Genomic DNA, 60,948 nt, shown 5'->3' with positions numbered 1-60,948 from the left:
AATTTTTTTCGAACATTTCAAAATTCTCTTTGCACAATTGCACACGCCGGCGCACGTCTCATGTTCAGTCTACACCCGTTAACAATGAATTTACTCTCCTGCATGACACAGTGCATGCAAGTGCATGTGTATCAAAGTCGTACAAGTGTGAGGGGGCCTTAACACTCCGCCATGACGCTGCTAACGCTCCGCCATGACACATGCACATTGAAGTCAAGGGGGTTGCTGAGTGTAGGAAAGTGATGAGCCCTGACACCAGAACACCATTTGAAATCAAAGATCGTTTTGTATTTGTGTGGACACGGCCTGAAACAGGGGCTGACAGGCCTTGTCCAGCCCTGTAATCACTAGAGGCAGGCGGATCGATTCTAATATTGATAATATCGATACCAATGCTGATATTGATATTGAACGATCCTTGTGTAAAAAGATCAATACTCACGCTTTTTTCTCTCCCGCACGCACTGACTGCTGCACACGCAGATTCATCAAAGTCTATTCTCTGTCTGTAAGAGCAGCACTGCGCTGTGTCACACAACACGGAGCAGTGCACCCTTGTATTGTGGTTTGTCAGCCCTCTACCTCAGTAGATTTTAAGTTGTGTTGAGTGATATTTTTTAAACAAAAACATTGATTGTGATAATAAAGTATTTTATTGTCACATACAATGTTTGGCAAAATTCTATCCTAGGTCTTTTGGATCCTTTGGCTCTATGAAGCTTAAATATGACAAAAGTATCGGTATCAGTTATCTATATCGGTGATACTGGGCCTGTATTTATTTGGTATCGGATCAATACCAAAATTCCTGGTATTGCCCACCTCTAGTAATCACCAGTTTGAGATCCCTGCTTTAAAAGAAATTTTACCTTAGAGAATGAAAATGAAAAATATTTGCATTTGGCACAGAATTTGCATACTCCTGTATTTAAGAATGTAATCTGATTATTTTATCTATAGTTAATGGAAACACTACAAAATGAAGAGTTTGAATAAAATATCAGAGACGAAGCATTTGTTCATGTAGTATATTTACTCCTGTCTGAATTTACGTCTTATTTTTTTCTTACAGTTTAGTCGTTTTGTCCTTTTATTTTACTAGCTGAATTGTTTAGCTTGCTTGTCGAGCGCGTGTCCTAGTTAGCTTCCTGGCTATCTGGTTTATGATATCATGGGAACCTTCGGGGTTCCCGGTGTGGGATTTGTGGAATGGGAAGTGCAGAATTCCCCGACAGGAGGAGGTGGAGTTTCTCAGAGAGCTGGAAATCATCTGGAGAAGATAGGAAGCAGATCCTGGCATCTGGAAATACAACAGCCGTTCTTTGGTTCACGCGAACTGGTAAGAATGTTAACATGTATTTGTTATTTTTTTTTAACGCTGATAAACGCTGCTGCTCGATTTCAGTGAACTTTTTTTTCTTGCAAAGGTTTTTCAAAAACCCGCTGTACAAAGTGTGTAAGCTTCTTCAACATTTAAGAGGAATTAGTTAAAATTCTGTTTTCTGTAATGTATATCCACAATAGTTACAGCTAAAACTGCTTCTTTTGTTCTTTACTTGAAGTTGTGGGGGTTGACAGCTGGAATAATTACAGGCTTCCTCATGATTCCCCACTGAGACGGGCACTGTTGTAGGGGAGACCGGGTACAGTTGTAACACGCTTGATTTGACACTTGCACCAATTTGATCCCTGCGTGCCAATGAGTAAAGAGGTCGTAAACTGTAAACTGCGTGCCAGTACACAAAGAATACTTTGAAAAATTCTAAATTTGTGGTTTGCATTAATTTCATGCCACTTGCGTGAGCTGGTCGTGCACATTGCGCAATCTATTTGAAAACACTGTGTGTCAATGCGTGTCATTGCGCGCAGGGCATCAGAACCTGAAATTAGATTATGATAAGATGTTACATTTATAATAAACATAATACATGATCTAACTCATGAGAAGGAATGAAAATGCAACTGTTTTACCAATCCATTACAATATACGAGGTCTGTTAGAAAAGTATCCGACCTTATTATTTTTTCAAAAACCATATGGATTTGAATCACGTGTGATTACATCAGACATGCTTGAACCCTCGTGGGCATGCGAGAGTTTTTTCACGCCACATCTCACTCAAGCCCTGCCCACAGGGAAATGACGTCACCAACACGCGTGAAAAAACTCACGCATGCGCACGAGGGTTCAAGCATGATTGGTGTAATCGCACATCATTCAAATCCATATAGTTAAAAAAAAATATATGTGTCGGTTTCTTATCTAATACACCTCGTATATTATAAATAATGATCTTTGAGACAAGATTCCAAATGCGTTCTCCACCACGCGACACGCACGAGACAACCTGCAGCTGTAGGTAATTTCTCTGTGATTTTAGGAGCAATGAGAGATTGGTTTCATCAGCCAAATTTGGAGAGCAAATGGGTTATGAGCTACGAAATGATTATTATGTCCGCCAAGGACATAATAAAATCATCAGTGTTTATTTGTTTGTCTGCCTGTTAGCAGGATTACGTCAAAACTACTGCATGGATTTTGCTGAAATGTTCACCACAGATAGATATTAGGCCATGGAAGACTCCATTAAATTTTGGAGGTGATCCGGATTCTGGATCAAGATTTAACTTTATATAGGCTTTGAAGGATTACATCAAAACTACTTCAGGGATTCGCACCAAATTTGGAACAGAGATAGCTATTAAGGCATGGAAGACCCCACTGAATTTTGGAGGGGATCCGGATTCGGATTGGCGGACATCAAAAATCTGTAATTGCTCTTGTTTTGTGTGCCACTGATTAAGGACAGAGATGGTCAATCATGTCATTGAGGGTGTACAATCTGCAAGTTTTCCTTCCAAACAGAATAATTCCTCTGCTCTATATGAAGAAATCCAATGCAAATTGGTGAAGTGAGCTGGTGCAGCACTTGATTGGACTAAAATCCTCCACGGCACACGGTCTCTGCTCTCATCAAAATCTATTGGAGTAGAATTTGACCAGATTCCTTCACCTCTTCAGTAATTACCTCAATCTGTTAGTCCCTCTGCCCTCCTTGACTGAGGGATCGGCAGCAGTTCAATTAACCTCCTGCCTTCCTCACTGATTCAGATGATGGCTCAGCTGTGCACGCTGCTGCCAGTCCTGTTGGTGGTTTCAGTGGCCGAACCTCTGAGCAACTCTGAGGGAAATGAAAATGAAGTCTCGAAACACAACGAGGTGCAAACCACAAGCCAGGTCAGTGACTGAGAGGCCCTGGGTCTTTATTCCCTGCTGGCAGAAGGCCCGAAGGGGGATTATGTTGTGGCTATTTCTGTCTGACTGTCCATCCGGTCATCCCAAAACTATTCTATGTATTTTGAAATCAACTCCTCTCAAACTTTTAGGAGGAATTTCATGAAACTTCCTACAAGTCCTTGTTTTAGGTTGGTAATATGCATATTATCATATCGTTTGAGTTGCGTCCATTTTACCAGAGTTATAGTCCTTGATTAACAAGTTTCGTGAGTGGGTTCCTGCATTCTGAAATCAACTCTTCACACATTTTTAGTAGGAATTTTGGGAAACGTGGTACAGTTCCATTTTATAGGTTGGTAATACACATATTGTAATACTGTTCAAGATTGAAACACTTTGGCAGAATTATGGCCCTTGATTAACAAACCTAGACACTGCCACTTTCATGAGTTTTTGCCTGCATTCTAAAATCAACTCTTCAGACATTTTTAGTAGGAATTTTGGGAAACTTGGTACAGTTCCATGTTATAGGTTAGTAATACACATATTGTAATACTGTTCAAGATTGAAACATTTTGGCAGAATTATGACCCTTGATTAACAAACCTAGACACTGCCACTTTCATGAGTTTATGCCTGCATTCTGAAATCAACTCTTCACACATTTTTAGTAGGAATTTTGGGAAACTTGGTACAGTTCCATGTTGTTGGCAGTTTCCTCGCTTGCGAGGATAGTGGGAAGGCCTTTTTTTTTTTAGTTTATTTTCTACAAGCCCTCTGGTGGCTGAAAAGTCCGATGCGGGATGCACAAGACCTGTTACACTTGGGGCAAATGAACACTTGAGTAGGCTGGGCTTGTGCTGCTGCCCGCTCTTTCTGTCTTTGACGCTTCTGGCGTGAGGCCTCACTTCTTTCTGCCTCAAACTTCAGGCTGGCGGATTTGATGCTGGAACGCCAGCTGAGTCTATCTGTAGCTAAATGCTGCCATGACTGATGCTGAATGCCTGTAAGGGAGAGCTGTTTCTTCAGCTGGTCCTTATAGCGCTTTTTGGGGGCCCCTTGGTTTCGTCTCCCTTCCTTGAGCTCGCCAAAGAGAATTAATTTTGGCATGCGTGTATCATCCATCCTGGCTACGTGACCTGCCCAACGAAGCTGTTGTTTGAGTATAATAGACTCCATGCTGGGCAATTTGGCTCTGGTAAGGATGTCCTCATTTGAGACGTAGTCCTGCCACTTGATCCCGAAGATGTTTCGGAGACAACGCTGATGAAAGCGTTCCAGTAATCTGATCTGCTGGCGATACAGAACCCAGGTTTCAGCTCCATACAGGAGGGTAGGGACCACAATGGCTCTGTAGACCTACACTTTTGTGGAAAGGCACAGTGCATGATTCTGCCAGACTTTCTTTGACAGTCGACCAAAAGAACTGCTGGCCTTGGCAAGGCGACTGTCTAGGTCCTTGGCAACAGATGCGTCGTTTGAGATAACACTACCGAGATACGTGAAGTGCTCTACTGCATTCAGGCTGGTACCCTCGATGTTGATTTGGGGTGGGGTATATGCTGTATGGGGGACCGGTTGATATAGCACTTCTGTCTTTCTCAGACTGATGGTGAGGCCGAAGGCTCTTGCTGCTTCAGCAAAACAGTTGACAATGTGCTGCAAGGCTTGCTCCGTATGGGCGACGAGGGCGCAGTCATCTGCGAAGAGCAGCTCCATGATTAGCTGTTCTGTGATCTTAGTGTGGGACAGAAGGCGCTGCAAGTTAAACAGACTTCCGTCGGTTCTGAAGCGGATATAGATGCCGTCTGTCAAGTCTTCTTTGGCCTCACGAAGCATCATGCTGAAGAAGATGGAGAACAGAGTGGGCGCGAGGATGCAACCTTGTTTGACGCCATTTGAGATGGGGAAGCTGCCGGACAGAGTCCCGTTGTACTTCACTTGTCCCATCTGGTCTTCATGCAGCTGGCGGATGATGGTGAGGAGCTTTGGAGGGCAGCCAAGGTGTGCAAGAATCTTCCACAAACCCTCACGACTGACCGTGTCAAAAGCCTTGGTTAGGTCTATGAAGGCTGCATAAAGGGCCATGTTCTGTTCTCTGCACTTCTCCTGGATCTGTCTCAGGACGAAGATCATGTCGGTGGTTCCCCTGTTGGCCCGAAATCCGCACTGACTCTCGGGAGTATTTTCATGCGCTATGGTAGGGGTAAGCCTGTTGAGCAGCACTCGAGCCAAAATCTTACCTGCTATTGAGAGGAGAGTGATGCCCCGGTAATTAGAATAGTCGGACTTGTCGCCCTTGTTCTTGTACAGGGAGACAATAACCGCATCCCGAAGGTCATGTGGAACCATTTCCTTTTCCCAGCAACTGGAGAAGAGAATCTGAAGCTTGTCGAGGACTGCCTCACCTCCATTTTGGTACACCTCTGCTGGGATGCCATCTATGCCAGGAGACTTCCCTGGATTCAGCTGCGTGGTGGCCTTTCGGATCTCTTCAAGTGTTGGGGGGTCATCAAGTTCCCATTTCACCTCCACCTGGGGAATCTTCTCGATTGATGACTCTTGCACAGTGCGCTTGTCACTGGAGAGGTTTTCAAAGTGTTCTGACCAACGCTGCATAATGGTTTCCTTGTCCGTCAGAAGGGTGGAGCCGTCTGAGGAGCGCAGGGGTACTTGCACTTGATGTGCTGGCCCATGGATGGTCTTAAGGGCTTCATAAAAGGAGTGCATATCTCCGGCATTGGCATGCTGTTGTGTCTTCTCTGCAAAAGCTAGTCGTTCTGCATTATGCAGAACTTGCTTTGCAGTGTGGAGCAGGCATTTCTGTAAGCTGTCTTGGCAGAGTGGTCATCAGGTTTAGCATCAGACTCATCAAACCAGTCTTTATTTTTCTTGGCTGAGAAGCCCACTACTTCTGCTGCCGTCTCCTGAAGGATGGTCTTTAATCTCATCCACTGTTGTTCAGGGTCGTCAGCCAGGCCTTCTTCTCCACCCAGTCTCTCCTCTAGTTTGGCCTGGAACTCCATTTTTGTGTCTATGTCTTGCGGCTTGTGGACTTGTAGCTTCTTAAACTGTGGGCCTTTCTTCTTAGGAGGGGGCTTGAAAGTGAAAGCAGTCTTGGAACGGACCAAGCGATGATCCGTATAGCAATCCGCACTAGGCATCACCCTAGTATGTAGTACGTCTCTTCTATCACGCTGTCGCGTCAGAACGTAGTCCAGAAGGTGCCAGTGTTTGGAACGTGGGTGTCTCCAGGTTGCTTTGAATCTCTCTTTCTGTTGGAACAGGCTGTTGGTGATCGTCAAGTCATGAGCAGAACTCCAGCAGCAGGCGGCCATTGTCGTTACAGTTGCCTATGCCATGTTTCCCTAGCACGTCCTCATCAGAGTCGTGGCCCACTCTGGCGTTGAAATCTCCCATGATGAGGAGCTTGTCCTGGGTGTCGACGTGCTGTAGAAGGTTGTGCAGATCGCTATAGAAAGCCTCCTTAACTCTGATGTCGGCCTGCATGGTTGGGGCATACACACTAACAATAGTGGCAAAATCCTTGTTGTTGATGGGGAGCCGGAGTGACATGAGTCAGTCAGAATGTCCAGCTGGCAAACTGTGTAACCTATGTGCTATGGCGCTCTTAATCATGAACCCGACCCCTGAGAGTCGAAGATCTTCTTTAGCCTTCCCTGACCAGAACAGTGTGTAGCCTGTGCCTTCCTCGTGAGTGACCCTTGGTCTGCAAAGCCCACCTCGCTGAGTGCAGCAGTGTCTGTGTCAAGCCTTGCTAGCTCTTTGGCAACTAAGGCTGAGCGTCTTCGAGGACGATCGCTATTGTCTGAGTCCATCGTGCGTACATTCCAGCACGCAATTTTCAGGTTCTCTGTTTTTCTTTTCGCACCGCGTGTAGTGATGCCCGTTGGCAGCGGTGAGCCAACCGGGTCTTGTGAGACAAGCCATGTTTAGACCACCTTTTCTAGGTCTGTCTCCATGTGGAGCAAGCAGGGCTATCCCTAAACAGGGCTGCTTGGTCACCCAGGGCCCTGCCGGATGATGCTGTTGTCTCGGGTCAGCAATCAAACGACCATAGCTCCTGAGCCGCCTGCATGCAGGATTGAGACTGCAGCTCCCAGTGCCATCATGCACCTGCTGTTTTCGCCTCTTCCCATCGCTGCAGGGCTTTCCTTCCCGCCTGCGCTCGTTGCTTAAAGTGGGGGTCAGCTCGCGCACACCAATTCCTCTCTTTAGGCAAGGTGGCACTCCACAGTGGCACAGACAAGCTGAGATGGCTGTGGTGACCACCAGGCTGTAGGTTTTACATCAGAGTGACCTTCTCCTAGCCTCTGGCTAAAGAACCTTCCTCGGAGGCACGGGGGCAGTAACCCAGGCTGGGGGTTTAACATCAGGGTTTTCCTTCCCCTAGATTGACCGCCTTAACAATGCTAATGAGTCCCATCTACTCACTGCTATAACCCAGTCAGCTGGGAGGCTCGTGATGGCGGGAGCGCCTAGATCCCGTATAGGTCATGGACCTACCACTGCCATACTTGAATAAACAATGTCTGTGTTGTAAAACAACAACAACAAAAAACACAAAGCCAACCTAGTCAAAACCAAAGTGAGTGCAGCTCCAGGAAAACCTACCTGAAACAATCTAAAACTGACTGAAAATAAATCTGACTCAATCTAAACCGAAAACAATTCATCTAGCGCAACGTAACTATAGCTTGTAAGCTAACAAACGGAATATCAAATCAAATCAAATTTATTTATTTATATAGCGTCAAGTCACAACAAACAGTCGCCCCAAGGCGCTTTATATTGTAAGGCAAGAGCCATACAACAATTACAGAAAAAGTTCCATGTTATAGGTTGGTAATACACATATTGTAATACTGTTCAAGACTGAAACATTTTGGCAGAATTATGGCCCTTGATTAACAAACCTAGACACTGCCACTTTCATGACTTTATGCCTGTATTCTGAAATCAACTCTTCACACATTTTTAGTAGGAATTTTGTGAAACTTGGTACAGTTCCATGTTATAGGTTGGTAATACACATATTGTAATACTGTTCAAGATTGAAACATTTTGGCAGAATTATGGCCCTTGATTAACAAACCTAGACACTGCCACTTTCATGAGTTTATGCCTGCATTCCGAAATCAACTCTTCACACATTTTTAGTAGGAACTTTGGGAAACTTGGTACAGTTCCATGTTATAGGTTGGTAATACACATATTGTAATACTGTTCAAGATTGAAACATTTTGGCACAATTATGGCCCTTGATTAACAAACCTAGACACTGCCACTTTCAAAAGTTTATGCCTGCATTCTGAAATCAACTCTTCACACATTTTTCAGGAAACTGCCTACAATTCCTTGACATGTTATCGGAATGTAACAAGCACTTGTACCAAAGCAGCTTTTGTCAGTGAGGGATATCAACCAGAAATAGAGCTCTCTTAATGTGTTTCTAACACCATGATTTATGAAAATTTGCACAATTTATTCATGAATATACAAACTGGTGGATGTGTATGAAATTCATAACCTCCTTTGTTGAGATAAAAATCTGCGCAAAGAACTTTTAGAAATGTCGGCAGTCCTTGATGGATTTGAAACTTTTTTTTTTGCTGTTTTAGAACCAAGTGATTGAGAATGCTGTTGGAAATCTCAGTGTGACTACGCCAGTCTTCACCATGACCACGTGTAAGTTCTTTTTGCTTGTGCTGCTTTTTCTTTTCGTTTGTCTTCCTGTCCTGATGTTGGCGTTTGTTCTGGAACAGCGGCAGTTTCTTTAACTGCCACGGTTTCCTCGCACCCCAGCCTTGCACCCCGTTGTCCAGGGAACCAGGTGGTGCTGAAGAGCGACTTAGGCTGTGGTTGTCTGTCCTACATGGTGAAAGATGGAGATGACTGCACGTGCACTGTGGGCTTCACTCTGAAGGGAGCAGCAGAGTGTCATGGTGAGAAGGAGTTTAGATGCAAAATGCTGCAAGTCCAAGTACATGCACAGATTTACGGAAATAAAATAAAAATTGGTGTGTTCAAATTCTTTATTATTTTGCACGCTAAGCAAGTGGATGTTGGCTTCAACTAAAAAAATGTGGTTTTCAAGTTATCGTGATTTGCAACAAAACTCTTCATTTGAGTTTTGAGATTTAAAAATAGCAACCTGAAGGAGTTGCACCTTAGAACCCATCTCCAATTACTGATTTTTGACACTGATTTCAATCTCTATTTCAGAATTGAAGAAATCAGGCCCAGTTTTCAAAAATCATAGCTAAACTTTCCATAACATTACCTATTTTAATCTGATTGCATACCATTGTAACCTATTATTGCTAATTACACCTGCTTATGTAAAGTTCTTATGATACGATTCTCCCGCTTCATATTGTACCTGATTGTCCCCTTTCACCAACATGACTACCCCCCCCAATCTGCACCAGTTAAATCTACACATTCTCACACCCAACTCTTCACATATCTGCTCGTGGTCAGTGTGTTGTGGGTCTGTCTGATCATGTGTTTGTAGTGGTTTCTGTGCTGTATTTGCATGTCAGCTCTGTCTCCCGTGTGGCATTCCGCCCTTTTATGTGTGTGTGTGTGTGTGTGTGTGTGTGCGTGCTGGGATGTGTCTCTGTATCCTTTTTGTGTGTGCGTTTGTGCATGGTACCTGGTTTATGTCTGTGTCTGGTATATGTGTGTATGCGTGTTCGTGTGGTGTTTGACATTTGTGTGTGATCTGTCGTGTGCACCTCTGCTCCCCTGCCTCTGACGTGTGTGTGTGTGTGTGTGTGTGTGTGTGTGTGTGTGTGTGTGTGTGTGTGTGTGCAGTGGTGGGCACAGTTCCGATAATCCGATAACCGATAATTATCGAAGATAATGTTTTCATTATGAGATTATTTTTTAAAATAACTTTAAAAACCATTATCGGACTAATTATCTTGCGATAAATTTTTGTCCGATAATTTTCAGACCGATAACGTGATAAATAAAGCTGAACAGCTACAAATACTTATAAAACTTAAAATCAGTTGAGCACCTACCTGTTAAATGTTCCGTAGCTGATGTGTAGTTCTACCCTCTGCAAAACAGAGAAGAGCTGCTTTAAGAAGAAACCACTCTATCTTCCGCAGTCAAAGGAGCTTTAAACCAGTTGTACCACTCTTTAATTTGTGTGACGCCCATAGCATCATCACCAAAAGCCGTCTGAATCTTCCGAATGGTTTCCACCTGGCTGTCGCCCAGTTTTTGGCAAAATTTGATGCAGTAGCGCTGCTCCACTCGTTCCGCCATTTTTCTTGGAATGACAAAACGCCTGCGCACGATACACACCTCACACAAAGGCTGCCTACCAGAAAATGATGCAATCGACAGGCGTGGCAAAGTTCACACATGCGCACGAAGGTTCAAGGTTTGCTCATGCAAACACACGTGATTCAAATCCATTGGGTTTTTGAAAAAAATAAAAAGGTCGGAAACTTTTCTAACAGACCTCATATAATAAAACGTTCACACAACATCATAAAACGTGCGCACATTCTCTCCACATGCAAAACATTTTGTGATGACACTTCCAGGACTCCGTACAAATGCCTGTTTTTACAAAAAAAAAAAAAAAAATCAGTGTTTAGCAGAGGCACATTTTACCCAGAATCCTTTGCGATCTGTCTGTGTTACAAAACCTCAGAATTAGTGCATTATTCAACATTAAAAGATATATGTTATATTTTAACTTTGTACAAATGACAGAATTGACATTAATGGAGTTATTCTATCGGTATTAATGTTATTTATAAATCAAAACCATAAATCAGCATTGCTTTATTTTCCAAGACCTCCGCCTGATCGGAGCATTGTGATTGGGTAGAGAGCTGGGCTTTATGGCTGCTCTCAGCTTGCTTCTGTGCTGGAAGCTGTGTAGTAAACAAGAGCTTCCAGTAGGGGCAAGACGCTCAAGGACAGAAGTGTGGGCTCATTGTTTGGGTTTGTTGTCGCTTTTGATGCTACCAGAAGTGATCGTGGTGTTAAAACTCAAATTCAGTTTATTAGTAGTTGCAAATGTACCAGAGGCAATACTGGAATTTATCAGTTATCTGTAACTTTTGATACATTTTTGGGTGGTTTATCGTTTTATCTTTATCAAAGATAACTTTTCAGTTATCTGATTATCTGTTATCGAAGTTAATTTTTTGGTTATCTGTGCCCACCACTGTGTGTGTGTGCTGGGATGTGTCTCTGTATCCTTTTTGTGTGTGCGTTTGTGTGTGGTATCTGGTTTATGTCTGGTATGTGTGTGTATGCATGTTCATCTGGTGTTTGACATCCATGTGTGATCTGTCCTGTGCACCTCTGCTCCCCTGCCTCCAGCATGTGTGTGTGTGTGTGTGTGTGTGTGTGTGTATGTGTGTGCATGCGCGCGTGTGTGTGTGTGTACGTGGGTGTGTGCGTGCATGTGTGTGTGGGCATGCACCAGGTCCTTGTGTGTATTTGGAGTATGAGTATGTACACTCCTGGTTCGTGTTTGTGTGTGTTCCTTTGTGTGCACCTGTTCCCGGTAGTCTGTGTGTTGGTGTCTTGCACGTTGCCTCCGTCTGTCCCCTGTGTCTTGTGTATCATCCGTGTTTTGTGAATAGGTCTGTCGCCAGCCTTAACCCCGGCGTCGTTCCACCAATTTCATTTGTACATCGGTTTATTCTTAGTCCCTCGTTTTTGTTCTGTTATATTTTTGGTAGTGGTTTTGATCATGTTTTTGGGTTTGATTGTCATGCATGATTATTATTATTTTTGATGTTTGTTCTTACTTCATTCACCTCCGTGCTTGTCTTTTATTTCCATGTGTATATTTGTCTTGTCTGCAGTTTTATTGCTTATTGTTATTTAGTTTTCTACTCACCCTTTGTTGTTGGGGTTCGGTTCAGTTGGGTTGTTTTGGGGTTCTTTTTGTGTGATTACCCATCCCCATGTCTTTCTGTCCTGCTTTATCTTCCCGTGTCCTGCATGTGAGTGTGTGGCGCGCGTGTCTGTCCCTCGGGGTCAGTGTGTGTGCGTGTGTTTCTTGTTGTGTCTGCGAGAGTGTGGTGAGACACCGCCCCTTCTCGCCTCCTCCCCCGTCACGTACGGTGGCCTTGTTGCCGGCCAACTGTGGGCGGCACTTGTCTGTTCAAGCCCCTCGAGACCCGGCTTATGTTTGCTCCGGTTCTGGTTTTCTTTTATATTCTTCCATGATTTCGATTGGTCAAATGTTAGACTTTGACATGTTGCTCTGAACTGTTGTTCAACATTCTGATAAGATGTTAGACTTGCACTTGTGTCCTTTCCTTGGTTTCTGTTTGGATGCAGGTCTGTTGTATTGTTGTCGATTTTGTGATGAGTGTTTGATGTCTCCTTGTTGCCCTTCGTTCTGTAAGTATTTTTGGTGTCTCCTGTCTCCGTGATGTTCCAGCCTTTTTGTTAATCCAACTCCTGGTTCCCGCACTTTTTATGCACATTGTCTTGTTTGTTGTTCACTGGATCACCTTGGATAATAACAGCACATTAGTTTTTGAAACTCCTAGTCTGAGTCCTGGCTACCTGCTTTGGGGTTTGAGTTGACTTGTTCCTGGCTCCCAGTCATAACACAGTGCCATGCTGCATCATTGTGTGATGAGTTAACAGGCCCCTTGGAGCCATTTGGTGACAAGCAGTGAAATGTATTTTTTTATAGTAGCGTCATTTCTCTCTGACAGCACACAGAGTTATCTGCTTCACGTCCAAGTCATCAGGGAGCATTCACTTATACTTGATTTATGTTTATGGTCATAGTTAAGGTTAGGGATCTCTTTGAGTCACTAAATTTAACCTTTATTTATAGGTTAGTCCCATTGAGATCAAGATCTCTTTTGCAAGGGAGGCCTGGGCAATTATAAAATTTTCAATCCACCTAACCTGCATGTCTTTAAATGTGGGAGGAAACCGGAGCACCCGGAGGAAACCCACGCAAACACACGGGGAGAAAATACAAACTCCACACAGAAAGGCCACAGGTGGGAATCGATCCCATGATACTTCTTGCTGTGAGGCAACAGTGCTCACCACAAAGCCACCATGTTGCCATGACATGAAGGACCTAGCCAACTCATCACATACTGACATTGGGTAAAAAATGTGACACGTTGAGAGTGAGAATGTGTTGATGAAATCTGAATGGTCACTTTTTTGTTTTAATCACGAATTTTAAACATATTTAAGACTTTCCTAATCCGTGTTCTTTAAGGCCACATTTACCACCAATTTCAAGCCCCTGTTGAGTATCAGATTTTTTTTTTTTGCGAAACCATAGACAATCTGGTATCAAGAATCGGTAATGGCTTGAGAAACACAAAGCTAAACCATTCAGAGTTTACCAACTTTTCACATGATATTTGAAATCATATTTCCAGTGTCAGCTGTCTCTAGACCAGCCCCACCTTGGGCAAGTTAATAACACGAGTGAAGTAGAGCTTGTTCTTAAGTAACACGTATACACACACCTGTTCACTTATATCAAATCCATAGAGGATGCAACTCAAATTTCATGGTCAACTGGAAGTAGGACTTCTTGCTGAAATTCAAAACTTACTGAAAATTCCTGCAAATTGCTAAAGAGACCTTTCACCCAAAGTCATATTCACTTTCAAAGCATTGTGATGTGTGAACGGTTTGGGGTGTGAGTTTAAGCTCAGTCACATGCTCAAGTAGTCTGAGATTACATTTTTGTCAACAACAACAACAAGAAAAAAATGGAATCCGAGACAACACTTAATGTTGCCTCAGATAACCAGATATCGCAAATTAGAAGTATGTCACATGATAACATACAGTAGAAAAACAACAGCATGACAGAAAACCAGTTCTGTGCAAACAGTGACCTCTCTTTCTGTACATTGTATTTTGTGTCCTCAGATGTTGATGAGTGTGACGCAGAGAAACATGGACCTTGTGGGTTTCATGCCAGCTGCATTAACACACCTGGTTCTTACTCATGTAGCTGTCTCCATGGTTACCTGATGGGTGCTAGAGGCTGTCAAGGTATCAGCATCTCTGTCTCCATGTAAGCTTGTAGTAATGGTAATTGTTTATGTGCGTGTAGATTGTGTCTGGTCACAGTGCACCTGTGCTGTGCATTTTTTCAGATATCGATGAGTGTGCGCTGGCTACAGTGACGGGCCTGAAGCCTTGTCCGCCTGAAGCCACATGCACAAACACTGCTGGCTCCTTCGTCTGCTCGTGTCTGTCAGGTTATGTCGTGGCTGCAAATGGACAAGACTGTGTTGGTGAGAATAAATGTGACACAGGTATTCCGATGTCCAGTGACAAAATACCAGTGCAGTGGAACTGCATCTGATGAGATTAAAATTTTAAAGTTTTTGTATCAAACTTCTATATACATGCGTACATACACAGTCGTGGTTTTTGGTATGGGAAAACTGGACAGACGCCTGGGGCAGCATTTTTTCATGACACATGGGGGGCATGAGCAGTTAAAAAAAATATGCTGCAAAGTGGTTATCATATCACTGTCTGTGGAATTGGTAAATTGTCGCAGGGAGCGACAATTTGCTGAGCAGTTAAAAAAAATATGCTGCAAAGTGGTTATCATATCACTGTCTGTGGAATTGGTAAATTGTCGCAGGGAGCGACAATTTGCCAATTTGTGAGACAATTTGACAATTTGCCAAATTGTTGATGTGTTTTGTAAATCACAGAGGTGTTATCTGGTTACAAAAACAGCGTTTTTCATTTTAGAATTGTTTATTTCTTGCTAGCTTTTACATGATATATGAGAAACATCTTAGATTTACGCATAAACGCTGTGGTTTCGGTGCATTTTCCTCAAAACTGGAGGAGGAGCCAGAGAGAGACAAGCCAGCACATGTCACTGTACCTCTCTACTCTGATTGGCTGCCAGCATGTGCTTCCCATGTGATCTATGACGTCACTGTCAGACTGCATGGATCTCGACTGTCATTTGTATTGTGCTAAATCACAACGTACAGTGTATCTAGCATTCACAGCGCATCACTTTTTCCACATATTTTTTATGTTATGTTCTGAAAATGGACGAAAATCATTTTTTCCACTAAATTTTACATGCAATACCCCATAAAAAATGTGACAGAAGTTTTTTTTTGTTATTATTTTTGCAAATTTATAAAAAAATAAAAAACTAAGAAATCATATGTACATTAGTATTCATAGCCTTTGCCATGAAGCACAAAACTGATCCTCAGGTGCATCCTGTTTCCACTGATCATCCTTGAGATGTTTCTACAGCTTCTTTGGGGTCCACCAATGGACATGATTTGGAAAGACACACCCCTGTCTACATATAAGGTCCCACAGTTGACAGTGCATGTCAGAGCACAAACCAAGGAATTGTCTGTAGACCTCTGAGAAAGGATTGTCTCAAGGCACAAATCTGGGGAAGGGTACAGAAACATTTCTGCTGTTGTAAAGGTCCCTATGAGCACAGTGACCTCCATCATCCGTAAATGGAAGAAGTTCAGATTCACCGGGACTCTTCCTAGAGCTGGTCGCATGTCTCAGAGGGAGAAAGGACTTAGTCAGGGAGGTGACCAAGAACTTGATGGTCACTCTGTCAGAGCTCCAGCATTGCTGTGTGGAGAAAGGAGAACCTTCCAGAATGACAACCATTTCTGCAGCAATCCACCAGTCAGGCCTGCATGGTAGAGTGGCCAGAGGGAAGCCACTCCTGAGTAAAAAGCTCATGTCAGCCCATCTGGAATTTGCCAAGAGGCACCTGAAGAACTCTCAAACCGTGAGAAACAAAATTCCGTGGTCTGATGAGACAAAGATTGAACTCTTTGATGTGAATGCCAGGCATCATGTTTGGAGGAACCCAGGCTCCATCTCTACAGTGAAGCATGGTGGTAGCAGCATCATGCTGTGGGGGTGTTTTTCAGCAGCAGGAACTGGGAGACTAGTCAGGATTGATGGAAAGATGAATGCAGCAATGTACAGAGACATCCTGGATGAAAACCTGCTCCAGAGCACTCTTGACCTCAGACTGGGGCGACAGTTCATCTTTCAGGAGGACAGTGACCTTAAGCACAAAGCCAAGATATCAAAGGAATGGTTTCAGGACAACTCTGTGAATGTCCTCGAGTGGCCCAGCCAGAATCCAGACCTGAATCTGATTAAACATCTCTGGAGAGATCTGAAAATGGCTGTGCACTGACACTCCCCATCCAACCTGATGGAGCTTGAGAGGTGCTGCAAAGAGGAATGAGCAAAACTGACCAAAGATAGGTGCACCAAGCTTGTGGCATCATATTCAAGAAGACTTGAGTAATTGCTGCCAAACGTGCATCAACAAAGTATTGAGCAAAGAGTGTGAATACTTAGTGAGGAAAATAAGTATTTGAACTCCCTGCGATTTTGCAAGTTCTCCCACTTAGAAATCATGGAGGGGTCTGAAATTTTCATCTTAGGTGCATGTCCACTGTGAGAGATATAATATAAAAAAAAAAAAAAAAAAAAAAATCCGGAAATCACAATGTATGATTTTTTAATAATTTGTATGTATATTACTGCTGCAAATAAGTATTTGAACACCTGCCAATCAGCAAGAATTCTGGCTCACACAGACCTGTTAAATTTTCTTTAAGAAGCCCTCTTATTCTGCACTCTTTACCTGTATTAATTGCACCTGTTTGAACTTGTTACCTGTATAAAAGACACCTGTTCACACACTCAATCAATCACACTCCAACCTGTCCACCGTAGCCAAGACCAAAGAGCTGTTTAAGGACACCAGGGACAAAACTGTAGACCTGCACAAGGCTGGGATGGACTACAGGACAACAGGCAAGCAGCTTGGTAGAAGACAACAACTGTTATGATTATTTATTAGAAAGTGGAAGAAACACAAGATGACTGTCAGTCTCCCGCGGTCTGGGATTCCATGCAAGATCTCACTTTGTGGGGTAAGGATGATTCTGAGAAAGCTTAGAACTACACAGGAGGACCTGGTCAATGACCTGAAGAGAGCTGGGACCACAGTCACAAAGATTACATTAGTAACACATGACGCTGTCATGGTTTAAAATCCTTCAGGGCAGCAAGGTCCCCCTGCTCAAGCTAGCACATGTCCAGGCCCGTTTGAAGTTCACCAGTGACCATCTGGGTGATCCAGGGGAGGCATGGGAGAAGGTCATGTGGTCAGATGAGACCAAAATAGAGCTTTTTGGAATCAACTCCACTTACCATGTTTAGAAGAGGATGAGAACAACCCCAAGAAAACCATCCAAACCATGAAGCATGGGGGTGAAAACATCATACTCTGGGGGTGCTCTTCTGCAAAGGGGACACGTCGACTGCACCATATTGATGGGAGGATGGATGGGGTCATGTATTGCGACATTTTGGCAAACAACTTCCTTCCCTCAGTAAGAGCATTGAAGATAGGTCATGGCTGGGTCTTCCAGCATGACAATGACCCCAAACACACAGCCAGGGCAACTAAGGAGGGGCTCCGTAAGAAGCATTTCAAGGTCCTGGAGTGGCCTGGCCAGTCTCCAGACCTGAACTCAATAGAAAATCTTTGGAGGGAGCTGCAAGCTCCAAACCTGAAAGATCTAGAGAAGATCTGTATGGAGGAGTGGACCAAAATCCCTGCTGCAGTGTGTGCAAACCTGGTGAAAAACTACAGGAAACGTTTGACCTCTGTAATAGCAAACAAAGGCTACTGTACCAAATATTAACATTGATTTTCACAGGTGTTCAAATACTTATTTGCAGCAGTAAAATACAAATAAATTATTAAAAAAATCATACATTGTGATTTCCAGATTTTTTACTTTTTTTTTACATTATGTCTCTCACAGTGGACATGCACCTAAGATGAAAATTTCAGACCCCTCCATGATTTGTAAGTGGGAGAACTTGCAAAATCGCAGGGTGTTCAAATACTTATTTTCCTCATTGTATGTACGAGGTCTATTAGAAAAGTATCCGACCTTATTATTTTTTTCAAAAACCATATGGATTTGAATCACGTGTGATTGCGTCAGACAAGCTTGAACCCTCGTGCACATGTGTGAGTTTTTCCACGCCTGTCGGTTGCGTCATTCGCCTGTGAGCAGGCTTTAAGTGAGGAGTGGTCCAGCCCCCTCGTCGGATTTTCATTGTCAGGAAATGGTGGAATGATTTGGGCTTTTTTTCCATCAGAATTTTTTCAGAAACTGTTAGAGACTGGCAGCTGGAAACCATTAGAAAAATTTATCTGGCTTTCGGTGAAAATGTTACGGGCTTGGTAGAGAATAAGGAGTGTTACTGTCGCTTTAAGGACGGCCCCCAGCGGCTGTGGGACGCGCCGCGCTCCGAGGCCGCCATCGACAGGCTGAACGACCATTTCATTTCCAAACGGATGGCTGTCTGGATCCGTGACGATCGTGTGCCATTTCTCTGGTCATCACAAGAGCTATCAACCATTTTCCGGCAGATTTCACTTTTAACAAGAGATTTTGTCATGGAAAGCCGAGCAGAGGCTTCGCGCGTCACGATGGATTCGCTACTGGAGCGAGACAAAACCACCTCCGTTTTGGTCTCACAGGACGGCTTTGAGATGGCGTTCAGACAGCTGTCGGTGGTTTTTCCATCGAGTGATTATCTGAGAAATTGTGGATGTGCCTGGACATACCAGAACATGTCCTGTGAGGCTTCATCATGGCGTTGCTGTGCGCCATGCGGCACCACCGCAACGCGCGGAATTCCTTCGCACGTCTGTCTCAATGTGCCGAAAAAGTGCTGATGTCCACGTCTTTTCACAATTCCTGTGTCCCGGATAAAACACAGCGTCCAGTTTGGAAATGAACGGCACATTCCACTGTTACAGGAGTTTTTGTCATGGAAAGAGGAGCCGAGGCTTCGCGCGTCGCGGCGGTGCCGCATGGCGCACAGCAACGCCGTGATGAAGCCTCACGGGACATGTTCTGGCATGTCCAGGCACATCCACAATTTCTCGGATAATCACTCGATGGAAAAACCACCGACAGCTGTCTGAACGCCATCTCAAAGCCGTCCTGTGAGACCAAAATGGAGGTGGTTTTGTCTCGCTCCAGTAGCGAATCCATCGTGACGCGCGAAGCCTCCGCTCGGCTTTCCATGACAAAATCTCTTGTTAAAAGTGAAATCTGCCGGAAAATGGTTGATGTCCAGCTCTTGTGATAACCACAGAAATGGCACACGATGGTCACGGATCCAGACAGCCATCCGTTTAGAAATGAAATGGTCGTTCAGCCTGTCGATGGCGGCTTCGGAGCGCGGCGTGCCCCACAGCCGCTGGGGGCCATCCTTAAAGCAACAGTAACACTCCTTATTCTCTACCAAGCCCGTAACATTTTCACCGAAAGCCAGATAAATTTTTCTAATGGTTTCCAGCTGCCAGTCTCTAACAGTTTCTGAAAAAATTCTGATGGAAAAAAAGCCCAAATCATTCCACCATTTCCTGACAATGAAAATCCGACGAGGGGGCTGGACCACTCCTCACTCAAAGCCTGCTCACAGGCGAATGACGCAACCGACAGGCGTGGAAAAACTCACGCATGCGCACGAGGGTTCAAGCTTGTCTAACGCAATCACACGTGATTCAAATCCATATGGTTTTTGAAAAAAATAATAAGGTCGGATACTTTTCTAATAGACCTCGTACATGTGATTTCTTAGGTTTTTATTTTTAATAAATTTGCAAAAAATTTCACAAAAACTTTTTTCGTGTTGTCATTATCAGGTGTTGTGAGTATAATTTTGAGGGAAAAAATTACTCCATTAAATTGACTCCAATTTTGGAATAGCAATAACAAAATATGAAAAAGGTGAAGCGCTGTGAATACTTTCCGGATGCACTCTACATCACCCCAAAGCACTTCACAAGCCTGAGATAACCCTTACCAATCTCCCTGAGCGAGCACGTAGGCCACAGTGGTAAGGAAAAACTCCCTTCTGCAGTTATTGAGGAAGAAACCTCAAGCAGACCAGACTCAGAGGGGTGCCTAACTGCTTAGGCCATAATAACAATAACAAAGATCAAAGAAAGTATAACAAAGAATTATCAAACATGCAAACCAAATTATAAAAAGTTTAGTGATTGTACAATCCATCAGCCGTAGTTCAGAAAACACAAATGTACATCTCCTCTGTACCTCAGCCTACTTTAAAAACAAATAATTGCATGTGGCACAACAAGAAATTATTCTGGATATAAGCAAAAAAATATTGCATTACACAAATATTTACTGTACTGTTCAGAAAAATCCAGTCACCCTGAATGTTTTAGTACATAGCAAATAAGGATTTTTGTTAACCCCTTTCTTAACGCATTATTACAAGAACAGACTTGACATTACTCAATGTTATATTAAAAATAAATAGAACATAGGTAAAAAAAAAAAAAAGATCCATTTTATTTATTAAAGTATGTAACAAACCTTTTCAGATGATCAGACCTGAATACATTATAGCTTTACACCATAATACATCATTCCACAAAGACAACAAACAAGAGATAATAATATATGAATAATGAATTAATCAAAATGTTCATTTAACACTGTGGGACAGTTCAAACACAAAGATTAAGCGCTAAAGGCAACAAAGTTATAACATATTAATTTTGTTCAGTTGGTAAAAGCATTGATATTTCAAGCTTTTATTTCCTTTTTTGTTTTAAGAAAAAGTGTTTTATTTAATCTTATGTCAGTTTTTTTTTTTTTTTTACAACAATATTGCTTTTACTCCCAAAAGGCTGTCTGTTGGGAGTTTTTTATTTCTCGTCCTTTATTTTTGGTTGTCTGTAGATGTGAATGAGTGCAGTTTGGTGGAACAGTGTCATCGTGAGCTGGGGAACGTGTGTGTGAACACTCCCGGCAGTTTTGTGTGCCGATGCCAGCCGGGCTTCAGAGCGGAGGCTTCTGCATGTGTCGGTAAGTCTGTCAGTAAGCAGCACTGCTCCCGGATACGTTTGACACTAAGCTTTGACTTCCTGCTGTGGGTATTTACTTATTTGTGCTCGATTTTCTCCACATGTACTCACGTTCCTTGACAGGAGTGATGGCTTTGCTGAAATTGTGAACTTTAATCTGCTGCCTTGTTTTATGCCAGCACTGTTTTTTTTAAATGAGCACTTTGTGTCTGATTTGTAATTTTATTCACATTCTACTTTTCATCTCTACTTTGGCACCTTCCTTTGTACAAAAACACAAAAATGTATAAAAACCTTCATAGACTCACGCCTCCCTTTCTGGCCGACCTAATTAAACCTTACGTACCAGCCTATGTTCTGCCTTCTCAGGACAAAGGACTTCTATGTGTCCCTCAGGTTAAAAAGAAGTCAGCAGGCCACAGAGGTTCTTTTTTTTCATGTGTTCTGTGGAAGAATCTGTCGGCTCAGGTAAAATAGCCAGATTCTCTGGAGTCATTCAGGTGCAGATTAAAGACTCATTTGTTCTCCCTTTTGTATGACTAGCTTACTTGTGAAGTATCAAACTTCCTCTCCTTCCTACTTGTGTCATTAACAATTTAGCAGGTTTCAGCTTCATTATAGCTAAATTCTGGGTGTGTTAGTGAAGCAAAGAACTAGCTGCCAGCAACCACAATTATAACCTCTGTGCTACTCTGTTGGTTTACTACTGGGAACTAGTACTTTATGTGTTGTTAGTTCGGATGATTGATTCTGCTCTCTCTCTCTTTGTTGGAGATGCTGTCGCCTGCTGGACCCCTAGCTGAAGGCCCAGCTGCATGCTTACCCATGATTCCTGCCCAAAAAACATTTACAACAACCTACAATTTGACTGTTGAATCTGATTTTGTACTTGATTTTGTTTTTCATATTTGATGATTCTTTGTTTGAACTTTGTTTATCTGATCTCTGTTACTATTAGAATGTCCTAAGCAGTTGATCACCCCTCAGAGTCTGGTCTGCTTGAGGTTTCTTCCTTAAAACACACCAGAGGGAGTTTTTCCTTATCAGTGTCACCTACGTGCTTGCTTAGCTGGGTTAGTAAGGTTCGACCTTATCCATGTGAAGTGCCTTGAGGCAACTTGTATGAATACATTGAATTGAAGGAGCCTGAGAAAACTGAGAAGTACCAGGGGTTGAAGGAACAACAGAATAAGATGTGGAAGATAAAGTCCAAACTGGTCCGCTGTAACCATCATATTGGAAAGGTGACAGGTTTCAGGCACAACATCAGAGGTCTCTGTCTAGAATACTGCAATTCAAATATATATATATATATATATATATATATATATATATATATATATATATATATATACGAAGTCTATTAGAAAAGAAACTGACCTTTCTATTTTTTTTAAAAACTATATGGATTTGAATCACGTGCGATTACGTCAAACAAGCTTGAACCCTCGTGCGCATGCGTGAGTTTTTTCATGCCTGTCGGTTGCGTCATTCGCCTGTGGGCAGGCTTTGAGTGAGCACTGGTCAACCCCCCTTGTCGGAATTCCTTTGTCTGACTTCTTCCTGAGAGACTGGCGCTTTGCTTGATCAAAATTTTTTCTGAAACTGTCAGGCACATCCAAGTGGACACCATTTGAGAAATTCAGACGGTTTTCTGTGAAAATTTTAACAGCTGATGAGAGATTAAGGAGTGTTACTGTCGCTTTAAGGACTGCCCACGGAGCCAGACAGCGACGCTGTGCCCCGAGCCGCCGTCGTCAGCCTGTTTCGAGCTGAAAACTTCCAAATTTAAGCCTCTGTTGACCCAGGACGTCGTGAGATAACAGAGAAGTTTCAGAAGAGGTCGGGATCAGCAGTTTATCCAGACATTCCACTGTTAACGGAGGTTTTGTAATGAAAGACGTGCAGACAGATTCGCGCGTCGGCACCTAGCCGTGCATGGTGCGGCGCCACAGAAAAACACCTCCGTGTTGATAACCATTCATAAGATTCAGGCGGTTTTCGATGGCTTTCAGTCGAGTGAGTATCCGAGAAATTGTTTAACAGCTGGGCAGGTTCAAACTTGTCCTGTAATGCTTCCAACGGAGGTGTTTTGCTGTGGCGCCGCGCCATGAGTGGCTGGGTGCCGACGCGCGAATCCGTCCGCATGTCTTTCATTACAAAATCTCCTTTAACAGTGGAATGTCTGGATAAACTGCTGATCCCGACCTCTTCTGAAACTTCTCTGTTATCTCATGACATCCTGGGTCAACAGAGGCTTAAATTTGGAAGTTTTCAGCTTGAAACAGGCTGACGACGGCGGCTCGGGGCACGCCGCATCGTCCGGCTCCGTGGGCAGTCCTTAAAGCGACAGTAACACTCCATAATCTCTCATCAGCCGTTAAAATTTTCACCGAAAACCGTCTGAATTTCTCGAATGGTGTCCACTTGGATGTGCCTGACAGTTTCAGAAAAAATTTTGATCAAGCAAAGCGCCAGTCTCTCAGGAAGAAGTCAGACAAAGGAATTCCGACGAGGGCGAATGACGCAACCGACAGGCGTGAAAAAACTCACACATGCGCACGAGGGTTCAAGCTTGTCTGACGCAATCACACGTGATTCAAATCCATATAGTTTTTGAAAAAATAAAAAGGTTGTTTTCTTTTCTAATAGACCTCGTATATATACAGTAGTGTTCAGAATAATAGTAGTGCTATGTGACTAAAAAGATTAATCCAGGTTTTGAGTATATTTCTTATTGTTATATGGGAAACAAGATACCAGTAGATTCAGTAGATTCTCACAAATCCAACAAGACCAAGCATTCATGATATGCACACTCTTAAGGCTATGAAATTGGGCTATTAGTAAAAAAAAAGTAGAAAAGGCGGTGTTCACAATAATAGTAGTGTGGCATTCACTCAGTGAGTTTGTCAGTTTTGTTGAACAAACAGGTGTGAATCAGGTGTCCCCTATTTAAGGATGAAGCCAGCACCTGTTGAACATGCTTTTCTCTTTGAAAGCCTGAGGAAAATGGGACGTTCAAGACATTGTTCAGAAGAACAGCGTAGTTTGACTAAAAAGTTGATTGGAGAGGAGAAAACTTAAACGCAGGTGCAAAAAATTATAGGCTGTTCATCTACAATGATCTCCAATGCTTTAAAATGGACAAAAAAAACAGACGCGTGGAAGAAAACGGAAAACAACCATCAAAATGGATAGAATAATATTTCTCAATTATTTTTATTGATTTTTCCATTTGAGGGAAGGGTACAGAAAAAAAGAGACAAGGATGTTCTGGTATCAACCAGTGGACGTAATTAGAATGTGATGAACATTTTACAGTAGACAATGTCTACATTAAGACAGTGTATTGGGGGTGAGTTCCCCTTCCCTGACATGCAATAGCCCTCTCACGCTTCTCATTCACACCACAAGAGACGAAACATACCAACACGCGCGGGGGGGAGTGGAATAATAAGTAGTACTTATAATTTAAAAGGGGGGGGGGGAAGGGGGGGAGTCAACAACTCAATGTTTCATTGGTTTTCAGCATCAATATGCAAGGTATCAATATGATGTAGAAAGGGCTGCCAAGTTTTATGAAAGTCCTGTATAGAGCCCTTAAGGGAGAATCTAATCCTCTCAAGTCTCACACATTTTAAAAATGGATAGAATAATAACCAGAATGGCAAAGGCTCACCCATTGATCAGCTCCAGGATGATCAAAGTCTGGAGTTACCTGTAAGTGCCTTGACAGTTAGAAGACGCCTGTGTGAAGCTAATTTATTTGCAAGAATCCCCCGCAAAGTCCCTCTGTTAAATAAAAGACGTGCAGAAGAGGTTACAATTTGCCAAAGAACACATAAACTGGCCTAAATAGAAATGGAGGAATATTTTGTGGACTGATGAGAGTAAAATTGTTCTTTTTGGGTCCAAGGGCCACAGACAGTTTGTGAGACGACCCCCAAACTCTGAATTCAAGCCACAGTTCACAGTGAAGACAGTGAAGCATGGTGGTGCAAGCATCATGATATGGGCATGTTTCTCCTACTATGGTGTTGGACCTATATATCGCATACCAGGTATCATGAATCAGTTTGGATATGTCAAAATACTTAAAGAGGTCATGTTGCCTTATGCTGAAGAGGACATGCCCTTGAAATGGGTGTTTCAACAAGACAATGACCCCAAGCACACTAGTAACTGAGCAAAATCTTGGTTCCGAACCAACAAAATTAATGCCTCGCAGATGTGAAGAAATCATGAAAAACTGTGGTTATACAACTAAATACTAGTTTAGTGATTCAAAGGATTGCTAAAAAATTAGTTTGAACATAATAGTTTTGAGTTTGTAGCGTCAACAGCAGATGCTACTATTATTGTGAACACCCCCTTTTCTACTTTTTTTTTACTAATAGCCCAGTTTCATAGCCTTAAGAGTATGCATATCATGAATGCTTGGTCTTGTTGGATTTGTGAGTACTGTTGTGTGGGCCGCTGAAGAGGAGGTACTGCTGGCCCACCACCACCAGGGGGCGCCCTGCTTGGAGTGCGGGCTCCAAGCACGAGTGGGCGCCAGATCCCGAAGAAGTGACAGCTGTCATTCTCTCCCTGCACCAGCTGTCACTCGTTTATCATCATCAACATCACACCATAAAAGCCGGACTGCAACTCCACCTCCTTGCCGAGAAATCGACTACCATTCCTGAGGTAATCCTTCTCTGCAGTATTTGGATTAATCCACATTTTGATCTCTGTTTGCAGCCGTTTATTCCTGTGGGACAGTTTTGTTGGAGTGTTGGCGTGTTGTGGGAACCGCGACGTCTTCGCCTCCCACTCCCTCCAGACAAGTGACTGACAGGAGCTGCTTAAGTGTATGATTGGAGGTGGAGGTGCTCCCTCCCATCAGTGTTGGACTGTGTATTACTGAGTGTGCGGACTCACACTCACACATCCTGTTTTTGCTCTCTGCCAGCAGTACCAGGGTCGACAGCCGGGAATAGAGGCCACCTGGGGACTCAGGACTTGGCGGCTCCGGTGTTCTTCAGACCGTTGGTGGTGGAAGCCGTGTGGAGTACGGCTTCTCTCTCGTCGGGGGGGTCTCCTATCTTCGAGCCTGCCACACGTCACCTGGTGCTAATTGACTGTGCATATTTTCTGTATCTTTTCGTTGTGTAGTGTCACAACATTAAATTGTTACCTTTTGGTTTATTCATTGTCCGTTCATTTGCGCCCCCTGTTGTGGGTCCGTGCTACGACACCTTCCCAACAAGTACCTTGTTTCCCATGTAACAATAAGAAATATACTCAAAACCTGGATTAATCTTTTTACTCAAATAGCACTACTATTATTCTGAACACTGCTGTGTGTGTATATATATATATATATATATATACTGTATTTTCCGGACTATAAGTCGCACCGGAGTATAAGTCGCACCAGCCACTTTATCTATTATAAAGAAAAATAAACCATAAATAAGTCGCACTGGACTATAAGTCGCATGGACATACAGGTACATGAAAAGTTCAGATGATAATATTGTGACGGCTACCGTTTTTGGGTGCATTTTTCACCAGTCGCAACTTGTAATCTGCAGAGTATAATTTTTTTTTTGGTGGCATTTTTTCGGGCCTTCTCCGTTGTCTTGTTAAGTTATCAGTAATGTTGAAACTTTTATTTTTCTATGGTAGTCAGAAGTCGCAGGAACAGTTACACAAGCCTTGAGTGCCCTCTTGTGAGCTGCATTTTACCTACGGATATGTTTGTATTTTGCGGACCACATTGCGAGCTGAACCATAACCCGCACCATCGCTGAACGGTTCTTTTCTAACATATTACTCGCTGTGGACCATAGTACACACCAGGTGTCAGCTGCCGATGTTCGTGCAGCACCTACCTGCGCAGCTCATGACCTCCCCGTTATGTCGATGCCAGCTCATTCCAAGTGCAGACGTGAATCCTCCGCCGTTGCTCACCCAGTGCTCCCACGCAGCTCTCAGCGTCAACTTAAACACTCTGCTCACACTGATATCCAAGGGTTGAAGCTGTTTTATTAGCCCTCCTGGAATAACAGCAAGCACAGTGTTCATCTGCTTCACACACTGTTTCACAATCATTGTCTGGGTGAAGTGAGGAATACGCATCCAATGTGCTGTTCTCTGATTGGTTATCGTGACCAGCGTGACCTATAGGGCTGCCGCCATACTACATTGCCCATGATGCATTGCATTTCTGTTTCCGGTGGACATTTTAAAACATAGAGCGACTCTGTCACGTAAAATTGTTTTATTATGGTAAATTAATTGAGAATCTACCGGTATATTTTCATTTATAAGTCGCTCTGGAGTATAGGTCGCACCCCTGGCCAAACATGTAAAAAAGTGTGTGTGTGTGTGTGTGTGTGTGTATATATATATATATATATATATATATATAATGTCACTTTTTTGCCTGAGGGTAGTTCGGGGTTAACCACAATCCTAATGCATGCTTGGAGGACTGTGCCTGACTCCTCCCACCCTGGTAACAGGTTTTTTGAGGAACTACCCTCAGGTAGGCGGTTGGGGTCCATCAGAGCAAAAACCACATGCCATTACAAAACAGCTGCTTCCGCTCTGCAATTAACCTCGTCGGTACATCTTGATACCCTCTCAACAAACAAACAAACACACACAGACACACACACACACACCTGACTCTGTATTTTTGCACATGGTTCAGTCTGCGCTTCCACTGAGATTAATATACACTCTCTTCTATTTATTTAAATAGTCAGTGTGTATTTTGTAAAAAGGCTTTTTCAACATCTAAATACCTTTTTTTAATTTTGATTTTTTGCACATTTTTGTGTATTTTGCACACTTTTCAGTATTTAAACCATCACAGTGTGCGTTCTGACAAGTGGAATTCTGTTCTTTCTGCTCCTCTACCATCACCTACGACAGTGAAATCATTTTTTTCCCGACATATCTGTGCATAATACTCATCACTCAATTCAACTTTCTGTTGACCTTTTTACATCGTTGTCCTTATTTTTGGACCAGCTCAACAAAGGAATTCCTTGAATGTGAACACGTATTGGGCAATCAACCTGATTCTTAGTGTTTTTACCATAGCAAGTTGCTTTAGCAACATTTTAAACCACATGTTGTTTAATGTGGATCAGTTTGCTGGTTGATTGTCTTTGCCAGCAATAGCTGGCAAAGACAATGGCTGGTCTTCCCTTAGTGAAAAAAAGTCATTTACATAAATGTCTTTGTTCTGCCTTTTTGTCCCAGATGTGGATGAATGTACAGCGAGTCCTCAGCTTTGTGATGGGCGCGGCGTGTGTGAGAACACGCTCGGTAGCTACAAGTGCGTTTGTCAGCAAGGTTACCGGGGAAACGGCACGCACTGTGAAGGTAAGCAATTAGCGTTGACGTCTCTCCATGGAAAACCGTGTTTCCTGTCGACGAGGTCAGCGTCCCTTGTGCATGTTGGTGTATCCTCCATTAAAGTGATCAGCAACAGAATAATATTTATTCATCTGACATGTACTGAGTTACTGAGTGTACTGAGTGTTGTGGAACACATTGACAGTAACCATCGTGTGCCGTGCCTTCACAGATGAGAACGAGTGCGCATCGGCACATCATGGTTGTGATGTCAACGCTCACTGCGGCAACGTCATTGGCTCATACTTCTGCCAGTGCTACCAGGGCTTCAATGGAGATGGATACTCCTGTTTTGGTGGGCAGGCGTGTGTGTGTGTGTGTGTGTGTGTGTGTGTGTGTGTGTGTGTGTGTGTGTGTGTGTGTGTGTGTGTGTGTGTGTGTGTGTGTGTGTGTGATACAAACTGACCACTTCATTGGGTACATCTTGTTAATGCAAAACTGGATCTCCTTTTGATTTCACAGCTGCCTTAATTGTAGCATAGAAACATTGGATTGGGTGTTTTGTCATTACTCCAAATGCAGTTTATAGCTACGCAACAAATGCATGTGCTTGAAATTGCTGAAGGTGATAGTTTGGTGCTGTGCTCTTTATTCCAAGTTATTTGTGTTCTCTGACTGTTTGAGCAAAAACGCACTGAACAAAAGTTATTGACAATTGCAGTTTGCCTTGCTGGTAGTCCCTTAAGCATTAATGATCTTAGCACAGCCATATTCCTAGAAAGAGCTGAAATACTATGTATATGTCACGGACATGAACGAGTGAAGCTTTTCGTCTCCCATCGGTTTGGGGCTTTTTACGACAGTGTTGTCCGGTTTATGGCTTCGTCTACCATTAGCAGATTTTTGTGCCATTTCCAGTTTGTGGCTTCGTCTACCATGGGTTTGTGGCTTTTTACAACAGTGTTGTCCGGTTTGTGGCTTTTTCCCCTATGGGCAGACTTATTGTGCCATTTCTGGATTGTTTTGTGCCATTTCTGGTTTGTGCCTTCATCTACCACAGAGCGAACTTTGTGCGATGCGCGACGCTTCACTCGTATAAATTTTAGCATTAAAAATGTGAATGCATGGAGTGAAAAACAAAACCCAGACCTCTTCCAGTGATTTTGTGTGTGTGTGTATTGTATAGTGCTGTTGCCACGTAGCATTATAGGTAAAAACACCGAATGCAGATTTTGATCTATATTGACATGAAAGCAACACACAGTTGCCACAACATTACATCACCAGTTTGATGGGGTCTGAAGTTCTGCTGCCAATGCTGTGGCCTTCTTTGTCACACAGAGTTTCCACCAGATGCGATATGATATAGCAGCCTATCTGCTTCAAGGTTCAATACCTTGTAAATTCAGACATGCTTTTCTTTGTATCTTTTTTGTAAGAAGTGAGTATTTCAATTACTGATGCTTGTCTATCGACGTGAACCAGTCTGGCCATCAACAAGACATTTTTACCCAGTGAACCACTTCTCACTGGATGTTTTTTCATTTTCTTTTATTCTCTGCAGAGCTATAGATGGCTGTGTGCTCTCAGTAGATCAGCAGTTTGTGAAATACTCCAACCATCTTGTTAGGTACCACCAGCCGTACCACATTCAGAACCACTTAAGCCACCTTTTTTTTATCATTCTGATGCTTGTTTGGAACTGTAGCAGATCCTCTTGACCAAATCCACGTTTCACTGCTAAGAGTTTCTGCCACTTGACTGACCTCGTAAATATTGACTTTATTGACCTGTTGAACATCCAGACCAAATTAAGTGTCCACTGAGTGTGCTTGTGAAGGTATTCATCATCAGGATTGTTCCTGTTCACAGACATTGATGAATGTGCTGTGGACAACGGTCACTGTGAGCACAACTGTACCAATGAGCCTGGAGGGTACAGCTGCCAGTGCGCTGCAGGCTACCAGCTCCACCGGGACCGCCACAACTGCACAGGTACACGTGGAAAAAACAGAGGTGCCTTGGCTCTTACCAACATGGACTGTGCAGCAAACTCAACACATGTGATCCTCTTGGAGCTAAAATAATGAGATGTGCAGAGTGTAGAAACCATGGGACTCATTGGCCAGTCATTCATGCACACAGATTTGTGCTTAAACGGTGCGTATGAACATTTCAGAATCATAATCAAATTTATTGGCAAGTACATTCTCACATACAAGGAATTTGATCTGGTGTCCCTGGTGCATAAACAATAGTAAAAAGAAAAGGAAAAATGCTTCTTGTTCTTGGTAGTAAATGGTGTGTAAACAATAAAAATCAGGGGAAAAATAATTTTGTAAGAAGTAAAGGAGTCAAATAGACAAAATGGGCAAAACTATGTTCACTGTCAAATAAATATAATGGAAAGGGGCTGTGCAGGCATGCAGATGTACAGTTAGGGATGATCAGTCTGTACTTTGTGGGAGCGGGGGGCAGGGTAAATGGGCGTCTCTGGCATTATTTATAAGTCTAGCTGTGGATGGAAAGAAGCTGTTTTTGTGTCTTGAGGCCGCAGAAAGTACATCCTTTGTTGTGCTGTCTTGATGAGAGAGCTGATGTTCAGCTCCCACTTGAGGTCCTCGGTGATGGAGATCCCCAGATAACGAAATTAATCCACAGTGGTGACTGGGGAGTCACACAGGGTGACGGGGTTGGCCGGGACTGGGTTCTTCCTGAAGTCAACAACCATCTCCATTGTCTTGAGGGCACCGAGCTCCATATTGTTCTGTTTGCACCAGGACACCAGGTGATCGATCTCCTGTCTGTAGGCCGACTCCTCCCCATCAGAGATGAGTCTGATGAGGGTTGTATTGTCTGCGACATTCAGGAGCTTCACAGACTAGTGACTGGAGGTGCAGCTGTTGGTGTACAAGGAGAAGAGTAGAGTATGCAAAGTGTTGTGTGGGCCGCTGAAGAGGAGGTACTGCTGGCCCACCACCACCAGATGGCGCCCTGCTTGGAGTGCGGGCTCCAAGCACGAGAGGGCGTCGGACCTACTGAGAGTGACAGCTGTCACACATCATCAACATCAGCTGTCACTCATCAACCACATCCTCCATAAAAGCCGGACTGCAACTCCACCTCCCCGCCGAGAAATCAGCTACCATTCAGGTAACCTTCTCTGCTGTGATTTTTCTGAGACTGAATATTGTTCTGTGTGCAGCCGTTTTCCTGTGGTGACAGTCTGAAGCTGGATTGGCGGATAGTGTGTGCGCGACGTCTTCGCCTCTCACTCCTTCCAGGGAAGTGACTGACAGGAGCTGCACGGGTGATTCTGTGTCTGGAGGTGGAGGTTTTCCCCCCTGGAGGAATTAAGCTCTGTAAGATTGCTGGGTGTATATACACACACCCACCATTAACTGTTTTTGTTTCTGCCAGCAGTACCGGGTCTGACAGCTGAAGACAGTGGCCACCTGGGGCGCAGGGCTTGGCGGCTCCGGTGTACTTCAGATCCGTTGGTGGTGGAAGCTGTGTGGGATCCGGCTCTTCGCAGGCCAGACGCCTTCTATCTTCGAGCCTGCCCACACGTCACCTTGTGTATGATTGACGATCCACATTTTCTGTCATTGTCTGTCTTTCGTTGTGCGATTCACAACATTAAATTGTTACTTTTTGGCTTATCCATTGTCCGTTCATTAACGCCCCCTGTTGTGGGTCCGTGACACCTTCCCAACAGGATTTCTCGGCCGCCGTCATGGATCCCGAGGGGCGTCAACCAGAGCTTGGACAGCCAATGGAAGAGCAAGGTGCACAGGCGCCAGCAGGAGGCTGCAGCAAATTCTAACCGCTTTCACTGCTCAGTTGGATTTGGTAACCGAGCAGAACGTTATTCTCAATCGGAGGATGGAGGCTCTCACCGCCAGGGTGGAGGTGCGTGATCAAAGCGCTGCTGCAGCACCTCCTCCTGCTGGTCCCATGCCCGACACAGACGTTCCACTGGTCGTTCAATGACCCCCCCCCACCGTCCCCTGAAGCATACATAAGCCCTCCGGAGCCGTACGGAGGTTGTGTCGAGACGTGCGCGGACTTCCTAATGCGGTGTTCGCTCGTCTTTGCACAGCGTCCCGTCATGTCACGCATCAGATGCTAGCCGGGTGGCTTATGTCATCAGTTTGCTTCGAGGAGAGGCACGCGCCTGGGCTACGGCGCTCTGGGAGCAGAACTCCCGGCTCCTAACGTCATACGCTGGGTTTGTAAGGGAGTTCAAACAGGTTTTTGATCATCCCAACAGAGGCGAGACCGCTTCGAGCGTGCTACTGTCAATGAGACAGGGGCGCCGGAGTGCAGCCGAGTATGCAGTCGACTTCCGCATTGCGGCTGCGAGGTCCGGCTGGAATAACATTGCACTCCGTGCCGCCTTCGTAAACGGACTGTCTCCGGTCCTGAAGGAGCATCTGCTAGCTAAGGAGGAACCGCGGGATTTTGATGGGCTTGTCGACCTGGTTATACGCTTAGACAACCGCTTAGAGGAACACCGTCGGGAGCAGGGCGGGGGGCGTGGCCGGGCACGAGCCGTCCCTCTTCCTTCCGGGTCTGAAAGGGTGCCATCCCCACGCTCCACAGCCAGACGGATCCGTGTGGCAACAGCTCCCCCTGCTGACGAAGCTATGGACACGAGCAGGGCCAAAGTGAAATCAAATCAATCAATCAATCAATCAATCAATTTTTTTATATAGCGCCAAATCACAACAAACAGTTGCCCCAAGGTGCTTTATATTGTAAGGCAAGGCCATACAATAATTATGTAAAACCCCAACGGTCAAAATGACCCCCTGTGAGCAAGCACTTGGCTACAGTGGGAAGGAAAAACTCCCTTTTAACAGGAAGAAACCTCCAGCAGAACCAGGCTCAGGGAGGGGCAGTCTTCTGCTGGGACTGGTTGGGGCTGAGGGAGAGAACCAGGAAAAAGACATGCTGTGGAGGGGAGCAGAGATCGATCACTAATGATTAAATGCAGAGTGGTGCATACAGAGCAAAAAGAGAAAGAAACAATGCATCATGGGAACCCCCCAGCAGTCTACGTCTATAGCAGCATAACTAAGGGATGGTTCAGGGTCACCTGATACAGCCCTAACTATGAGCTTTAGCAAAAAGGAAAGTTTTAAGCCTAATCTTAAAAGTAGAGAGGGTGTCTGTCTCCCTGATCTGAATTGGGAGCTGGTTCCACAGGAGAGGAGCCTGAAAGCTGAAGGCTCTGCCTCCCATTCTACTCTTACAAACCCTAGGAACTACAAGTAAGCCTGCAGTCTGAGAGCGAAGCGCTCTATTGGGGTGATATGGTACTACGAGGTCCCTAAGATAAGATGGGACCTGATTATTCAAAACCTTATAAGTAAGAAGAAGAATTTTAAATTCTATTCTAGAATTAACAGGAAGCCAATGAAGAGAGGCCAATATGGGTGAGATATGCTCTCTCCTTCTAGTCCCCGTCAGTACTCTAGCTGCAGCATTTTGAATTAAATTAAGGCTTTTTAGGGAACTTTTAGGACAACCTGATAACATGCGGCTAAACATGCCACTCCCGGTCTGATTGGGGAGGGGCCCAGAGAAAACTACAGAGTCCGACATTGTTTTTGCAAAGTTACACACCGATTTAATGTTAATTTTAGTGACCTCCGATTGGCGTAACCGGGTGTCATTACTGCCGACGTGAATTACAATCTTACCAAATTTACGCTTAGCCTTAGCCAGCAGTTTCAAATTTCCTTCAGTGTCACCTGCTCTGGCCCCCGGAAGACAATTGACTATGGTTGCTGGTGTCGCTAACTTCACATTTCTCAAAACAGAGTCGCCAATAACCAGAGTTTGATCCTCGGCGGGTGTTTGTCGAGTGGGGAAAAACGGTTAGAGATGTGAACGGGTTGGCGGTGTACACGGGGCTTCTGTTTAGGGCTACGCTTCCTCCTCACAGTCACCCAGTTGGCCTGCTTTCCCGGCTGCTCGGGATCTGCCAGGGGGTAACTAACGGCGGCTAAGCTACCTTGGTCCGCACCGACTACAGGGGCCTGGCTAGCTGTAGAATTTTCCACAGTGCAGAGCCGAGTCTCCAATTCGCCCAGCCTGGCCTCCAAAGCTACGAATAAGCTACACTTATTACAAGTACCGTTGACAGACAAAGGAGGCTGACCCGCGGGGAGTGTTTTTTCTGTGGCTCTAGTGATCATATACAGAGGAACTGCCCCAAACGGTCAAACTACAACGCCCATCCTTAGATACTGGGCTAAGGATGGGCCATAACACGCACGCGGGGAAGCCCCGTAAATCCGCACGAATCCCAGTCACGATCCTAAGTGAGGATTTAACCATTCACGCCCCAGCACTAGTAGACACGGGGTCGGAAGGGAATCTGCTGGACAGCAGATGGGCAAAGGAAGTAGGGCTCCCTCTGGTGGCTCTGCTTTCACCTTTGAAGGTACGGTCACTAGATGGCACCCTTCTTCCTTTAATCACACACCAGACACAGCCCGTGACATTGGTTGTGTCTGGGAATCACAGGGAGGAGATTGTGTTTTATGTAACGCCTTCTACCTCCCGAGTGATTTTAGGGTTTCCATGGATGGTGAAGCACAATCCCCGGATTGATTGGCCGTCTGGGGTTGTGACGCAGTGGAGCGAAACCTGCCACCGGGAATGTTTAGGATCCTCGGTTCCACCCGGTGTGACGGCTAATGAGGAGGTCAGAGTCCCCCCCAATCTGACGGCGGTGCCGGAGGAGTACCACGATCTTGCTGACGTCTTCAGCAAAGATCTGGCACTCACTCTTCCCCCGTACCGACCGTACGATTGCGCCATTGATTTGATCCCGGGCGCTGAGTACCCGTCCAGCAGGCTGTACAACCTCTCACGTCCGGAACACGAATCAATGGAGACCTACATTCGGGACTCATTAGCTGCCGGGCTGATCCGGAACTCCACCTCCCCGATGGGTGCTGGTTTCTTTTTTGTGGGCAAGAAAGACGGCGGACTCCGTCCATGCATTGATTACAGGGGGCTGAACGAGATCACAGTTCCCAACCGATACCCTCTGCCCCTGTTAGATTCAGTGTTCACGCCCCTGCATGGAGCCCAAATTTTCACAAAACTGGATCTTAGAAATGCGTACCACCTGGTTCGGATCCGGAAGGGAGACGAATGGAAGACAGCATTTTACACCCCCTTAGGTCACTTTGAGTACCTGGTCATGCCGTTCGGCCTCACAAACTCCCCCGCGACGTTCCAAGCATTGGTTAATGACGTCTTGCAGGGACTTCCTGCATCGGTTTGTCTTCGTATATCTAGACGATATACTCATCTTTTCTCCGGACCCTGAGACTCATGTCCAGCTTGTTCGTCAGGTCCTGCAGCGGTTGTTGGAGAACCAGCTGTTTGTGAAGGGCGAGAAGTGTGAGTTCCACCGTACTTCTTTGTCCTTCCTGGGATTCATCATCTCCTCCAACTCCATCGCCCCTGACCCGGCCAAGGTTGCGGCGGTGAGAGCTTGGCCCCAACCAACAAGCTTTAGGAAACTTGGCACCCAGAGCACTTTTCTGCTCTGGGTGTGAAATTTTTAGTTATTCCTCGGCCTCCTTTAGCAGTAATGGTACTTGTAATAAGTGTAGCTTATTCGTAGCTTTGGAGGCCAGGCTGGGCGAATTGGAGACTCGGCTCCGCACCGTGGAAAATTCTACAGCTAGCCAGGCCCCTGTAGTCGGTGCGGACCAAGGTAGCTTAGCCACCGTTAGTTCCCTCTGGCAGATCCCGAGCAGCCGGGAAAGCAGGCCGACTGGGTGACTGTGAGGAGGAAGCGTAGCCCTAAACAGAAGCCCCGTGTACACCGCCAACCCATTCACATTTCTAACCATTTTTCCCCACTCGGCGACACACCCGCCGAGGATCAAACTCTGGTTATTGGCGACTCTGTTTTGAGAAATGTGAAGTTAGCGACACCAGCAACCATAGTCAATTGTCTTCCGGGGGCCAGAGCAGGCGACATTGAAGGAAATTTGAAACTGCTGGCTAAGGCTAAGCGTAAATTTGGTAAGATTGTAATTCACGTCGGCAGTAATGACACCCGGTTACGCCAATCGGAGGTCACTAAAATTAACATTGAATCGGTGTGTAACTTTGCAAAAACAATGTCGCACTCTGTAGTTTTCTCTGGGCCCCTCCCCAGTCGGACCGGGAGTGACATGTTTAGCCGCATGTTCTCCTTGAATTGCTGGCTGTCTGAGTGGTGTCCAAAAAATGAGGTGGGCTTCATAGATAATTGGCAAAGCTTCTGGGGAAAACCTGGTCTTGTTAGGAGAGACGGCATCCATCCCACTTTGGATGGAGCAGTTCTCACTTCTAGAAATCTGGCCAATTTTCTTAAATCCGCCAAACCGTGACTATCCAGGGTTGGGACCAGGAAGCAGAGTTGTAGTCTTACACACCTCTCTGCAGCTTCTCTCCCCCTGCCATCCCCTCATTACCCCATCCCACGTAGAGACGGTGCCTGCTCCCAGACCACCAATTACCAGCAAAAATCTATTTAAGCATAAAAATTCAAAAAGAAAAAATAATATAGCACCTTCAACTGCACCACAGACTAAAACAGTTAAATGTGGTCTATTAAACATTAGGTCTCTCTCTTCTAAGTCCCTGTTGGTAAATGATATAACAATTGATCAACATATTGATTTATTCTGCCTTACAGAAACCTGGTTACAGCAGGATGAATATGTTAGTTTAAATGAGTCAACACCCCCGAGTCACACTAACTGCCAGAATGCTCGTAGCACGGGCCGAGGCGGAGGATTAGCAGCAATCTTCCATTCCAGCTTATTAATTAATCAAAAACCCAGACAGAGCTTTAATTCATTTGAAAGCTTGACTCTTAGTCTTGTCCATCTAAATTGGAAGTCCCAAAAACCAGTTTTATTTGTTGTTATCTATCGTCCTCCTGGTCGTTACTGTGAGTTTCTCTGTGAATTTTCAGACCTTTTGTCTGACTTAGTGCTTAGCTCAGATAAGATAATTATAGTGGGCGATTTTAACATCCACACAGATGCTGAGAATGACAGCCTCAACACTGCATTTAATCTATTATTAGACTCAATTGGCTTTGCTCAAATGTAAATGAGTCCACCCACCACTTTAATCATATCTTAGATCTTGTTCTGACTTATGGTATGGAAATTGAAGACCTAACAGTATTCCCTGAAAACTCCCTTCTGTCTGATCATTTCTTAATAACATTTACATTTACTCTGATGGACTACCCCGCAGTGGGGAATAAGTTTCATTACACTAGAAGTCTTTCAGAAAGCGCTGTAACTAGGTTTAAGGATATGATTCCTTCTTTATGTTCTCTAATGCCATATACCAACACAGTGCAGAGTAGCTACCTAAACTCTGTAAGTGAGATAGAGTATCTCGTCAATAGTTTTACATCCTCATTGAAGACAACTTTGGATGCTGTAGCTCCTCTGAAAAAGAGAGCTTTAAATCAGAAGTGCCTGACTCCATGGTATAACTCACAAACTCGCAGCTTAAAGCAGATAACTTGTAAGTTGGAGAGGAAATGGCGTCTCACTAATTTAGAAGATCTTCACTTAGCCTGGAAAAAGAGTCTGTTGCTCTATAAAAAAGCCCTCCGTAAAGCTAGGACATCTTACTACTCATCACTAATTGAAGAAAATAAGAACAACCCCAGGTTTCTTTGCAGCACTGTAGCCAGGCTGACAAAGAGTCAGAGCTCTATTGAGCCGAGTATTCCTTTAACTTTAACTAGTAATGACTTCATGACTTTTTTTGCTAATAAAATTTTAACTATTAGAGAAAAAATTACTCATAACCATCCCAAAGACGTATCGTTATCTTTGGCTGCTTTCAGTGATGCCGGTATTTGGTTAGACTCTTTCTCTCAGATTGTTCTGTCTGAGTTATTTTCATTAGTTACTTCATCCAAACCATCAACATGTCTATTAGACCCCATTCCTACCAGGCTGCTCAAGGAAGCCCTACCATTATTTAATGCTTCGATCTTAAATATGATCAATCTATCTTTATTAGTTGGCTATGTACCACAGGCTTTTAAGGTGGCAGTAATTAAACCATTACTTAAAAAGCCATCACTTGACCCAGCTATCTTAGCTAATTATAGGCCAATCTCCAACCTTCCTTTTCTCTCAAAAATTCTTGAAAGGGTAGTTGTAATACAGCTAACTGATCATCTGCAGAGGAATGGTCTATTTGAAGAGTTTCAGTCAGGTTTTAGAATTCATCATAGTACAGAAACAGCATTAGTGAAGGTTACAAATGATCTTCTTATGGCCTCAGACAGTGGACTCATCTCTGTGCTTGTTCTGTTAGACCTCAGTGCTGCTTTTGATACTGTTGACCATAAAATTTTATTACAGAGATTAGAGCATGCCATAGGTATTAAAGGCACTGCGCTGCGGTGGTTTGAATCATATTTATCTAATAGATTACAATTTGTTCATGTAAATGGGGAATCTTCTTCACAGACTAAGGTTAATTATGGAGTTCCACAAGGTTCTGTGCTAGGACCAATTTTATTCACTTTATACATGCTTCCCTTAGGCAGTATTATTAGACAGCATTGCTTAAATTTTCATTGTTACGCAGATGATACCCAGCTTTATCTATCCATGAAGCCAGAGGACACACACCAATTAGCTAAACTGCAGGATTGTCTTACAGACATAAAGACATGGATGACCTCTAATTTCCTGCTTTTAAGCTCAGATAAAACTGAAGTTATTGTACTTGGCCCCACAAATCTTAGAAACATGGTGTCTAACCAGATCCTTACTCTGGATGGCATTACCCTGACCTCTAGTAATACTGTGAGAAATCTTGGAGTCATTTTTGATCAGGATAAGTCATTCAAAGCGCATATTAAACAAATATGTAGGACTGCTTTTTTGCATTTACGCAATATCTCTAAAATTAGAAAGGTCTTGTCTCAGAGTGATGCTGAAAAACTAATTCATGCATTTATTTCCTCTAGGCTGGACTATTGTAATTCATTATTATCAGGTTGTCCTAAACGTTCCCTGAAAAGCCTTCAGTTAATTCAAAATGCTGCAGTTAGAGTACTGACGGGGACTAGAAGGAGAGAGCATATCTCACCCATATTGGCCTCTCTTCATTGGCTTCCTGTTAATTCTAGAATAGAATTTAAAATTATTCTTTTTACTTATAAGGTTTTGAATAATCAGGTCCCATCTTATCTTAGGGACCTCATAGTACCATATCACCCCAATAGAGCGCTTCGCTCTCAGACTGCAGGCTTACTTGTAGTTCCTAGGGTTTGTAAGAGTAGAATGGGAGGCAGAGCCTTCAGCTTTCAGGCTCCTCTCCTGTGGAACCAGCTCCCAATTCGGATCAGGGAGACAGACACCCTCTCTACTTTTAAGATTAGGCTTAAAACTTTCCTTTTTGCTAAAGCTTATAGAAGGGCTGGATCAGGTGACCCTGAACCATCCCTTAGTTATGCTGCTATAGACTTAGACTGCTGGGGGGTTCCCATGATGCACTGAGTGTTTTTTTTTCTCTTTTTGCTCTGTATGCACCACTCTGCATTTAATCATTAGTGATTGATCTCTGCTCCCCTCCACAGCATGTCTTTTTCTTGGTTCTCTCCCTCAGCCCCAACCAGTCCCAGCAGAAGACTGCCCCTCCCTGAGCCTGGTTCTGTTGGAGGTTTCTTCCTGTTAACAGGGAGTTTTTCCTTCCCACTGTCGCCAAGTGCTTGCTCACAGGGGGTCGTTTTGACCGTTGGGGTTTTTACGTAATTATTGTATGGCCTTGCCTTACAATATAAAGCGTCTTGGGGCAACTGTTTGTTGTGATTTGGCGCTATATAAATAAAATTGATTGATTGATTAATTGAAACTACAACAGTTCCTCGACTTTGCAAATTTCTATCGGAGGTTCGTTAAGGGCTACAGTCAGGTGGTTAGTCCTCTGACTGCCCTGACCTCCACTAAAGTCCCCTTCACCTGGTCGGATCGGTGCAAAGCCGAGTTTAGGGAGTTGAAACGCCTATTCTCGACTGCGCCAGTTCTGGTGCAGCCTGATCCTAATCGCCAGTTCATAGTTGAAGTGGATGCCTCTGACTCAGGGATAGGAGCCGTGCTGTCCCAGAGCAGGGAGTCCGATAAGGTACTCCACCCTTGTGCCTATTTTTCCCGCAGGTTGACCCCGGCTGAAAGGAATTATGACGTCGGCAACCGGGAACTCCTGGCGGTGAAGGAGGCTCTTGAGGAGTGGAGACACCTGTTGGAGGGAGCGACGGTGCCCTTCACGGTTTTCACGGACCATCGGAACCTGGAGTACATCCGGACCGTCAAGCGGCTGAACCCCAGGCAAGCCCGCTGGTCACTGTTCTTCGGGCGCTTTGACTTCCAGATCACATATCGCCCCGGGACCAAGAACCAACGATCAGATTCCCTGTCCCGGGTGCACGAAGAGGAGGTCAAGGCCGAGTTGTCAGACCCAACAGAGACCATCATCCCCGAGTCCACTGTCGTGGCCACCCTCACCTGGGATGTGGAGAAGACCGTCCGGGAGGCCCTGGTACGGAACCCGGACCAGGGGACCGGCCCGAGGAACAAACTGTACGTCCCACCAGAGGCCAGAGCTGCTGTTTTGGACTTCTGTCACGGTTCCAAGCTCTCCTGTCATCCGGGGGGTGCGCAGAACCATGGCAGTGGTCCAGCAGCGCTTCTGGTGGGTGTCTATGGAAGCCGACATCCGGGATTACGTCCAGGCCTGTACCACCTGTGCCAGGGGCAAGGCTGACCACAAAATGACTTCGGGCCTCCTCCAGCCTCTACCGGTGCCTCACCGCCCTTGGTCCCACATAGGCCTGGACTTCATCACGGGCCTCCCGCTGTCCCAGGGCAACACCTCCATCCTCACGATAGTGGACCGGTTCTCCAAGGCGGCCCACTTCGTGGCCCTCCCGAAGCTCCCGACGGCCCAGGAGACGGCAGACCTCCTGGTCCACCACGTCGTGCGTCTGCATGGGATACCATCGGACATCGTCTCGGATCGTGGTCCTCAGTTCTCTTCCCAAGTCTGGAGGAGTTTCTGCAGGGAACTGGGGGCCACCGTGAGTCTCTCGTCCAGGTATCACCCTCAGACAAATGGACAGGCAGAGCGGGCTAACCAGGAGCTGGATCAGGCCCTCCGCTGCATGACCTCCGCCCACCCGACGGCCTGGAGCAACCATCTGGCCTGGATCGAGTACGCCCACAACAGCCAAGTGTCGTCTGCCACCAGCCTCTCCCCGTTTGAGGTGTGTTTGGGGTACCAGCCCCCATTGTTCCCGCTCGTGGAGGGAGAGGTCGGTGTGCCCTTGGTCCAGGCCCACCTCAGGAGGTGCCGCCGGGTGTGGCGGACCGCCCGTTCTGCCCTGTTGAAGGCCCGGACGAGGGCCAAGGCCCGTGCAGACCGCCGGCGTTCCCCGGCCCCTGCATACCAGCCCGGGCAGGAGATGTGGTTGTCGACCAAGGACATCCCGCTTCAAGTGGAATCTCAAAAACTCAAGGACCGGTTTATTGGACCATTTCCCATCCTCAAGGTCCTCAGTCCGCCCACAGTGAAGCTAAAGCTGCCAGCTTCACTGCGGATCCACCCGGTTTTTCATGTCACGTCTCAAACCTCATCACACCTCACCACTCTGCACCCCTGGACCTGCACCGCCTCCTGCCCGGATCATCGACGGGGAGCCGGCATGGACCGTGCGTCGGCTCCTGGATGTCCGTCGTAAGGGCCGGGGGTTCCAGTATCTGGTCGACTGGGAGGGGTATGGACCCGAAGAACGCTCCTGGGTGAAGAGGAGCTTCATCCTGGACCCGCCCCTCCTGGCCGACTTCTACGCCCGGCACCCGGACAAGCCTGGTCGGGCGCCAGGAGGCGCCCGTTGAGGGGGGGGTCCTGTTGTGTGGGCCGCTGAAGAGGAGGTACTGCTGGCCCACCACCACCAGATGGCGCCCTGCTTGGAGTGCGGGCTCCAAGCACGAGAGGGCGTCGGACCTACTGAGAGTGACAGCTGTCACACATCATCAACACCAGCTGTCACTCATCAACCACATCCTCCATAAAAGCCGGACTGCAACTCCACCTCTCCGCCGAGAAATCAGCTACCATTCAGGTAACCTTCTCTGCTGTGATTTTTCTGAGACTGAATATTGTTCTGTGTGCAGCCGTTTTCCTGTGGTGACAGTCTGAAGCTGGATTGGCGGATAGTGTGAGCGTGAAGTCTTCGCCTCTCACTCCTTCCAGGGAAGTGACTGACAGGAGCTGCACGGGTGATTCTGTGTCTGGAGGTGGAGGTTTTCCCTCCTGTAGGAATTAAGCTCTGTAAGATTGCTGGGTGTATATACACACACCCACCATTAACTGTTTTTGTTTCTGCCAACAGTACTGGGTCTGACTGCTGAAGACAGTGGCCACCTGAGCGCAGGGCTTGGCGGCTCTGGTGTACTTCAGATCCGTTGGCGGTGGAAGCTGTGTGGGATCCGGCTCTTCGCTGGCCAGACGTCTTCTATCTTCGAGCCTGCCCACACGTCACCTTGTGTATGATTGACGATCCACATTCTCTGTCATTGTCTATCTTTCGTTGTGCGATTCACAACATTAAATTGTTACTTTTTGGCTTATCCATTGTCCGTTCATTAACGCCCCCTGTTGTGGGTCCGTGTCACGACACCTTCCCAACACAAAGTGTGTAATTCACCAACTTGTGCTTAGAATTATGTGTAAATACACACAGCTCAAACCATTACGCACAGCATCTAGTGGTAGAACAGGAAAAATGCAACTAGAAAGAGTTGCTGATGTCACAGCATGCAGGTAGAGTTAGAAACGGACATATAGCCTCTGGCTACCAAATAGTTTCCCTCTTGCAATTTTTTGTTAAGAATAGGTTCAGGTTATTGTCACTGCTCAAATTTTTATTGAGGTTTTATCTTAATAAAGACAGCAGTGCAGTGACATCACAGGAGAGCAAAGGATTCTGGAACAGCTGTAATGATAAATAATTGTCTAGTTGTGTTTTTCTTGATCTGTTGTGTGATTTTCTTCGCTGTCTTGACCGTTATACCATTGAGGATCACAAGCAACAAACAGATGTTGTGTTACCATATATGGTCAACTAGGGGTTTTGGTGAAAGCAATTGACTATGAACATGCACGAGCATGTGCTTTCGAACCTAGAACATATGCCATTTACATGTGTCACTTATCAACAGCTGATACTTACTGATGTGGCACAAATGGCCACCTGAGAGATTTACTTACACACATACTAAATATGGTTTGTAAAACAGCATTTGGACCCTCTTCTTTGCACAGTTTGATAAATGAGGGCCCTGGTCTGAAGCTGTTTTTACATGGAACAGAGTTTGACCTGATTGTCCTTGATGCCACAGATGTGGATGAATGTTTGAATGCAACCTGTCATCATCTGTGTACCAACACGCACGGATCGTTCCATTGCTCCTGCAGATCCGGCTACCAGCTACACATTGATGGTCACAGCTGTGTGGGTCAGTGATGTGCCAAATCTACTTCTCAGCTCATTTGTAATATTAATTCTGCTGTTTATACAGAGATTTACTGGCATGCTGCAGATGCACACATTTCCATGATTTTTTATTTTATTTTATTTTTTTGCTGGCTCTTTCACTATAATTATTCAGGTATTTGTGGTTTATATTCTGTCTTCTCTCTGTCTACATGCCTAGACATTGATGAATGTAAACTCCACAATGGCGGCTGCTCACACACCTGCACCAACACACCAGGAGGACACATCTGTCACTGTCCACCTCCACTGCTGCTCCACATGGACAACCTCCGCTGCAGCAGTAAGCAGCTTGTCAAAATGTAAAGCATGATACATGCAATATTTGTAGGGGCAGTGGCCAAGCGGTTACTGCACTTGTTTCTAGTGTGGAAAGTTCCCGGTTCAAACCCTATCCCTGCCCCTTCTCCATGTCATGTGGAGTTATGTCAGGAAGGGCATCCGGTGTAAAACTTGTGCCAATTCAACATGCAGATCCACTTCAGATTTGCTGTGGTGACCCCGAGTGAAAACCAAAGGAGAAGCCGACGGGAGTTACTTTTATATATGAAATAATTGTATGCAATTAGAAAAAACATGTTTTAAAATATACTGGCAAATGATATAGTATGAAAGAAATGTATTTCCAAGTTGCTTCATAATTTGATGATTTCTGTCTCGGATCAGACACTGAGACACTTTTGTTTTTGAGTAACCTGATAATTCAACAGAGATACTGTAGTTATTGTATGTAGTGCTGCAGGAGGAACGAGTAACCATAATTTGATCACTTGAGACTGAGCTTTGGTAGCTATTTCCACACAGCCTCCTTGGTGGAAAAAAATTAGATTTTAATTAATTTGATAGTCATATGCTGATGTTCTCCACTCAGATTGCAATAGCCGATCACAGATTAGCCTTTCTGTCCATCATTTACCTGTATTTTGGCATGCTTAGCGCCAGAAAGTTATGTTGGATCCAAAGGGATCCAAAAAGGCTAGGACCAAAAGTTATATTGGATTGGTTCCCACTGACCAATAGCGTTAGAGCTTACTGCCAACAGCTAGCCAATCAGAGCGCGGCATACAATTATTCATGAGATGACATCACTAATGACGTAGCGGAGGTCAGGAACTTGCTGACAGACGCTGGTTGAAAAAATGGCAACAAACATGTCAACAACAGCAGAAAATCATCTGCCAGCGAGGTTTGCTGAGTTCACAGAGGAGGAACTGGTGGAAATATTGAACTCCAAGGAAGCCAAAAACACTAAGAAGGTAGACAGTTATATTGGACTTTTCTTCATCTAATATTTCTCTATGTTGTACTCCTTACCATCCATTATTTGTATAATGTTTAGACAGGAGAGATGTGAATATGTTGATATGTTTTTGCTTTTAGTTATGTGTAAAGCTAGCAGTCCCTGAGATATTCAGACTGTACCATCTGGAAACCACTTTCTATTTGAGAAAACAGCCCAACACAAGATAATCAACTTTTGCTTTTCGATCCTTCCTTTACTTCTTGTACAGATGTCACATCTTGTAAGCTCAGAAATGGAGGTTGCGATCATCTGTGCTCCGTGATGTCTGATGGTCGTGTCCGCTGTAGCTGTGAGCAGGATGGATGTTGGGCAATGACCTGCGAAGCTGCTTAGGTGAAATTTAAGTTTCATTTTTACATGTATGGCCATGTTTGGCCTGCCAGAAACTTTGTTGACGAGCCATTTGATTTTTAATATTCTCACAAAGTTTGAACTGTACTACATTTATTTGTAGAACAGCTGATCAATATAAGGCAGCATTAATACACTGAAGTTTGATGAACAGTTTTAACTGCTTAAACACATCCGCCATGTGTTATTTTGTAGAATGTAAGCAATTAGATGAGATTTGAATGATGATAATAAATGTTTTATTGACTTACATTTTACAGCTGAAGGTATTGACAAAAAAATAAAAGGTAATCACAAAACGAGGACGAGCGGAAATTTGATTTGGCTGAAGTAGTTCATTTGTGGCCAGTTTCTTGTCTAACAATTTTGAGTACTTGTTCTCGCTCTGGCCAATTTCTCCTGTTGGCACTCACCAGTAGGAAATGAACAGGCAGCTGGCTGTCTAACTACTCCTCTGTCTTTGTCGTGAGATGTGAATGAGTGTGGGGACTTCACAAATGGAGGCTGTGAGCAGCTGTGTGTGAACTATCCTGGTGGATTCAACTGCACCTGCAGGGACGGGTACGATGTTCGAACTGACAACCCAACCAAGTGCCAGCGTGGGTCTAATGTAGTGATTGTTTTGATACTTTTTCACTGTTCAGCTCTTCATAAAGGAGTAAAAATATGTGCACTAAATTTCTGTCCCTCTAGCTGTGTGTGACCCTGTTTGTCAGAACTATGGTGTGTGTGTGGCCCCAAACAGCTGTGACTGTCCTCCAGGCTATCCCGGTCTTGGCTGCTCAGGTACAAGCCTCTCATCCTTTGGATATGCATAACAAATTTTGAGTTAGTGCTGTGATGGAATTTTGCATTTAATGGATGCTCAAATGTATCATACATGTGTTATGTACTGTATGTATATTCATTGGTGGATATGTGTCATGGTTCTGCCCTGTCCTGGGCTCATGTTTTGGTTTTGTCCCATGCCTGTGTCCTTGCCCACCTCTTTGATCCCTGGTCTTTGATTTCCTGTTTGTTATATTGTAGTCGCTGGTTGTATTGTCTGTTTGTTATACTTTTGCCACATTGTTAATTCCGTCCAAGTTTAGTCTTGGCCTTCTGTCTTCTTGTTGATCTCTTTTCACTTTTTACATTTGGTTCCTGGTTTGATTCTTTGTTCATTTCATGCGTGGGTTTTGCATTTACTTTATATTATTATTGGGATTCTGTCTTTGTGTTTGTCTTACTGCACTATCTTGCACCAGCTTCCCTCATCTTCATTGTAATTCTGTCTGCTTTGTCTAACTGCACTCTCTTGCCTCCTGTCTTCCCTATCTTTCATTTGTCCAACCACACCCCTTCCTGAATGTTCTCCACACCTGTCTAATTTTCCATGATTACCACCAGTGTATTTAAACCCTGTTCTCTGCCAGTTTGCTGAGCCTTAGTGTCACGGTCCAGCCTTACCACAGTCTTGTTTGGCCTAGTATTATTGCATGTCCATGTTTTGACCCTGCCTGTTTTTTGTCTCTGCCTATGTACTCTGCCTTGCTGTGTCTCTGAACTCTGCTTGTTTTTGGACCACGCCTCTGGCCTGTTACCACCACCTCCCTTATTGTTATACTGTGTATCAAACCTTTTCCCAGTCTCCCAGAGAAAGCCTTTTTGATTGCTCTAATGTTTTTGTGTGTGAGTCTGCATATGCATCCTACAACTTTCTGTGCCACCCCTCTTCGAATCATGACAATATGAGAGAAGCAAACCCACCACTAATTGCACTTTAAGGTGGACATTCTAATGTCATGTTATAACCTAAGACTGGGTTATTAATTAAATTTTTTTTCAGTTACAATCTTGACTTCCCACAGTTACATAAACAATCTTATCAAGACAAAAGGATTGTTTTATAGTATTCCATTTTGGTCCTATATACTGTTCCATATAACCAAGATAATATGGTTTGCTGTGCACTTATTGTACTAATAGTTCAGTTAAGAAGTCAGGGCTCCAGTATTCTGTATAGTGAACTTTTAGTATCATTTCATTTGTAAGTTAGCACTAATTAGAAGTATCTGTAGTTTTAGTGGTTGGTGCCACAGTTGCTGAGGCAGTATGCCAAGTTATACTTTTTAATCCTGCTCGCCAAGCCACTTGTTATGAAAACCAGAGTCCAGTCTCCAAAGAAGATTTTGGACAAGCCAAAATCTGTAGGGGTTGTCCTTATTTATTTATCTATTCACTGCAATTTTGGGGGTACCTGCCTCTAAAGCGAGGAGTAATTCAGCTCATGTGGACTGTGTGTGTTCAGCCATGTTTTCTCCACCTTGGTGCCCATGGAGGAACATGTAGGCCTGGAACAAGTGTCTGTGTCCTGCTGGCTGGACCGGAACAGGCTGCCACAACGGTAGGCTGCATGGAATATACATAAAGGAGACTGCATGTCAGCTTATTTTGTGCTTTGAAGAGAAAAGGTTCATGCTAATGCCACATGTTTCAAGAGTAGAACTAAAGATCCATTTTTCTGTGGAAAAATTCATCACGCTGACTCAAAAATGTTTGTTTTATCCCCATCTGACTGGGTGTTGAGCACGGTTGCTGCTGCTATCATCCATCATATTAAGTTGAAAAGATATTGTGTTGTGACTCACCCTGCAAAAATCCTGCCAGATTTAAATGTTTAGCAATTTTATATATTTCAAATGTATAACGCTGTGAAATGACTTTCGATGACTTTGGACACTGCACAGGCACTCAGACAAAAGTTATTCATCGTTATTGCAAAGAGAGTGTATCTTAAAATTATGTAAATCACTCTTCATCTCAGTTTCAAGCCTGGCTCATGGAATTTATGAGTATATTACATATTGAAAAGCTGAGAATCGAGTTCTCTGATGATGTCCAGAAATTTTACGATGTGTGGCGACCCATAATAGAATATATGAAACCATAGTTGACCCCTTAATATTGCACATTCATTTATAAACAAGTAAAATAAGGCTTATGTGGACATTGAAACACGGCTGCAACCTTTGTAACCTCTCATCCTTTTTTTTCTCTCGTTTTTCTGTGTTCCGCTTTTTGTTGATGTTGGTCCAACTCTGTTCACTCCTAAAATTTAAACTAAAATATCTTCACATATTATTTGTAACTTCTGTTTACAAGGCTATTCGCCAAAATATTTATAAGTCAAGCAAGCTGTATTTGGAACTGTATTCTCTGTAATATTTGTAACACTCCTTGTAATCACAAAAAAGGCAATAAATATACTTTAAAAAAAAATTATTGCATGATCAACTTGCGCATACAGTGCAGCTACCAATCTGTTTTATAATCAGGGACACAAACTTTGTTTCAAATGTTATGAATTTGTGTTGATGTAAAATAATAATACATTTTGTAATTTGATTTTGTGAATTCCATCCTGATCAGATGAGTAACAGGAAATAAACACTTAAATAAAATGTTATTATATGGACCCTGATCAAGCTTTTGAGAAGCAGGTTTTGTCCCAGTATCATCTGCGTGCATGTGTTGGTCCGCAGGTTCTTGTTAAAGTATCCTCGCATAACTGCTTGCTCTTGTCTCGAGTTTCCATCTTCTCCTTGACAAACCCATCTAGAAGAAACAGTGAGAGTTCTTTGGTGGTTAGCATCATCCTATTGCCTTTGTCCTTCACTTTAAATTGCTCTGTTAAATATTAAAAAAAAATAAAAATGAAGATGAGGTGTTTTTATTTTGATCTGATCTGTCAGCAGCAATAACCTGAACCCTTGACTGATTTCATTTGGGGAGGTACTGTAGAAGATGTAAAAAAAAAAAAAAAAAAAAAAAAAAGCTACTATACTATCAGCTGTGGTCCAGAACCAGAACATGTCCTACTCTAATCAGCACATCCTCAAAGCTCAGGAAATGACGTGGAACTAACCCCCCCAGAAATGTGTGTGAGATTCATATTTTTTAGGTTCTCAACACTTATGAGTAGCATGGTCTATTTTGTGTCATTTCTGAGTATATTTACTGTAAACCTCATTAATAACCTTTAATATAGTAACAGTGATTTAGATTTAGTGACATGTTCCATGTTAATTTCTACTCGTTCTTTATCTTCATGTGTCCTTCTCAGCGATATGTGAGTTGCCATGCACTAACGGTGGTCGTTGTGTGGCTCCCAATACCTGCCAGTGTCCTTCTGACTACACCGGTCCTCAGTGCCTCTTACGTGAGCAAAAAACCCACAACACAGTTACATCCAGCTAACACAGCATAGAGTTTGATGTCTATGATTTTTCTTGTGCAGGACAAATAGAGCTGCAGAAATTTGAAAATATTGTCAGCTCTTTCTTTTTGTGTCACAGCCCTCTGCACACCTGCATGTCAGAATGGGGGAAGATGTGTGGACGTCAACAAGTGCACATGTTATGATGGATGGGAGGGAGCTCGCTGTCAGATAGGTGGGATTGTGTTACTGTACCTGCCTAATGTTGCGTAGGTAACTGATATGTGACAATCAGTGTGCAGCAACCACAGTTCCTTATAAACTTCCAGGTCATGTTGTCATTTTAACCATATACAGCACTCAGTCATTCATCTTCAACCCCTTATCCAGGTTCGGGTCACAGGGGCAAAAGCTCCAGCAGGGGACCCCACACTTCCCTTTCCTGGGTCACATTGACCACCTCCGACTGGGGGATCCTGAGGCGTTCCCAGGCCAGTGGGGAGATATGATCTCTCCAACTAGCCTTTGGTCTTACCGGGGTCTCCTCCCAGATGGACGTGCAGTGCCTGGAACACATCCCTAGGGAGGCGCTCAGGGGGCATCCTCACCAGATGCCCAAACCACCTCAGCTGGCTCCTTTCAAGCTTGTGGATCACCTTACTGAGAATAATCTTTTTGAGCCTCTGCAGTCTGCTTTTAGAAAATATCATTCCACAGAGACAGCTCTCACAAAAGTGGTCAGTGATCTTCTGCTTGCAATGGATTCGGACACCACTACAGTTCTGGTGCTGCTAGATCTTAGTGCTGCGTTTGATACCATGGATCATCATATTCTACTCGATAGGCTGGAGAATCAGTTTGGGATTACTGGAAGTGCCCTTGCATGGTTGACGTCATACCTGACCAGTCGTTCTCACTGTTTTTGTTTTTTTGTTTTTTTTACAATAACACTACCTCTAACCTTAGTTACATGCAATTTGGGGTTCCACAGGGGTCCGTCTTAGGCCTCCTGCTTTTCTCCTTTTATATAGGACCCCTTGGGCACATATTGCGGCGTTTTGGGATTACCTTTCATTGCTATGCTGATGATACTCAGTTATACATGCCGATAACTGCTGGTAATCTCATCCACATAAAATCCTTCGAAGATTGCCTTGCATCAGTGAGAAGTTGGATGTCTAGCAACTTTATACTTTTAAACTCTGGTAAGACTGAAGTGATGGTTCTTGGTCCAGTGAGACATTGACATCAATTTGAGCAGCTAACGCTTAGCCTAGGCTTGTGTGTCATACATCACACTGACAAAGTGAGGAACCATGGGGTAATTTTGATCCTACGTTTCCACATTAGAGATATTTCGAGGACTGCTTTCTTCCACCTGCGAAATTTAGCAAAGATTGATCCCGCCCTGTCTGTGGCTGATGCTGAGACCCTGATTCATGCATTTGTCTCTTCTAGACTGGACTGCTGCAATGTTCTATTTTCTGGTTTGCCACAGTCCAGCATTAGGGGTCTCCAATTGGTTCAAAATGCTGCTGCCAGACTTTTGATACGAAGCACAAAGTTTGACCACATTACACCCATTTTGGCATCTCTTCACTGGCTTCCTGTCCCTGTGAGATCAGATTTTAAGGTTCTGCTACTAACCTATAAAATTGTTCACGGACTGGCATCTCCCTACCTAGCTGACCTAACTAAACCCTACGTAACGGCTCGGGCTTTGCGTTCTCAAGGTGCAGGACTACTTTGTGTCCCTTGGGTGAATAAAAGTCTGCGGGTCACAGGGCTTTCTCTTATCATTCCCCTGTTCTGTGGAATGATCTCCTTGCATCAATAAAACAGTCAGATTCTGTAGACACCTTCAAGTCCAGACTTAAGATGCACTTATTTTCCTTTCGTATGGCTAGCATACTGGCATAGTATGTTGCTATCCTTTTTACTCTTTTATATTCATTCTATTAGGAAACAGAGCGGGCCGTGGCCTCAACTTTATCTAAATTCTGGGTCTTTTAGTGAAGCTTAGGGCTAGTGGCCGGTGATCACCTTAGTATTTCTTCTGTTTTTCTTGTTGCTTAATCCTGACAAATTATCAAAATCATATGAAATCAAATGTAATCATTTCTATAGCGCCAACTCACGATGAGATCGCCTCAAGGTGCTTTACCCAACACAATACCGAAAACAGAAAAAAATTAATAAAAAGTTAAAAACTCAATAAAAAGACAAAACATAAAAGAGCAGAAGAATAAAAACACATAACTAATGATGAAACAAGGAAAACAAATGAGTTTTCAGTCTCAATTTAAAAGTCTCCACATTATCCAACTGCCATATGTCCCGTGAGATCATTCCACAGAACTAGGGCATGGTAGGAGAAAGCTCTGTGACCAGCAGACTTTTTATTCATTCTGGGAACACACAAAAGTCCTGCACCCTGCAGGCACAGGCCCCGAGCTGGTACGTAGGGCTTGACCAGGTCAACCAGATAGGGAGGTGCAAGTCCATGAATAATTTTAAAAGCCAACAACAGAACCTTAAAATCTGATCTTGCAGTGACAGGAAACCAGTGAAGGGATGCTAAAATGGGCGTAATAAGGTCAAACTTTCTGCCTCAAGTCAAAAGTCTGGCAGCAGCATTTTGAACCAGCTGAAGACCCCTAATGTTGGACTTCGGCAAACAAGAAAATAGAGCATTACAATTATATATACTGTATTTGTTAAACTGTATTTGTTGTCTTTCCGATGCATGAATCTGTTTTTTCTCTCTGTTTGAGGTGCGGCTCCATCCAGAGATGGGTGTGGTGTCTGTTTCTGCAACCCTCCTGTCCTGTGCACTGTATATTTTTGTAAATTGTGTCGGTAGCATGGCCCAAGCAGAGGGTAACCCCTGTAAGTCTGGTCTGCTTGAGGTTTCTTCCTCAAATCATCAGAGGGAGTTTTTCCTTACCACTGTCGCCTGTGTGTTTGCTCTGGGGGTTGGTAAAGTTAGACCTTACTTGTGTGAAGCGCCTTGAGGCAACTTTGTTGTGATTTGGTGCTGTATAAATGAAAATAAATTTAAATTTAGCCATTACTAATAGAGACTATATATATATATATATATATATATATTTTTTTTTTTTTTTTCTAATAATGCCATCCAATCATTTTATGACCTGTGTCTCCTTCAGAGCCTGTTCAGTGTCAGAAACCCTGTATGAATAGTGGCATGTGTGTCGGCCTCAACCGGTGTCGCTGTGCTTCAGGATTTACTGGACGTGTCTGTGAAACTGGTGAATATGTGTCATGGCTGTACCTGTTCTCGTTTTCTGTGTACTTTTTATTAATGCTCTTCCTGTTTGTTTTATCTGCAGCAGTGATCACACCCTGCGTGCCACCCTGCCGACACAGAGCCACTTGTAGCCCTCATAACACATGCACCTGTCTAGAGGGTACAGCAGGCGTGCGCTGTGAGAGACTGTAAGAATGAAAACAGAAATGTGGAATCCAGACAGACTCTTACTATTTACTTCTTTTTTGAGTGTGTGTGAAATTTTCTGTCAGTCAACTACATTTTAAGTGTGTGATTAGCTGTTTGTCATGTGATTCTGCAATCAAAAAAATCTGTCAACCTCTGAATCAGTGTCTGCTGTATAAAAAATTATATCTATCAGTCGTTGAATGTTGGTATCTAATTGTGAAATGAGTTGTCGAAAACAGGAATATTTTTGAGCATATTTGAGCACAAATGCATTGTCACTAAAGGGAGTTATGTCAAAAATGTTTTAAAGACACAACTCTCAGTGAACACACTGGAATTGATGATCAAATATAGTATTGTGTGATTAAAACATATGTTTCACTCACAAGTATTTCTGTGTTTTAAGGACGTGTCCCGTTGTCACCACAGTTGTCAGTATGGCTCGAGCTGTTCGAAAAGCATTTAAGGAGAGTTATGTGGACCGATGCGGACCCTTTGGATCTCAGCTATGCACAAAATACAGGTATCCTGCATTGTTATTGCCCACATACCTTAATTAAGTAGTTCAGAAAGATGTAAAGTCCTTCGAGTCCCAGATAAGAATTTTTATTTACAGAATTGTCAGTGCCTCATTACTGTACCGTACCAGTCTAAGGGTCACTGGACAGAGGTGTTTGGTGATGCCAATATCTTTGCAGATGAATAAAGGTCCAAGTCTTTAGGGTCGTAGTGCTGCCTGGCTTCCTGTATGGTTGTGAGACTTGGACTCTGACCAGTGACTTAAGGCAACGACTAGATGTTTTTGCTACTAAGGTGTCTTTGAAGGATACTTGGCTACCACTGGAATGACTTTGTATCCAACAAGCTTACAAAGAGAGATTAAAATGAGGAGTTTCACTTGCATTGTGAGGGAGCGCCAGCTTCAACATTTTGGCCATGTGACCCATTTCTCTGTGCGTAATCTCGGTACCTAAAGAAGGCCTAGCTGCACAAGATAGTTGGTTATTTTAGAGATGTGTGAATGGGCCAAAATTGGGTGTTTGCCATCTAGTACCCAAGGCAGTTCTGTGGTGGTGTGGATACAGCAAATTGCAACACCAGTGGATGCTCCCAGACTTGACTTGATCCATCCTCGTGCACTTTTTGCTTTCGTCTGTCAGCAACATTCATTCAAATGAGAATGACCATTTCCCATTGCCAATTTTTGGCCCTGATTTCTGTTCTGCCCATTTTTTTAAATTTGTAGCCAAAATTCCTATGTAATTGTAGTCCTTACTATTAGTTACTATTTTATATGTGATTGCATGCAGTTGTATCTGATTCCACTCAATTGCATACACTCTAATATGATGTGATAGAAGTGAAGTGATGTAACAATTTGCGTGGATTTTTAAAAAAAGTTATTTCAGCATAAAGTTATTTCAACTTAACTAGAGATGTCTTGTGGCATTAACTCAGTTGAAAGTTGAAATAACTTTAAAAAAATCTGTGCAAATTGTTACATCAGTTTTTCTCAGTGAGACAGCAGTTCCTTTTTTAGAGTTTATGATTCCCATTATATGTGTTGTGAAAGTGTAGGAACACGGACCCACAACAGGGGCGCAAATGAACGGACAATGGAGGAAGTCAAATAATAACACTTTACTGTTGTGAAGAAGCACAACCAACACGGCGAATTACAATTATAGATAAATAGTCAATTCACAAAAAATGTGTCATGTGGGCAGGCTCGAAGATAAGAGACGTCCGTCTAAAGCAGAACCGGAACCACACGATTTCCTCCGCCACCGAACCCCGGGAATACTGGAGCCGCCAAGTCCCGAACACCCAGGTGGCCACTGCCTCCGCTTGTCGGATCTGGTACTGCTGGCGAGGAACAAAAACAGTTAGATGTGGGTGCGTGTGCACCCGGCAACACGTATGGTGGGAAAACCACCTCCACCTCTCGTCGAAAAAAGAAACAGAGTATCTGCTGTCCAAACACACACAAGCAACAGATATTTCTGTTATAAACACGGTCAGCCGAGAATATTACCTCCTTGGTAGAGCGATATCTCGGCAAAGAAGTGGAGATGACGTCTTGCAGATATACCGCTGCGAATCAGCTGATTGGTAACAGCTGTCGTAGGTGACAGCTGTCACCCTGGCTGCTCCTGTGAGGTGGCAGCGCCCTCTGGTGCCTGGAGCCTGCACTCCAGGCAGGGTGCCCTCTGGTGGTGGTGGGCCAGCAGTACCTCCTCTTCAGCGGCCCACACAACAATATGATTGTTTTTGTGCACGTGCCAGGGTGTGCACAAAATGCTATATTTGTGTTTTTGCATTTTTTTTTCAAAAAAGCTAAATTTTCTGTTATATTCTCAAAAATGCCATCTTTTTGAAAAGTGCAACATGCTTTCACGGTTTTCATGTTCTGCAATAGGATTAGAAGGAGGCTTCTCCTCAGAGAACGGGGTGGTTGGCTCTCACTGCGGTATTGTATCACTTCCTGTTCCGGAGCACAGCGGTGTTTTGCTGTATCTGTTAGCTGTTTAATCTGCGCAGTTAGATTGATCTAGATAACTAGATAATGATTTGTTTCACAGTGTAATCTTCACGTGCCTTAACTAAAGCACTCCCTCTGCTGAATCACCTCTAAATTATTTACACATTCACTTCGTGTGTTTTTAGGAATCTGCTAGCTTAGCGCAGCTACTAGCTCTTAGCCTGTTTAGCATGGCGGCTTCTCCTGTCTCTCCCGCACTTTTCTGCTCTGGGTGTGAAATGTTTAGTTATTCCTCGGCCTCCTTTAGCAGTAATGGTACTTGTAATAAGTGTAGCTTATTCGTAGCTTTGGAGGCCAGGCTGGGCGAATTGGAGACTCGGCTCTGCACCTTGGAAAATCCTACAGCTAGCCAGGCCCCTGTAGTCGGTGCGGACCAAGGTAGCTTAGCCACCGTTAGTTCCCCTCCGGCAGATCCCGAGCAGCCGGGAAAGCAGGCCGACTGGGTGACTGTGAGGAGGAAGCATAGCCCTAAACAGAAGCCCCGTGTACACCGCCAACCCGTTCACATTTCTAACCGTTTTTCCCCACTCGACGACACACCCGCCGAGGATCAAACTCTGGTTATTGGCGACTCTGTTTTGAGAAATGTGAAGTTAGCGACACCAGCAACCATAGTCAATTGTCTTCCGGGGGCCAGAGCAGGCGACATTGAAGGAAATTTGAAACTGCTGGCTAAGGCTAAGCGTAAATTTGGTAAGATTGTAATTCACGTCGGCAGTAATGACACCCGGTTACGCCAATCGGAGGTCACTAAAATTAACATTGAATCGGTGTGTAACTTTGCAAAAACAATGTCGGACTCTGTAGTTTTCTCTGGGCCCCTCTCCAATTGGACCGGGAGTGACATGTTTAGCCACATGTTCTCCTTGAATTGCTGTCTGTCTGAGTGGTGTCCAAAAAATGAGGTGGGCTTCATAGATAATTGGCAAAGCTTCTGGGGAAAACCTGGTCTTGTTAGGAGAGACGGCATCCATCCCACTTTGGATGGAGCAGCTCTCATTTCTAGAAATCTGGCCAATTTTATTAAATCCTCCAAACTGTGACTATCCAGGGTTGGGACCAGGAAGCAGAGTTGTAGTCTTACACACCTCTCTGCAGCTTTTCTCCCCCTGCCATCCCCTCATTACCCCATCCCTGTAGAGACGGTGCCTGCTCCCAGACCACCAATAACCAGTAAAAATCTATTTAAGCATAAAAATTCAAAAAGAAAAAATAATATAGCACCTTCAACTGCACCACAGACTAAAACAGTTAAATGTGGTCTATTAAACATTAGGTCTCTCTCTTCTAAGTCCCTGTTAGTAAATGATATAATAATTGATCAACATATTGATTTATTCTGCCTTACAGAAACCTGGTTACAGCAGGATGAATATGTTAGTTTAAATGAGTCAACACCCCCGAGTCACACTAACTGCCAGAACGCTCGTAGCACGGGCCGAGGCGGAGGATTAGCAGCAATCTTCCATTCCAGCTTATTAATTAATCAAAAACCCAGACAGAGCTTTAATTCATTTGAAAGCTTGACTCTTAGTCTTGTCCATCCAAATTGGAAGTCCCAAAAACCAGTTTTATTTGTTATTATCTATCGTCCACCTGGTCGTTACTGTGAGTTTCTCTGTGAATTTTCAGACCTTTTGTCTGACTTAGTGCTTGGCTCAGATAAGATAATTATAGTGGGCGATTTTAACATCCACACAGATGCTGAGAATGACAGCCTCAACACTGCATTTAATCTATTATTAGACTCAATTGGCTTTGCTCAAAATGTAAATGAGTCCACCCACCACTTTAATCATATCTTAGATCTTGTGCTGACTTATGGTATGGAAATTGAAGACTTAACAGTATTCTCTGAAAACTCCCTTCTGTCTGATCATTTCTTAATAACATTTACATTTACTCTGATGGACTACCCAGCAGTGGGGAATAAGTTTCATTACACTAGAAGTCTTTCAGAAAGCGCTGTAACTAGGTTTAAGGATATGATTCCTTCTTTATGTTCTCTAATGCCATATACCAACACAGGGCAGAGTAGCTACCTAAACTCTGTAAGTGAGATAGAGTATCTCGTCAGTAGTTTTACATCCTCATTGAAGACAACTTTGGATGCTGTAGCTCCTCTGAAAAAGAGAGCCTTAAATCAGAAGTGCCTGACTCCGTGGTATAACTCACAAACTCGCAGCTTAAAGCAGATAACCCGTACGTTGGAGTTGAAATGGCGTCTCATTAATTTAGAAGAAAATTAATTTAGCCTGGAAAAAGAGTCTGTTGCTCTATAAAAAAGCCCTCGGTAAAGCTAGGACATCTTACTACTCATCACTAATTGAAGAAAATAAGAACAACCCCAGATTTCTTTTCAGCACTGTAGCCAGGCTGACAAAGAGTCAGAGCTCTATTGAGCCGAGTATTCCTTTAACTTTAACTAGTAATGACTTCATGACTTTCTTTGCTAATAAAATTTTAACTATTAGAGAAAAAATTACTCATAACCATCCCAAAGACGTATCGTTATCTTTGGCTGCTTTCAGTGATGCCGGTAGTTGGTTAGACTCTTTCTCTCCGATTGTTCTGTCTGAGTTATTTTCATTAGTTACTTCCTCCAAACCATCAACATGTCTATTAGACCCCATTCCTACCAGGCTGCTCAAGGAAGCCCTACCATTAATTAATGCTTCGATCTTAAATATGATCAATCTATCTTTATTAGTTGGCTATGTACCACAGGCTTTTAAGGTGGCAGTAATTAAACCATTACTTAAAAAGCCATCACTTGACCCAGCTATCTTAGCTAATTATAGGCCAATCTCCAACCTTCCTTTTCTCTCAAAAATTCTTGAAAGGGTAGTTGTAAAACAGCTAACTGATCATCTGCAGAGGAATGGTCTATTTGAAGAGTTTCAGTCAGGTTTTAGAATTCATCATAGTACAGAAACAGCATTAGTGAAGGTTACAAATAATCTTATGGCCTCAGACAGCGGACTCATTTCTGTGCTTGTTCTGTTAGACCTCAGTGCTGCTTTTGATACTGTTGACCATAAAATTTTATTACAGAGATTAGAGCATGCCATAGGTCAGGGGTAGGCAACCTGTTCCAGAAAGAGCCATGAGGGTGCAGGTTTTCTTTGCAGCCACTGACTCCAGGTGATTTCACTGATTAACTGATTCCATCTGCTCAAAGTGATATTAATCAGTAAAATCACCTGGTGGAGTCAGTGGCTGCAAAGAAAACCTGCACCCTCATGGCTCTTTCTGGAACAGGTTGCCTACCCCTGCCATAGGTATTAAAGGCACTGCGCTGCGGTGGTTTGAATCATATTTATCTAATAGATTACAATTTGTTCATGTAAATGGGGAATCTTCTTCACAGACTAAGGTTAATTATGGAGTTCCACAAGGTTCTGTGCTAGGACCAATTTTATTCACTTTATACGTTTCCCTTAGGCAGTATTATTAGACGGCATTGCTTAAATTTTCATTGTTACGCAGATGATACCCAGCTTTATCTATCCATGAAGCCAGAGGACACACACCAATTAGCTAAACTGCAGGATTGTCTTACAGACATAAAGACATGGATGACCTCTAATTTCCTGCTTTTAAACTCAGATAAAACTGAAGTTATTGTACTTGGCCCCACAAATCTTAGAAACATGGTGTCTAACCAGATCCTTACTCTGGATGGCATTACCCTGACGGCATTACCCTGACCTCTAGTAATACTGTGAGAAATCTTGGAGTCATTTTTGATCAGGATATATCATTCAATGCGCATATTAAACAAATATGTAGGACTGCTTTTTTGCATTTGCGCAATATCTCTAAAATTAGAAAGGTCTTGTCTCAGAGTGATGCTGAAAAACTAATTCATGCATTTATTTCCTCTAGGCTGGACTATTATAATTCATTATTATCAGGTTGTCCTAAACGTTCCCTGAAAAGACTTCAGTTAATTCAAAATGCTGCAGCTAGAGTACTGACAGGGACTGGAAGGAGAAAGCATATCTCACCCATATTGGCCTCTCTTCATTGGCTTCCTGTTAATTCTAGAATAGAATTTAAAATTCTTCTTCTTACTTATAAGGTTTTGAATAATCAGGTCCCATCTTATCTTAGGGACCTCATAGTACCATATCACCCCAATAGAGAGCTTTGCTCTCAGACTGCAGGCTTACTTGTAGTTCCTAGGGTTTGTAAGAGTAGAATGGGAGGCAGAGCCTTCAGCTTTCAGGCTCCTCTCCTGTGGAACCAGCTCCCAATTCAGATCAGGGAGACAGACACCCTCTCTACTTTTAAGATTAGGCTTAAAACTTTCCTTTTTGCTAAAGCTTATAGTTAGGGCTGGATCAGGTGACCCTGAACCACCCCTTAGTTATGCTGCTATAGACTTAGACTGCTGGGGCGTTCCCATGATGCACTGATGTTTCTTTCTCTTTTTGCTCTGTATGCACCACTCTGCATTTAATCATTAGTGATTGATCTCTGCTCTCTTCCACAGCATGTCTTTTTCCTGGTTCTCTCCCTCAGCCCCAACCATTCCCAGCAGAAGACTGCCCCTCCCTGACCCTGGTTCTGCTGGAGGTTTCTTCCTGTTAAAAGGGAGTTTTTCCTTCCCACTGTTGCCAAGTGCTTGCTCACAGGGGGTCGTTTTGACCGTTGGGGTTTTTCCATAATTATTGTATGGCCTTGCCTTGCAGTATAAAGCGCCTTGGGGCAACTGTTTGTTGTGATTTGGCGCTATATAAATAAAATTGATTTGATTTGATTTAGTTCTCAATTGCTGCATGTTGTACCCAATTGTCCAATTTTACCTAGCTTTACACAATATTACCACAGATCTGCACCAATTAAATCCAGTTATTCACTTATTTAGGATAATGATTTATCCCCATGGAGTTTTCCCTCAC

General features: G+C 43.9%; 1 protein-coding gene and 1 long non-coding RNA gene across 2 annotated transcripts; both read left to right on the top strand.

The window, feature by feature from the left end:
- Positions 1-224: 224 nt before the first annotated feature.
- Positions 225-878, top strand: LOC117518522. Its single transcript, XR_004563006.1, has 2 exons — positions 225-340; positions 829-878. It is a non-coding gene; the product is annotated as an uncharacterized LOC117518522 (long non-coding RNA).
- Positions 879-1,171: 293 nt separating this feature from the next.
- On the top strand, positions 1,172-53,496 carry LOC117518074 (fibulin-2-like). Its single transcript, XM_034179140.1, has 20 exons — positions 1,172-1,339; positions 3,113-3,238; positions 8,881-8,947; positions 9,025-9,204; positions 14,168-14,293; positions 14,398-14,538; positions 21,082-21,207; positions 28,470-28,592; positions 28,798-28,920; positions 30,438-30,560; positions 44,033-44,149; positions 44,348-44,470; positions 45,699-45,823; positions 46,312-46,440; positions 46,535-46,627; positions 48,132-48,227; positions 49,947-50,042; positions 50,179-50,274; positions 53,210-53,311; positions 53,393-53,496. The coding sequence occupies exons 1-13, from the start codon at positions 1,172-1,174 to the stop codon at positions 45,821-45,823; spliced, it is 1,668 nt and encodes a 555-aa protein (XP_034035031.1). The 3' UTR covers positions 46,312-46,440; positions 46,535-46,627; positions 48,132-48,227; positions 49,947-50,042; positions 50,179-50,274; positions 53,210-53,311; positions 53,393-53,496.
- The last annotated feature ends 7,452 nt before the right edge of the window (positions 53,497-60,948 follow it).

The sequence above is a fragment of the Thalassophryne amazonica genome, chromosome 10 (genome assembly GCF_902500255.1).
Source record: "Thalassophryne amazonica chromosome 10, fThaAma1.1, whole genome shotgun sequence".
Taxonomy (NCBI): domain Eukaryota; kingdom Metazoa; phylum Chordata; class Actinopteri; order Batrachoidiformes; family Batrachoididae; genus Thalassophryne; species Thalassophryne amazonica.
The sequence above is the reverse complement of the archived record's forward strand: the minus strand, read 5'-3'. Positions and strand labels throughout refer to the sequence as shown.

Excerpts from the sequence above, each read along its gene's own strand:
- LOC117518074 (XM_034179140.1), top strand. The coding sequence starts at position 1,172 with ATGGGAACCTTCGGGGTTCCCGGTGTGGGATTTGTGGAATGGGAAGTG. Across the intron at positions 8,948-9,024 it reads AGTCTTCACCATGACCACGT|CGGCAGTTTCTTTAACTGCC; the intron begins GTAAGTTCTTTT and ends GTTCTGGAACAG. Across the intron at positions 14,294-14,397 it reads GGGTGCTAGAGGCTGTCAAG|ATATCGATGAGTGTGCGCTG; the intron begins GTATCAGCATCT and ends GCATTTTTTCAG.